This window comes from Emys orbicularis, chromosome 10 (assembly GCF_028017835.1).
Source record: "Emys orbicularis isolate rEmyOrb1 chromosome 10, rEmyOrb1.hap1, whole genome shotgun sequence".
NCBI classification, from domain to species: domain Eukaryota; kingdom Metazoa; phylum Chordata; order Testudines; family Emydidae; genus Emys; species Emys orbicularis.
The window spans coordinates 8,403,385-8,474,092 of NC_088692.1; the positions used below are offsets into that span (position 1 = coordinate 8,403,385).

Here is a 70,708-nt window from a genome sequence, read left to right on the forward strand (position 1 = left end):
CTGTTTAACAATGCAGAGTAATGCTGCACAGTGGTTTGGGAGAGGAAATGAAGAACAACACTTAATTTGATTTAAACTAAAAGGGAAATTCAGGGAGGCTAAATATAATTACTGGTGATGGAATTTGCCAAGATATGAAGGTTAACACCTCTGCATTTGCAAAAAGTCCCAGAGGCTCCTTAAGACCACAAATGGTCAAGACCTCACAGAATTTACTTTTAACTGGAAAAGCAGCACCTCCAGTAGCAGAATTACTGGTTCAATATTGACGCAGAGGGAAAAGTGCCACCTACTATGTCACCAGTACCACTTCCTGCAGTGGTACCTAAGAGGGTTTTTTCCACTCAAATGCTGATCAAGCCCAGTCCTGTTCAGATCTGGGATCACAGGAGAAGGTGGTGTGGCTGCCAGTCTAGAGTTCAGACTCTATTACTGATTCATAGACTCATATGTTTTAAAGCAGAAGGAATTATTATGATCAGCTAGTTGATCTCTTGCTTACACAGGCCAGAGAACTGCATCTAGTAGTTCATGTGTTAAGCCTGATGACTTGTAGTTGAACAAGAGCAGATATCTAGTCCTGATTTAAAGATTTTAAAGATGCAGAATCCACCATCTTCCTTGGGAAGTTGTTCCAAGGGTTAATCACCCTCACTATTAATAATATGTGTCTTATTCCCAATCTGAATATTTTTAGCTTCAGCTTCCAACCACTGGACCTTGTTTTGTCTTCTCTGCTAGATTAAAGAGCCCTCTAGTACCAGATATTGTCTCCCCCTGTAGGTACTTGTAGACCACCATCAAATCGCCTTTTAACCTTCTTTTTGATAAGCTGAATAGATCCAGCTCCTTAAATGTCTCACTATACATCAAATTTTCCAGTCCTTTCAACATGCTTGTCGTTGCACTCTGAACCATCTCCCATTTTTCAAAACCCTTTTACAAGTGTGGACACCAGAACTGGACATAGTATTTCAGTGATGATCTCACTAATGCCAAATACAGAGGTCATATCACCTCCCTACTCCTATTCAGAGTGCCCCTGTTTATACGTCCAAAGATCGCGTGAGCCCTTTTGGCCACAACATCATGTTGAGAACTCAGAAATTCGGTAACAGAGGGCTTTTCAATCTAGCAGACAAAAGTGTAACAAGATATAATGGCTGGAAGTTGAAGCTGGATAAATTCAGACTAGAAATAAGGTGCAATTTTTTAACAGTGAGAGTAATTCATCACTGGAACAATTTACCAAGGGCAGTGATGCATTCTCCATCACTGGAAATTTTAAAATCAAGATTGGATGTTTTCCTAAAAAATACGCTTTAGTTCAAACAGAAATTCAGGAAAAACCCGTGACTTGTGTTACACAGGCAGGCAGACTAGATGTTTTCAATGGTTCCCCCATCTTTATAATCTATTCATCTACGTTCAGATGGTTTCCAGCCTGCCTCCTTTTCCAGAGTCACTATTTTCCAGGATGCAAACCCCCATCCCGTAACTATGACCACGATTCTTTGTTCCAACAGTTAGGCCCCTGAATTTAGCTGTATTAAAACTGTACCATTATGAGCTGGGTGTAGGGTGACCACCCATGCCAAATTGGGCAGGACAGTCCCCAAATGCGGAGTTCAAGTCCCAGTCCTGGGCTGAATGACTCTGGGACAGCATTTGTCCTGAATTCCCTGCAGCACTCCTCTGCATCTGCCTGAGGCTCAGGGGTGGAGCCAGCGTCTTCCTGCTGGTGGTGGTGGTGGTGGGGGGCTGAGGTGTGCCTTAGCCCCCCTCACCATGAGGCCCCACCCGCTGCTTCTCCTCTCCCCTGAGGCCCCACCCCCTGGCCAGGCCAGAACCAGAGCGGGGCAGTCGTAACAGCTGCCCTGTATGGTGCGTCTCGGGGGGCAGGCACACAGCCCTAGGGCTGCTCTTGGGCATCCCGGCCCCCTGTCCAGGGCAGGTGGAGGGTCTGAGGCTCCCCACAGTGGCCCGAGCTCCCTGGGTGGCTCTTACCATGGCCTGGCTATGGCTTCTGGCCTGGGTAGGGAGTGGGACCTTGAAGGGAAGAAGAGGAGCAGGGTGTGGGGCCTCAGGGGGAAGAGGAGGAGCAGGAGGCGGGGTCATGGAGGGGGTGTCCCTCCATGTGTCCCTCTTTTGCCTTTTGAAAAGGTGGTCACACTAGCTGGTGAAACCTCGTTATGGGTTCCTCACTGAGACTGACTGAGAAGCTTGAATACACGCTTCTGTTAACATAATTGTAAGGACAAGCCCCATCTAGGATCAAGGGAATACGTGACCACACCCAGGAATGTTCGTTGAGTATTGTTTTGTGTACAGCTCTGTGTGTGTGAAGGTGGAACACAGTGGACCAGAAAGCAACACAGCCAGCCAGAAGGAGCAGCTGAAAATGCAGTGTCTCACCCTGAAAGAAACCTGGGGGGAGGTGGGGTGGGGTGGTGGAGGTTTCTGGCTCAGGGTGCAGGCTGAAAAGAGTTTTCTTGCTGTTGTGAGCAAAAGAATCTGTTTTCTGCTATTTGCTTCCTTGTGTGTACATTCATTGTCAATGAACAAAACTGCATCAAAGAAATACCTGACTACCACAATTTCTGCTCCCAACTGGAACATCCCCAGGGGCCCAAACTAGCCACTGAGGCCAAAAAGGGACCACAGCATAAAAAGTAACTGATTTAATTTCAGACAGCAAATTACACTCCTACCTACTTTAGGCCAGCCCTGTGCTCCACTGGACTTACTTAGCTATTGTGAAAACCATAGTGCATCCTGGGGTGTCAGAGCAGAGTGAGGGGACAGGGCATCAGGACGGGGTTGGCCCTAAAAACCAAACAGTCTATTTTAGAATGTCAGCTGACAACGGTAAGCTCATTGTAAATGTAAAGTGCTTGGTAAATTGTTCCAATGGTTAATTACCCTCACTGTTAAAAAATGGTGCCTTATTTCTAGTCTGAACTTGGCTACCTTCAATTTCCAGCCATTAGATCCCCTATAAGTGCTAAGCATTATGATGCTGATTATTAATGTGTTGAATACCCTTCTCATAGGCCTGGCTATTGAGGACATTCAGCACTGTATGGCTGCCAATTCCAATTCGGATGCAGAAGTCTCCTCTGAACATAAGGTTTAGTGAAGCCATTGTGACACCCTAGATCTCTCTTCCCATTGGCTTTCCCTTGGTAGAGATGCACTCAGCAGGACTGTCCCCTCCCACCCTGTGTGCATTCTTCACAGAGACCGGGACAATAAAAGAATTTGTGGAATGAAGGTGGGTGGAGAATATAAAATCCTTATGTGGGTGATCTGTCTGTGCGTGTGTTACTCAGGCAGTTTACTCAGCTTGTCCTTTAAGGCAGAGTTTCCTAGCCTATGTTGCCATTAAAGTATGTGGAGGGATTAAAAATTTTATTAAGATCATGTTAAAAAAAAATAGTTAACAGAGTTTGAGCATAGAAGTTTCTGGTTATCAGGGAATAACATACAGATTATCGAGGGTGCAAAGTCTGGGTTAAGGTCAGGTGGCATGAGGAATACATAATCTGCAATATCCCCGATTGGGGTAAAAGGTTGATGGGTCAAAGTACAGACATTGAGGTATGAGGGTATGAAGTTCATAGAGTGGTTGTGTTCCAGTGTGGAGTATAATGAGTGGATATGATGATGAGGATGGACTGACCCTCATTTGGTGAGATTTAATGTTTAGGGAGTTTATGGTTCTAGTTCATATGATCCAACGGAGAATATGATCCACAGTTGATTAAAGCTCAGGGCAGAGGAGAAGGTTGGTTGGCTGGTTGGCTAAATCACTAACTTTTCTCCACTGGATTTCTAATGAATTTGAGTCCTCTGTGGGTCACATTAAAAAATGTGCTTGGTGGCTGAAGCCTACAGATCCATTTTCAAAAGTGGCCACTAATCATGAGTACTTCCATTCTTGGGTGCCCTAACTGAGGTACTTGGGGGCTGATTGCCAGAACTGCTGTGCATCCGAAACTCCCACCCTCTTGATTTGGAGCTATGGGTACTTAGCAGCTCTGAAAAGCAGACATGAGATGCCTTAAGTCGGGCTCCTTAAACATGAACGTTTTGACCTTAGCACTTGCTTGATGTTTGTCCATAACACAAAACCCACCACACAGGGCTGAGCCAGGGAGCAAAGCACGGGAGAGATGGGAAAGGAGAGGCACTCATTTAATGCTGCAGACCAGGACAGAGGTAGGAAACAGCAGCATGCCAGAGGGTGATGGGAAAGCAGAGGAGCTCCTGAGGGCTTGTGTGAGCCCAGGACAATGGCAGGGATGATGAGGAAGCAAGAAGGAGCACTGGGAAGTGTCTGTTTTCCCTTGGAAGAAATGCTGGCACTCAGCTCCCTGTTGGAGCAGAGCTGCTGCAAGCCCTCCCTCACTATGGTCGATAAACTCTGGCTATTAAAATGCAAAGCCAACATTTGTGCTAAAGAAACCTGGAAGGGCCAGCTGTAAGCGAGGTTCTCCAGAGTGTCATTAGTTTCTGGCCTCTCTGCTGATGCCCACAACGGGGCCAACTGATGCAGTGATTTTTACCAGGTAGACACTTATCTACTGGCAACTGGCCAGAGGCCACCAGTCTGTTATCAGACAGCGACAATGCTTGGTTACTCCTATGCTGGATTTGAACCAGTGACCTAGAGGTGGGAGACTTAGTATTTCATTATCAATCTCTGAGCCATTCAGAGACCCTTAAGATATGTCATTTAGCATGGGCTTCCTGTCAAATCAGATCCATTTCTTGGCCTAACAACTGTGATCACCTTAATATTCCTCCCACTAGGTGGCACAATCAGCACAACTGAAATGTCAGTATTCCCAAAACAAGTCTTACAAACAGCCTTCCAATCAATTCGATTCTGCGGAGGTCCTAGGGGCAAACCAGGGGGCTCTTCCTGGTACCTGGGGTGACAGTGTGGTGAGGCAGAGGATGGGGAGTTATGGATGACCTGCTTCTCCTCTCAATGTGCATACCTTAAAACAGGGATGGGCAAACTTTTTGGCCCAAGGGCCACATCGGGGTTCCAAAACTGTATGGAAGGCTGGGTAGGGAAGGCTGTGCCTCCCCAAACAGCCTAGCCCCCACCCTCTATCCGCCCCTCCCACTTCCCGCCCCCTGACTGCCCCCCTCAGAACCCCCGACCCATCCAATCCCCCCTGCTCCTTGTCCCCTGACTGCCCCCTCCTGGGACCCCTGCCCCAACCGCCCCCCTGGGACCCCATCCCCTATCCAAACCTCCCTGCTCCCTGTCCTCTGACTGCCCCAACCCCTATCCACACCCCTGCCCCCTGACAGGCCCCCCGGGACTCCCACGCTGATCCAACTGCCCCCTGCTCCCTGTCCCCTGACTGCCCCCCGGGACCCCCTGCCCCTTATCCAACCCCCCCGCTCCTCACCACCTTATTATGCCGCTCAGAGCACCAGGGCTGGCAGCCGCGCCACCCGGCTGTAGCCAGCCACACCGCTGCACAGTCTAGAGCACCGGGGCAGGCTGGCGGTTCTCGCAGCCACGCTGCCCGGTAGGAGCTTGCAGCCCCGCCGCCCAGAGCACTGGCGGCACAGTGAGCTGAGGCTGTGGGGGAAGGGAGCTAGCCTCCCCAGCCAGGAGCTTAAGGACCAGGCAGGTCCGTCCCGCAGGCTGGATGTGGTCCACGGGCCGCAGTTTGCCCACCTCTGCCTTAAAAGCATGGAGCGTAAACACGACCTAGCTATGTATGGGGGACGATCATTGAATCCATACATGATGCCAGAATCTTGAGAAGGAGACAGTAGGAGCAGGATGAGAGAAGGCAGCAGTGTGTGGAGGGACTACGAACCATTAGGGAATTGCAGGCTCTGGAGAAGGGTGGCAGAGTCAGATACAAGAGGAAGGAGAGGCACATGGTATCCTAGAGACTCTTTCAGGCTGGGGAAAGGAAGGAGATGGTGGGATTGACGGGGGAGGGAAGGCAGCAGCATAAGGAGTGATGGAGGGGCTTTAAAGCAGAGAGGGAGGCTGTGGGATTGGGATTCATCAGGGAGAGAAAGCAGCAACGGGAGTGAGAAAATACCAGACTTCCTGTGGCTGGTAACTTGTCTTCTTCCAGCAACAGTCCTTGAGGTAAAAGTATCGGCCTGAAAGCCTAAACTGGCATCTGCCCTGAAATCTGGTGTCCTGCATATTTCAGAGGCGGTTTGTGGCGTGTCACTGTGTTGTGATGATTTGTGGTGTAGCAATGACAGTTCCATGGAATTTGATGACATCTCACTGCCACGTGATTCAGCTTGATGCAACGGAGCAACATTTGGAAAGCAATACGATGACACTCTGATGACGAAACATAGGGATGCTTTGTTGCAATGTGATGTTTTGCTGCACGGTGTCTGCGTTTTCACAAGATTCAGCCACGTTTTGCCTCATCGCGGCTACGTTTTGATGCTTGGTGGCAGCGTTTTGCCAAGATTTCGCTGCGTTTGGGACGTGATGTGCCCAGCACTTTTTGGACCTGGTGCAGTCACATTTTGCTGCAACATGGCACCGTTTGTAATAATCGGACAGGCCGGCGATGTTTTGACTTGTCCTTGGCCACATTTTTAATGGAACGTGGCCACTCTTGCCACGGGGCGGCTATGGTTTAATGTGACGCGGCCACGTTTTGTGGCCATCGCTGATTTCGCCCCAGTGGACCAGCCTCCCTAAGGGGAACGAGTGACTATCCTGGGTCAGGAAGTGGGTCATTGTCCGGGGGGAAGGGTGGAATTTCCCCCTCTCCCCCAAATCTCAGCATCTGGGCTGGAGGTCAGCGCCTTGTGGGGCAGGAGGGCGTGGCTACTATGGTATGGCCACGCCCCTTCCTCCGAGGACCCAATGGCGATAGAGTTCCGGCTGTGGGGGCGTGGCTGGCTGCGCTCGGCCCAGCTGCGCGGCTCGCCAGCCCGGGACTCAGTATCTCGCCTTACACCAGCCGGGCTCGTGCTGCCTGGGGACATGCTCCGATCCCGCGCAGCGCCCCCGGCCTCCGCCAGCGCCTAGCTCCGCTCAGCCCAGCGACCGGCCCGCGCCGCCGCCCCAGCCCCGAGACCAGCCATGTCCCTCCCCAGAGGTAGGAAAGATCGGGGGGTTCACCCCAGCTGCAGCCTCTTCGCTGGGCTACGGGCTGGGGGGGGGGTCTCCCGTGGGTCCCCCCTCCGGGCAACGGGGTCCCCCCCGCGCTGTGCTCCGCTTCTGGGCTACGGAGTGGGGGGTCCCCTCAATGCGCTCCCCGGGGAGTGGCCCCGCCGCGCTGCGGGTGCCTCCTCCAAGTTACGGGGTCCCTTTGCTCTCCATGCGGCGTGCTCCCCCTTCGGGTTAAGGGCTGGGGGTCCCCCCAGTGCGCCTGGAGGTGCCCCTGCCGTGCGGGGTTACAGGCTGGGGGTCCTCCTTGCTGGTTCTATACCTCTAGCCAACATCCCGAGCTGGGTATATTCTGTCTCTCTCCCACTGCCCCATCTGCATCCATTGCAGAGTTGCCCTGCCAGCATGCTCTCTGGTTCTCCTCCTCGGTTACAGGGTGCGCCTGGTTCGCCTAAAATCTTCTGCCCACCTCCTCATTCTTCTCCCCTGTAACTACCTAGAGTTTAGATTGACTCTGCTCCCGAGCTCCTTGACTGACTACAATTCTCCAGCCAGTGGGGCAGATTTTGGTGTGTGCTCTGTCAGCACGGTGGCTGGCCAGGCAACCACTTGCACCTGGTGGCAGGTGCATGTTTTGAGTTTTCACGTCACTTGTTATTTTCCCCTCCCATCCTCCAGTATAGCTGGGGAAGAGTATCTGCTACCTACAGGTGGAATGCTGCTGCAGGAGACCCTCTATACAGGGCTGAGATTGGCTGAGACTGGGAAGGGGCAGCCTGTCTGTTGCTGGGTATGTGGAGGATGGCATTAACACAACAGGAGCAGCCATGAATCAAAGAAAGAGGGTGGGTGTGACAGTGCTGGTTCATGGACAAGGGGACTGAGCAGCTTGACAGATCAGATTTGCATGTGTCTTGATACTGCTAATCTGATTTACAGGAACCTACCGTAATAAGAGACCTTTAATGCAAGGTGGATTCACAGTAGTGTTGGTGTTATTTGCTCATGGATGGGGATGCCACTTGGGGAAACATTTGTGGTATTAACAACCAGAGTTGTAGCCTGGTCACAGTGAGTGAAATCTCTGCAATTCCAGTTCTTCTTCTTCAACGCTTAGCCAGTCGGCCGTAGCGATCGTTCGCCATTTGGTCCGTTCCTGCGCAACTGCAAAGGCTTGACGGCCTGAGAGTCCAAACTCTATGAACCCATGTAATTCCAGTTGGATCAGACTAAATGTTTCCCCACTACTATTCCAACTTGGACGCTGTTTGAAAGCCAGGGGTCTGGAAGTGGTGGTTGGAGAAGGAGCTATGGCATTACTGAAGCTCTCGGTTTCAAAAGTGTTGAATATGGTGTCAGAGCATTCAGATGGAGGGCTTTGCATTGGTCTCTTTCTGGGTGTAGCGAGAGAGACAAAAAACCTTTATAAGCATATTCCTCAGTCCTGACTCAAGCATTGAAATATGGACTGTATATTACTTGAGTAGAGTTACATAAGCTGGGAAGATACCTGACTGTTGCCTAATCTTTCATGTGTAAATTACCTGTTATCTGCATACTTGCTCTACAGCCAGAAATTAATAGGTAGCAATAGTTGTCTCTTTTACTTTACCTCAGTTATGTAGAATAGAATCTTCTCTTGTATTCAAGTTGTTTGTAAAGAGCCTAGCAGGATTTTGGTTCTATATAAACAAATATGAAAGAGTGGTTCCCTGTTCCAAGGAATTTACAATCTAAGGCCTTGATCTTGCTGTGACGTACATAGATGCTTAACTTGAAGCAGGTGAGTAGTTCCATAGTAGTCAGTGGGACTATGTGCACACACACACAAGTGTTTGCAGGATTGTGGCCTAAGATGTTAGAAAGCTGCATATGATTAAAGTTGCTCATAGAGAGAAATACGCTGATTACAAGCCTCAGTGCTTTGGTTTTACTGCACTACGTTACTACTTTGGCTCAATTACTGCAGTAAGTTTGTGGCTGAATAAACAGACGAGTGATTTCCATAGGTGGATCAATGGGGCAGTGTACTGTGTCTGTCCTTTGTTGAGGTGTTGCGTTTGTTACAGTCTAAAACTGAGCAAGACTGACTGGCTTTCATTGGAAACGTTAGACTAAAATACAGTAACTAAACCTACTGGTTAAACAGTCAGTCTGCTCAGCTGAATAAATATCTACTAGAGACAGTATGAGAAATAAAACTAATATTTTGTTGTTTTTAAGTGCACGCTGGTATGTCAAAAGTTAAGGTTTGTATTGCAGTGCACACACACCAGTTGTTATCACTCTCTTTCATTCTGATGTCAGTTTGTAGCCAAGCTGGGTCAGCATTTTCATATGCAATCTGAGTAATGACCTGCGTCATTGTCATGATGCAAAATCATTATTTTTGTGTATTTTGTACTTTTTAGAAAAATAAAACGGGGAGTCAGGCCAGTTTACCGTTCAATCCCAAAGATTTAGTTGCAAATTCTGAAGGAAATGTCCACTCGGAGAACAGCATAGGCAAAAGTGCAATAAAATTGTGTTTCTTGGGACTTCATGACTGCATTACTTAAATAGAGCTATGGGAAAGATCAGGGGTTGGCAACGTTTGGCACGCGGCTCGCCAGGGTAAGCACCCTGGCGGGCCGGGCCAGTTTATTTACCTGCTGACGCGGCAGGTTCGGCCGATCGCGGCCCCCACTGGCCGCGGTTCGCCGTCCCGGGCCAATGGGGGCGGTGGGAAGCGGCGCGGGCGAGCGATGTGCTGGCCGTGGCTTCTCGCCGCCCCCATTGGCCCGGGACGGCGAACCGCGGCCAGTGGGGGCCGCGATCGGCCGAACCTGCCGCGTCAGCAGGTAAATAAACTGGCCCGGCCCGCCAGGGTGCTTACCCTGGCGAGCCGCGTGCCAAACGTTGCCGACCCCTGGGAAAGATGATAGCAACTGTTTTTTTTTTTTTTTTTTTTTTTTTTTTTTTTAAGAAAATCACTGTTGCAGCTTAGTAAACTTTGCAGTATCCTGTGAATGTAAATTTCTGTGAATGAGAATGGTGCAGGTACAGAGCAGTAGCCTGTGATGTAACTTCAGTAGTGTGAGATAAAATTCCTGTGTATTTCCTTTACATGCAACATCTGTCCCTCTAGTGCTCCTGGCTTTTGAGCAGAGCTGTGTTTGATCTTTCGCTGTATCTGACATTGATTCTGAGTTATGACACAGCCTGACTTGACGAATGCATGTCTGTCAGGCCTTGCCAGATTTTCCCATGTGTCCTTGTTATGTGCAGCTAACAAACGTGAGCATGTGTCATGGACATTATTATTTGTATAGGTCCAGTGGTATGCCTTGTGCCTTACCAATGAGTAAGAAGACAAGCTCTCTGCCCTGAGGTACTTACAATCCTAAACTAGGCAGCTGACATAATAAGAAATTACATTGGGGTGGGTTGAGGAGGAAAGGAAAGGGGGGAGGTGGAGGTGGAGAGGAAAAATTATTCCTGATAATTCTGATGAAAAGGGTAAGAGGGGGCAGATCACTCCAGATCTGTGATTAGTGATGGCCAGCAGGATGAAGGCAGGAAAGGAATGCATGAGATTTTAATTACTGCTTCTCGTTTGTCACTGGAATAAACTGGATTTAGATTTTGGGGGACTTTTCTTGTCCCAGGATGATGCACAGGAAACTTGAAATCAGGGCTCATGTGAGTGGATGAACAACACGTAAATATGACTTTGTTTGAAATGATTGTGTCTGAAACAGGGGGAATGTGAACTTGAGTTTCCTGTTTGCTGTGTAACTGTGGTATGAATCAGCAGCGATATAATGGTTCTGAATGGAGCTGCTGACTCATAGGCAAGGGAACATATGCTAGAACTAGCTTCCTGGATGGAAGGAGGTCAGCTATGCTGCTTAAAGAGGCAATAGTGAGTTGGCCTGATGGAAAGGAGAGGTGAGCCTCTCTCTTTCCTTAGCAGCTTTTCTGTCTGACGATGGTGCTGAGAGTCTGTGCTCTGCTGAGGAGCTGGATGAGACTAGGGCATGAGCCCAATACAGGAGAAGGATTTGCAAGGAATCATGCACTTATTTGCAAGGTTCTTTGCCTGTAGGCAGATAGTGAGTGCAGGGAATATGCTTCCTTCAGAACATGCCCATACTTAGAATCATAGAATATCAGGGTTGGAAGGGACCTCAGGAGGTCATCTAGTCCAACCCCCTGCTCAAAGCAGGACCAATCCCCAACTAAATCATCCCAGCCAGGGCTTTGTCAAGCCGGGCCTTAAAAACCTCCAAGGAAGGAGATTCCACCACCTCCCTAGGTAACACATTCCAGTGCTTCACCACCCTCCTAGTGAAATAGTGTTTCCTAATATCCAACCTAGACCTCCCCCACTGCAACTTGAGACCATTGCTCCTTGTTCTGGGGGAAGCGGGTATTTTAAAATTATCTGCATTTCAAAGCTGCTGGCTGTACGGATTGACCTTTCTAGTCTTTTGAGAGGAGCTAGTGCCTGCCTGAAATACAATTGCTGCTAATGTCCTTCTGGGTGCCCTTCTGCGTCATCTAACACATGCATGACCTGTTGCTTTCTAGTATGTATAGTTAAATTTTTGAGTCCATTCAAGTATACTGATTACCTGGTTCTCATATTGGCCTGAGATTGACAGCTCCATCTCTGTCCATATCATTTACCACCCTTTGTCTGACCTGAGCATTTTCCTTGTCTGCTTCCTTTGTCTCCTCTTATGCTGCGATCTATGTTCGGATCAGCTGCCCAGTTAATTGACCAAGCAACTGCTTCCTCTGGAAACCTCTACTCCTGGGGTTCTCAAACTTCATTGTACGGTGACCCCCTTCTGACAACAAAAATTACTACATGGCCCCAGGAGGGGGAATCAAAGCCTGAGCCCCGCTGCCCCGGATGGGGGGGGGCAGGCCCTCGGGCTTCAGCATCGGCCCTGGGCGATGGGGATCAGGCTTCAGCTTTGGCCCTGGGCCCCAGCAAGTTTTTAAGACTACCCTTGCGACCCCCATTAAAACAGGGTCGCGACCCACAGTTTGAGAACCACTGCTCTACTCCCATCCCATGGGAGCTACCGTGACTGCACACAACCATTCTGTTCTCCTCTGACTTGCTTTGTACCTTTGAAACATAAGCCCTTCAGGACAGGAATTTATTGGTGGGTGAGCACTGCTCGCCTGTTGTTTGCTCTGCAAGAAAGGCTTAGTTTGATTAGACTGCACAGGCTGCCTTTCATTGACCATCACGGCATTAGATCACTGTGGCCGTCCTATTGGGTAGGTTGAATTTCCAGCGTTCGCTTCTGTTTGGGGAAACTCGTTGCGTGGAGTCTGGCAGAGTCAGCTTCCTCTTATCTATTGCTTCCGTTTCTTGGTCTTAATCTGATCAGGATATGAAACAGGGACCGTTTCTCTGTAACTCTCAAATGGAATAGCTACAAATATCCCATTGCAGCTTTCAAAATTAGTCTGTCATTTCTGTTTACTCATAGCATTGTCTTCGACGTTTGCAGTTTCTTTAGATGCTGTGTAACTTCGAACTGTTGCATGTAACACTTGTGAATGGAATGATGATGGGTGGGAGGCTCTGTCTGTCCAGCATAAACACCTTGCATGGACTATATATAAAGTGTAACTATGCCTTCAGCTTTGCAATTGTGTATAATTCACCCTTCCATAGATTTAAGTGGGATGCTGTCACAGATAAGAGGCTCAGAATGTGGCTTGCTTTTTACTGTGCTTTGTTTTTGAAGTCCATGCTGTTCTTTGTTCTGAAAAACAGATGCTTTAATTAAAAGAATTAAGGGGGCATTTGGGTTCTAAAACGGGGGGTGGGAGGGGGAGGCAGGTGGAGAGGGATGCAAAAAAGGTGTTTTTATGTGTCCTGAGAAACAAAGGTCCTGGTAGCTTTCCCCCAATAAGGTAGGTAGAAAGTTACAGCATTGAAATGAGGAGAAATGCAACTAGGACATCTGGAAGAGAATCCGTATGAGAACTGCGCTTGGGGGAGTTTCTGTAGCACCAGTAACAAGGTAGCAAAAGCACATTCTTCTCTTGTGGTCTGAGATTCTCCTCTGAGACAGGAAGGAATGAGTGACTGAGAAATGTCAGGTGTCATGCATGAGAGCCTCTGCTTTTCAAACCCATCTGCTTTTACTTCCCTTTTCATGCACACTTACGTGAACTGCTGGATCTGTCTTTCCTGGAGCAATGGCCCTCTGTGTGGATTGCGGTTATTGTGGCTGCAAAATTAGATTTTAAAAGAGAGGGTTAATAAAAAAAAAAAAGTGTGTCAAATTTTTCTTTGCAGTGGGGCATGAATTGAAACTAGACTTTTATTAAAGGGCAGCTGCATTTCAGGAGATACAGAAAAATCATCTGTGAATGAACTGCTGCTTTCCTGGCAATATGCTCTGCTCAGGTGTGGGTAAATAAATAGTGTGAATTAGCATTGACTAGTCCAGCCTGCGTTTTTAGGCACTGCACCCTTTGGGTGGATTATTCACTGTCTTCCATGTGGAATGCAGCTTGGTTAAATGGTTATGCAATTCAGTGGACTTAGATTCCTGAGCTGTCATGTGCAGTCCATACTGTTCCTACAGTTATTGCACCTGATAACACCCAGTTGCGTTAAAATAAAGGTCAGGCAAAAAATAAGACATTCATATTGGAGTCTCGGTCCAGGGTTTGCAGTGGGTCGCCTTGTATATAGTGAATGCTTTAGTATGGAGGCACAACGGGGAATTTTAGTTCTGAACCTGCAAAAAGCAGGAGCATTCCCAATTTTCAGTGTGATTGTATTTTAATGTAGTATATATGTTATTCATTTAACAATTATAAGGCATAGAGAAGCTCTCTTGGCACTCCTCCTGATGAAACTCTGTTGCACTGTGTCTATTGCCATTTCACAGACAGGAAGAACTCCTTTGGAGCCAGTAAAATATTTTGCTTAGACATCCCTGTATTTCTAATCACGTGTTGATGTTCTGTTTTGCTGGCTGGATTCTGCTTAATATTCATAAGGGCCAAATGTAGCCCGGGATTTTGACTGTGATACAGGTGAAGGTAAGAAGACTGTCTTAAGCATCTGTTTGGATCTGAATCCTTCCAGTGCCTTTAGACCTTGTTTAGGGCATGAACAGGGCTGTGCTGTCCCTGTCCATCATGCTGTTTACTGGAATGGCTGCCTTGTGTCTCTAGAGTGGAACCTTTTTTTTTTAAGGAGGCCAGGTTGTTGGCCTGTCATTCAACCCCACTCTGGAGGACCAGTGGCCTGCTTTTTGTCTGGCTTGGGTGGTCCTTCCAGGAGTTAAAAGCTCCTGCCAGCAGAACTCTGAGTGATTGGAATGCACGAGCCTTCCAATTGCATCAAGGTGCCATCCCCGGGGAAGGAATCTGTTATGCTGACCATTAGATACTCCTATTCTCTTCCCACCATGTCAGGTCAGAAAACAGCTCCCCTTCCTCCCCATCACAGTCTTCCTTTGCATCTGGAGCATGCTAGACATGAAGGCCTGGTCTTCAATGCTAAAAAGGTATTTTTTACCTCAGGGTAACTAACGTGCATGAGCAAAGACAGGAAAGACCAGGCATGTTACCTTTTTCCTCAAGGTAAACTCACCCAGGTCAACCCCAGGCAGGGGAATAGTGCTGACCTTGTACTGTGTCTTCACTGTGGTTTTTTACCTCAGGATAGCACCCATGGTAAAAACCGCAGCAGTGAAGACGAGCCCTAAAACAGTGCAGTCATACTACATGTCAAAACACAACCCTTTGAAACCCTTGAGAAAGGCAAACATGCAGTACAGTCTCGCTGCTTTGCATGTGGCTGCCTTCATAATGCTTTTTAAATGAGAAATATGAAAACATTTTTGATTCATAGGTTTTAAGGCACAAGCTCACCTGGTCTCCCCTCCTGCATTGCCCAGGCTGGCATTCCTGCATCAAGCCCAGTGGCTTGTGGTTGAACTAGGGCATATCACATAGAAAGACACCTGATCTTGATTTTAAAGATTCCAGGTAATAATAGCTAGGTCTGTTATATAGCACTTCATCAGTCGGTCTCAATACTTATCCTTACAACACCGCATGAGGTATGGAAGTGCTATTTTCCCTATTTTTACAGGTGGGAAACTGAGGCTAAGTGGCTTGCCCAAGGTCACACAGGAAGTCTGTGGCGGGGCAGAGAATTGAACCTGGGTCTCCCATGTCCTAGGTTAGTGACCTAACCACTGGACCCTCCTACCTGTCTAATAGAATTCAGTGATGGAGTTTAGACTGTTTTTTGAAATTATCTTAATCCAAAACATTCCTTCCACCTCCAAAATTAAACACTGCAGACTCAAGGAGTTGTCTGATTTGTGCTGTCTCTACTCTGGGGTATGGCAGCAGCAGACATGGGGAGAAAATGACACCGTTTTTCCCGCTCTCCCTCCCACCCCCTGATGGGATGGCGTCATGGCTCCACCTACCAGGAAACAAGGAGAAGAAACTCTGTCGATGATGTACAGCATAAAGATGATTGCCCAGCTGGTGCCTGCTCTGTAGAAACTTCCAGAGTGAAACAAGACGATGTGGGGTGCATAAAATAACTAAATTAGTTAGACGCACTATAACCTCCCTCCTTCCCTCCAAGGGTTCATGTACACTAGGCCTTTGAGTGCCTTGATAACACCTTTTGTAGAGGTTAGTGTGTAGACGCTCCCCAAATATTTGTTCCGGGCCACATATCTTAAAGCTTTAACAAGTTTGCCAGTTAACTGGATGTATTTTACAATCATGTTCACTCCAGATTTAAAAAAGTCTAGTGTAGACCAACGGAAGGCAGAATGGGGAGGAAACAAAACTTACCACAAAGTTACCTCACCCCCCCAAAAAATTCTAATGCTGGAAAGGAGTAAACCTCCACAGTGCACAATACAAGTAATTTCCCAGAAGAGGTGGCTAACCATAGGCTGTGGTTTGGCACCAGTGTCTGCCAGAACTGAGTCCAGCTGCTGGTGCCAAGTTCCAGGAGTGTGATGTCACAGTTGTATGTTTCCAGCAATGCCATGGCTCTCTTTGCCCAAGGAGCTACTAGGAGTAGAGAGAGGTTAAGGCAACTGGTGATGCATGTCCTTTTTGTATACAAGGCTAATGTACTCTTGTTCGTCACGTTGACTTTGAGGTTTTTGGCACCTTCCAGGGATATAAAAACAGTAACGCAACTTTTGATTTTTCAGCAGCTCTTTTTGGTACCAGCAGATCATGAGGATGAATATCTGATCGGGGTGGGGGGACAGGTTGATATTGAGTCCAGGACACTAGATTTGGGTAAAGCATCAGGTAAAAGCTACTGCTCCTTTATTTTTGGGGGAGGTGGACACTGCGTGAGTGGCATGCAGGTGAAGGGCTCTTAAGACTGGGAATTGAGCTACAAATATTGTATTTCCCCATTGGGATCCAACATAGCATCGTGGTATCTTAGTCTTGGGGTAGAGGAGTGAATTTGTAAGAGATTTTGCCTATAGTTTCCTTTCCATGGGCGCTAAGATGTGAGTGGATAAAATGCTCTGTGTGATTATACTGAGCCCTGGTCTACACTCTGTGTTCATACTGATTGGAACATATTTTGGGTAGGAGGTGATCTTTTTTTTAATAGTGATAAAGCTAAGGCAGTTCAATCCCCTAGTGTGGGCATAGCTATCCCAAGGGAAAGGTGCTTGTAGTCCAGTCAATTTATGAATAAGCTATGCCAGTATAAGCACTTATTTACTGGTATAACTGCAATCCCCACTCATTGATTGTACTGCTTTAACTAGCTCTACTTCTGCACCAAAAAACGTGTGTAGACCAGCCCAGAGTAGCACATCTGGGGGCTCTTCTGGTCCAGTTGGAAGTCTCTGAAGTTTATTATAAAGGTGGTCAGGGCCTTGTGTGATTAGTAAATATAATGCAGAATGGCAATTCAAAGTACGAACCGAAGGCTGGGGAGGTGATGTTATAAGGGGGAAATGTTCTGCTGCAAGAGCTGGCAGGTGGTCGTAATACGTTTGACAAACCATAAATGTGCTGGGTCAGGTAATTGCATGAGTCAGCCGTGGGGTTGTCTGGGAAATATCTGCGGGTCTGGACTAGCTGGCCCGATAAATATCCCTTCATGATGCATGTGTATAAACACAGTCTTCCTACGGACTTAATGGGGATGGCTGAAAAAGCAGTTTTCCTGCATGGGTCAAGAAAATGCATTTCGGCAGATTCTGCAACAGGTGCAACTGCCTGTCAGGGATGCGCTCTGGGCTCCCTTGCTGTGTCTGCTGATCGTAATTGTTCAAGAACAGAACACCCGTATGTCCCCTACGCAGGCATTCGGCTATCTGCATACCTCAGTGCAGTCAAGTAGGTATCTGCTCTTACCATCCACATCTTTCCATGCAGGGTTTCTCTGCGATCTTAAAGCTAGTGTGATTCTTCTGTCATTGAAGAGGAACTCTTCCATTTGGTTAAGTGGCTCCTTTGTCTTTTGGAGCTAGGTCTCTTCCCTGCAGCCATAGTGGTTGTCCGATCTTGCGAGCGGAGCAGGCTTAGACTCGGGCAGTACTCGGATGGGAGACCTGCGGGGATCCAAGCAGGAGATGGTGTTGATCAAGGGCATTTCTTCTGAGCCGTTACGATACCACTGCCCTAGCATCCTGTGCTTCTGCAGGGAGCTGTGATGAAAGGCAACGAAAGTGTTTCTTACTACTTACTACTAAAGATGACGTGACTCTTTCCGCAAGAGACCAATATGCTAACCCCGCAGTCTGTTGAAAAAGCACAGTCTGGCTAATTAAATTCCCCCTCCAGGCTGTGGTGGCGGTCAGCTCCTGTCCTGTAGTGCTGCTGCGAATTGCATTGCAGCAGTGGGTGAAGTGGTCATTATAAAATCCCTTGTCTACCTAGTGCTCAACTAATATTTGAAACCCTTTGAGATCCTTTGTAAGGTGTCCTAGAAATGCATAGCTGTGAGTGCTGCCTCAGAGGGCACAAATACAGCCATTTGACTGCATCCAGAAAATCATTTCCAGTAGCAAAAGTTGCATCTTAATGACACTGTTTTTTAACATGTCCAAGTGTATTGGCTGGCATACTAGGTCTCCCTGGCCTTGCTAGAAGTAAAGTTGGCCCACCATTTCTCCCCAGCATTGCCTGTTTAAATCAGACCCTGTCAGCAGGCTGTCCTTCCTGCACTTCCTGTTGACTCCCTTCCCTATTGGTTGACAAGCTCAGTGTTCACAGAAACCAAATAAAGCAACACTATAAAAGAGGATGCAAGCTGCGGGGATGAGTTGTGTGTGTGGGTGGCGGTGCTGTGAATGGGATCCGTGCAGGCCTGACTGTAACAGCCTCTGCTGGAGTTTAGCTTTATCTCTCTGGCAGTGTTTGGATTTCTTAAAGCTTGGGGCCATGCTGCTATTCTGGTTAATGACTTCTCCCTGTGTTTTAATTACTTATGTTTTAATTACTCGAGTATACTGTGCTCTATTAAGGGAGATTACCGGTCTCTGGCCTGCACGTTCCCTTCATTAACTCTTTATTACCTTTTCTCACTGCTTGATGGTCTCCAGCATTATTGAGGTGTAGAATGCCACAGCCGGCTTTGAGCAAGTTTGCCGCTTACCTCTCAACATGCTGCGTGGTGGAGAGGGGCAACTTTAGATCTGAGAGAACTGGAACTGCCAAGTCAATGCCTAGGGTGTTCCTCTGAGGGCCAGGCATAGCACTGGTCTCTTTGCCCTCATGTTGCAGTAAAATCAGGCCCTTTCCCAATTGGTGCTTCTATCACATACTTAGGGCCCTACCAAATTCACGGCCATGAAAAATGCATCACGGAAGGTGAAATCTGGTCTTTTGTATGCTTTTACCCAGTCCTATACAAATTTCAGAGGGGAGACCAGCATTTCTGAAATTGGAGGTCCTAACCCAAAAGGGGGCTGCAGGGGGGGGGTCACAAGGTTATTTTAGGGGGGTTACGGTATTGCCACCCTTACTTCTGTGCTGCATTCAGAGCTGGGTGGCTGTTAGCCAGGCACCCAGACCTGAAGGCAGCGCCCCGCCAGCAGCAGCGTAGAAGTAAGGGTGGCAATACCATCCTGTGACGTTGTGCAGTCTATATGGTTTTATAAAAACTTGATAATAAGTCAATATAATGTAACTGGGATAGTTTTAGAGAAAATACGGTAATAAGTGAATGTAACGTAACTGGGATATGCTTCATACAAAAGGTCTCTTGTAAGGTATCATTACAAAGCTTATAATCTACTGAGTATGATCATCTGATTTGTATAAATGTACCACTCTTGTATCTAAAACTAGAAATATAAAATGTAACTCTGAGGGCCTATTGTAATTATGTAAAGTGTGGGCCATTAAGGATGGTTTGGAATCTTGATGACTCCCATTGTCTGCAGATGGCTGTTTACCTGTGAGTCTCCCTGTATATGTGTGTGCTGGCAAGTGAGTAATGAAGTCTTGCAGTGACATGTGATCATGTCACCTGAACTGGAATCCATCTTTAACCTGGTGCTTTTCCAGTGAGGGGGGGTGGAAACCCAGAGGGACAAAGGGTTCCCGCCTTATGCAAAAGATATATAAAGGGGTGGAACAGAAGAGAGAGGGGGAGAAGCCATCATGAAGAATCCCCTAGCTATCACCTGAGCTGGAACAAGAGCTGTACCAGGGGAAAGAATTGTGCCCAGGCCTGGAAGGTGTCCAGTCTGAGAAAAAGCTTACTGAAGCATCTCTGAGGGTGAGATTATCTGTATTCAGTTTGATTAGGCATAGATTTGCGCATTTTATTTTATTTTGCTTGTGACTTACTTTGTTCTGTCTGTTACTACTTTGAACCACTTAAATCCTACTGTCTGTATTTAATAAAATCACTTTTTATTTAGTAATTTACTCAGAGTATGTATTAATACCTGGGGGAGCAAACAACTGTGCATATCTCTCTATCAGTGTGCCACCCTTACTTCTGTGCTGCATTCAGAGCTGGGTGGCTGTTAGCCAGGCACCCAGACCTGAAGGCAGCGCCCCGCCAGCAGCAGCGTAGAAGTAAGGGTGGCAATACCATCCCATGCCACCTTTATTACTGTGCTGCTGCCTTCAGAGCTGGGCGGCCGGAGAGCAGTGGCTCCTGACTGAGGGCCCAGTTCTGCAGGCAGCAGTGCAGAAGTAAGGGTGCAATACCATCCCACGCCATCCTTACTTCTGCGCTGCTGCTGGCGGTGGCTCTGCCTTCAGATCTGGGCTCCCGGCCAGCAGCTGCCGCTTTCCAGCTGCCCAGCTCTGAAGGCAGCGCTGCTGCCGGTAGCAGCACAGAAGTAAGGGCAGCAGTACCACAACCCCCCTTACAATAACCTTGTGACCGCCCCGAACTCTTTTGGGTCAGGACCCCTACAATCACAGCACCATGAAATTTCAGATTTAAATCATGACATTTACAATTTTAAAAATCCTCTGACCGTGAATTTGGTAGGGCCCTACACATACTAAATAGATCTCAGCCACTGCCTTCTGTGAGCATCTGAAGTCTTGGGTCAGTAGTTGTAAACGTGGGCAGATGATTTGAGAATAAAGATGTTATGGCAGAAGGTATCTTAATACAAGTACAGTAGAACCGCAGTGTTACGAACACCAGAATTACAAACTGACCAGTCAACCACACACCTCATTTGGAACGAGAAGTACACAATCAGGCAGCAGCAGAGACCAAAAAAAAGGCAAATCCAGTGCAGTACTGTTAAATGTAAACTACTAAAAAATAAAGGAAAAGCAGCATTCTTCTTCTGCATAGTAAAGTTTCAAAGTTGTATTGAATCAATGTTCAGTTGTAAACTTTTGCGAGAACAACCATAACATTTTGTTCAGAGTTAGGAACAATCTCCATTCCCGAGGGGTTCGTAACTGAGGTTCTACTGTAGGAGAAAGTTGTAAGTGAATTTTGTATGAATCCAAACTTTATTGGCCTCAACACATTCCTCATTTAGACACCCACCACATTCCTTCTCACACTGGTTGTCCTACTGCAACCAGGCAGTTGTCATGTGCATCTGACTCCGTTTTTGTATATGGAGCCCAAGTCGCCAGGAAAGTTTGCACTTGAGTTTTGGCTTCACAAGGAGTTTCTTGTGCAGTAATTGTGGGTTTTCCCACTTGGGATTTTACATGTGGCTTCCCCTCAGTGAGCTCTGCCTGTAGCAATTGCATGGAAGAAAGCCAACATGTTTTTCCCTTTTAATCTTTAAAACTTTGACTTCTGTACATTCCATTCTTTACTCCACTTTCACATTCCTCCCTGCAGAATGCCCCCCCCCCCACCCCCCTGGCACTGCTAATTCTGGGCTTCCTTCATACGGGAGGCTTTTTTTTTTTTTTTTTTTTTTTTTTTCTCTTCAATAAAGAATGCCTCATGTAGGGACTGCCTAGGGCTTCCCAGTGGTTGTAGGCTGCAGCCGAGAAAGCTGTGTTGACTCACAGCCTGCTAGACCTTGACCCAGGATATGAGCTGACATGTTGGGACTAGTCTGTCTGCCTGGCAAAAGCTATTTCCACAGAGCAGAGTGATAGCTGTTTAGATGGGATTTTACACAAAAACACCTGCAAAGCTTATAGCTTATTTTCACTTCAATTTTTGGGAAACTCTCTTTGCAATTAAAATACATTGATTTGAGAGACGGAAGCGATAGGTGCAGAAAATCATGACACTGACCCAGTGAATTGCGTTGCTGTCTGTCCTCTTCCCCTATTTAGGATAACCTAGCGTGACCTGGCTCTGCAGCGCAGGCTGTGATGTTGGCATTTGGAAATGTGCTGTTTGAGGTCTGAAGTATCTTTTCACTGACATGCACTTAGACCCTGATTCACCAAGGAATTGAAGCATGTGTCCACCTTCAAGCACGTGAGCAGCGCCATTGACTTTGATGAGACTACTGCTGTCCTTAAAGTCAAGCCCGTGTCTAAGTACCTTGCTGAATTGAGGACTTGTTCTCTTAATTCTTGTTGCCGCGTTGCTGGTGGGGTACATGGGCCAAGCTGATCACCTACCTCTTTCGTTATGACCTGGTAGCATTACTTGTCAGTGGTTAGGATTAATGCCCGTAACCTGGCAGTTGTTGAATGCAGAGCTTTGCATGTGAGAATCGAGATGCCGATATCCTAAGGTGAAGGTCAGTGGCTGCTTATGGAGACCTGGACCAAAATAATCTGTTGTTGTTTTTTTTTCCCTGCACCCCCACTATCTCCTCAATGATATGGGAATCCTCCAAACTCCGACTGCACCCAGCCAACAGGGGGTAGAGAAATCCTTCTTGAAAGGTTTGTGGGGAACTTGGAGGCTAAGCAGGAATTAAAACTAACTCTTTTTTTTTCTCCATTATGCATAGAGCCAAATAGAGCTTAGTGTACAAGACTTGACAGAGCCTATTAAAGTATCTGTGTGTAAAAGCTAATTGGAATATAGCGGGGACAGGAAATTTAGTCACGGTTGGTTTGATATGGGAATGGAGGAAGTCCAGTGTCTAAGCTAGAACTACTAGTCTAAATGAGGAGGGAGTTATACAAGATATTGTCCGTTATAAATTAAAGAGAAATGTAATGCTGCATTGGTCTGTCATCTTCAGTGGACTGTCAGTTTAGCATCCCAGTTTGAATTCTTTTACTCTATAAAATCTATAATCAAAGCCTCCCACTGGATTGAAATGATGATGCAGCCAGGTGCAAATGAATATAGTTTCTCCTCTGAAGATGTACTTAACTTGGGGTTATGTCCAAATAAAAGTAGCAGCGATTCGTTTGGTAGATCGTCACTGGAAGCCGGAAAAAATCTCTGTACCACTGTTAACTAAAAGACTTTCACTTGTGGTGAGCTCTGTCCGGCTTGTGTTTCTTCTCAGCTTCTCCTGGTTGGAGAAGGTTGCCTTAGTGAGAACAGAATCAGACAACTGATCGTACAAGTGGCACCTCCTTGAAGCTTTGGAGTTTCATGCACAAATATACTTGTTGCTTCTGACAAGCTTTCTTTTACTGCAGGACCCATATGCCTGTGAGAGTGAGCTGGACTCAGGGATCCCAAGGGGCGTTTGCAAAGCCAGCAGTTAGATAAACAAACCAAGACGTGTAAACTGTGTGTTTGAGCTGGAGTGCTGAGAAGCGATAACCACAGAGCCCAGTGACGCCACAGTTATGACCCCAGAGGGGGAAACTTCCCTCTAAATGCTCCACGCAGCTGCCTGCCTTATTCTTAGACTGGAAATTGCTTTTTCTGAAGAAGGGCCTGACTGTGGTCTCTGGGCCAGACAGAACACCTGTGTTTGTTTTCACGATGCCTCTGACCTGCGTTCAGGGAACACAGCTGCAGATGGGAAAAGTTTGCTTATTTTTCACCCAGCTCCATTTGCTACAGCAGGTGTCCAGTCAGCTTTAAACTTGCAGCAAAGATGAAAATCCCTCTCTGGAAGGATTCAAGATCTAAATGAGCTGCTGGCTTTTCGGACTCTCCATGGCAAGCACCTCTGTGCTTATGTACCTTTCTGGTCTTGGAGCGAGGTGCGAGGCAGGGAGAGAGAGGATGCACAGAACTTGCTTTTCTCTTAGTCTCGCTTGCCTTCGCTTAACAATTAAGATGCATTTGGGCTGGGATTGCTTTCCAGATCTTTGTCTTGTGGCTGCATGCCAGCCCCCTTTCTGCCTCCCTCCCCCCAAGTGTGCGCACGGTCCCAAGTCTCATAATTCTGAGAATCTTTTACTCTTTAGGGTTAGCTGTTCGGTGCAAGTGTGCAGACTAGAGGTTGCATGAGGATAATGAGTCTTACCAGCTGGGGCTCTGTATTGCCTGACTAGACCTTGCACTACGGAGCTGAGGGGTTGGGTTCTGGAGTCAGCCGCTTCAGCAAGGGGGCACGCTTACCCATGGATGGGTCTGCATCGGAAGATGCTTAACTAGGTCTATGTGCAAGCTTCAAGCAGGGGGACTGTGCCCAGCTGGATGGGGAGCCGTATGAATAGGAGAGGTAGGCAGGTGGTTTAGTGCTGTGTGCCGCTGTAGAGCGGTCACCGACGTCCGCTTGAGTCTGAGTCAGAGCACTTCTGTTTGTGGGAGGAAGAGTAGCTAACGCTGCTGCTCTGAGCAGGCTCTTTGGGAAAGGGTTCTCCTGCGAGTGCCTTCCTCTCAAGGACAGAGAACTAACTTGAAAATCCGGCCACGGAAAAAGGGCGTTGATGGAAGGAGTCATCGAAAGAGCTGAGGATGCGGATGTGCGTGGCTGTCCTGTGTGCTGCGGGGCAGGTCGCGCCGCGAGCTGTGCTTGGCCCTCTGCCTTGAGCCATGGTGCACCCGAGACATTATCTGGTCATCTTATTGAGTGTTCATATGAGCCGTTGTTGCACATTCTTAGCACATATATAGCAATGTTGCATATTTAAGGCATTGTACAAACACCAGCTAGTGGTTCCTCATTTCACCTCCTCCTAGAGGGGTGATCCGTCTTCATTATAAATGGGAAGCTTCCTCACAGCTCTGGAGGTCTGATCCTAGTGGTATGATCACAGCCATGTGTAGGCCGTAGCCCTGCAGCTGCAGAACCAGCCCTGTGCTTGAGAATCTCATCTTGCATTTAAAAAACAAACAAAACCGCAACCTCTTTTCCCCAGCGCTTGTGGTTGTGCAGGTAACCTGAACACTGTGAGACTGTAACCAGTGCAGTGGTGTCTACCTGGAAGTGAGATGGACCAAACCAGTAGCTCAGACAGGTGTTATCTGCTCCATGAATCTTGATGGGGGGATTAACTCTGAGACCTGAAGCGGGCAATTTAAATGTCAATATTGTGAACTACTTTGCTGCTGGTCACATTCAGCGGGAGCAGCAGCTAATGTGCTTCTCCCACAAATCCGGTGCTGCTTCCAGGTCCCCAAAGCTCCAGCTGCATCTGCCGAAGTCCCCAGGTTTCCCCTGACTTCCAGCCCCAGCGTTGCAGTCAGGCATCGTCAGTACAGTGATCTGTTGTATTGAAAACCGGCAATGTGGGCACGGCATAGCATTGATTTTAATATCCAAATAACTAACCCAGAGGTGACTGTATTTTCATATCAGATTCATTTGAAAGCCTGCATATAAATAGAGCTGCTGCAGAACTTCTAGTCCGCCACACCAGCGTGCAGACGAATCCATGGGCCTTGCGGTGGGAGTGAGGTGCAGGTGCAGCTTGCCAGAGCACGAGACTTCGACTGTGACACATGGATTGTTGGATGTCCTTTGCATGGGGCACACTCAGACCCTAGGGGGCATCAGTGTTGCATATGTACAGAGGAAACTGTCTTACAGTCTGTGCGCAAAGTGCATATTACTGTAGACTGGTAGAAGCCCAGCACAGTACAGCATCTTGTAACACTGGGGATTGTCTGTTGCTGGGAATAGACTGTTCTCTCTGATTATTTGGCTGTAGGGAGGCACAGATATGTCTGCTAAGAGGAATGTTCCTGCATCAAGCTATAACACTGCATTTTTATTGTAGGATAGAGAAACGTTAAGAGGTTCTATTAAAACCACACCCCTTTCCATAACTAGAGCAAGTTTGGGGGGCTGGATTATGGTTCTTTCTATGAAACCTTTCTGTGCAGTTATGAGTTCTTGAATGCAGCCAACTCAGTGTAGATATAGACATAGAAGCTGAATTTTCTGCTATGCAGTCTCTAAGGCTAGGTCTACACTACCCGCCTGAATCGGCGGGTAGAAATCGACCTCTCGGGGATCGATTTATCGCGTCCCAACGGGACGCGACAATCGATCCCCGAATCGACGGTCTTACTCCACCAGCGAAGGTGGGAGTAAGCGCCGTCGACAGGAAGCCGCAGAGGTCGATTTTGCCACCGTCCCTACAGCGGGGTAAGTCGGCTGCGATACGTCGAATTCAGCTACGCTATTCGCGTAGCTGAATTTGCGTATCTTAAATCGACCCCCCCCCCGTAGTGAAGACGTAGCCTAAGTGACCATGAAATTTCCCAAGTGGAACTTTCATAGTATTTTAATTGCAAGGTCTGTTTCCCCTCAAGAGTTTAAGGAGTCTGTATGGTGTTGGTTTCTTCTCTTGCTCAACTCCGCTTGGCTGTTTAACCCTTCCCCCGCCCCTGGCCTCCTATATAATCAGTTCCTACTTCTATTGTGATAGCACCTAGCAGCTCCAGTCTTAGACTCCACTGTGCTAGCCCCTGGAGACACACAGAACAAAAACAGTGTCCCTGTCAGTTTAGTCTAAAAATTCCTGTGTTTGGAGATGGAACTGGATGAAATTTTTGGTCAAAAAATGCAGATTTGGGTCGACCAAAACATTTCATGAATCTCTGTCAAATTTGCCAAATTATTTCACTTGAAAACGGGACATTTTGACATAGTTTTGACATTTCTGAAACAAAGCTTTTTACTTTTTAAAATAAAACAATTAATATTCCAAACAAAAAGTTGTTTAAAATAATAATAATAAAAAAAGACAAAACAGTCCCCTCCCCCCCCATTAGTTGGGGGGAGGGAAAATGTTTTGGGTTGAAATAAATGTTTAGTTCAACTCCAAGCTAATTATTTTTAACTTTTTGCTTAGTGAACTGAAATATTGGTTATTTGCACAGCTCCTGTTGGCAGATCTGTGTAGCATTGCCTTATGTTTCTTATTTTAAGGGACTCTTAATCCTTTTCCCTCCCAAACATTTAAGAGGTAGGAAAGGGACCGTTCTTACCCTGCTAAAGTTGTTGGTGTTAAGGGGCCAGCTATTACTAGTCTTTCTGATTTCTTTCAAAAGCCCCTGCATCTTCCATGCATTTCTTTAGTTATCCTTGATTAGGTATTAACCCTGACTCAGTATTTCCAAAAGCATATTTGTTTGCAACCGTTTAGAGGGGAAGGGTGGTGGAACAGGCCTTTGTTGGGAGGGCTCTGTTTTAGATCACTGCTGTGTTTAGGGTGTGCTCTTCCACTTACTGAGGATTGCCGATGTACAGGAGATAGCATGGACTCTGAAAGCTGAGAAGACTGCAGTGTTGCCTACTGGTTAGAGCAGATTGAGTCAGGACCCCTGCTTTGTATTCCCAGCTCTGCCATGGACTCAGTTGGGCAAGTCCTTTTAACCCACCCGTGCCACAGTTTACCCATCTGAGAAATGGCGAATAACTTACCCACTACATGGGGATGTCGTGTGGCTAAATTAATGTTAGTAAAACACTTACAATGCCTTTTGTTCAAGGGTCTAACTGCCCAGTACTAAATGTTGGATGATGCATGTCAAGTTACTTTGCATCCTTTGTGGCGCAGGAGTCTGCGGAGCATTCAAACCTTTGGACTGGGAGTTTGTGTCAATAATATCAGTCTCACTAACTTAAACATTGACTGAGACTTCTCAAGTTCCTCACATCCACTAAGGTTGACATTTTCACAGCTTCGGGAATGAGACACGAGAAGGTAGATTTGGAGTTTGTTCATTGTCTCATAACACAAAAACAAGGGGACATTCAATGAAATTGAAAGTGTTAAATTCAAAACTGATGAAAGGAAATGCTTTTTCACACCAAGTGTAAATAGACGGTGGAACTCCTTGCCACAGGAAGTTGTTGAGGCCAAGAATTTAATAAGATTAAAAGATGAATGGGATGTTTATATATGGATAACAAGAACATCCAGAGTTATAATAGTTATTGCTAAAAAATGGAGAAGGTATACTAAACCCCATGCTTCAGGGGCTTACGTTAATCTCCATGTTAAAGATCAGGATGAGACCAAGTATGAGTGGCAGATTATAAGAACATAAGAACGGTCGTACCGGGTCAGACCAAAGGTCCATCTAGCCCAGTATCCTGTCTACCGACAGTGGCCAATGCCAGGTGCCCCAGAGGGAGTGGATCTAAGAGGCAATGATCAAGTGATCTCTCTCCTGCCATCCATCTCCATCCTCTGACAAACAGAGGCTAGGGACACCATTCCTTACCCATCCTGGCTAATAGCCATTAATGGACTTAACCACCATGAATTTATCCAGTTCTCTTTTAAACGCTGTTATAGTCCTAGCCGTCACAACCTCCTCAGGTAAGGAGTTCCACAAGTTGACTGTGCGCTGCGTGAAGAAGAACTTCCTTGTATTTGTTTTAAACCTGCTGCCTATTAATTTCATTTGGTGACCCCTAGTTTTGTATTATGGGAATAAGTAAATAACTTTTCCTTATCCACTTTCTCCACATCACTCATGATTTTATATACCTCTATCATATCCCCCCTTAGTCTCCTCTTTTCCAAGCTGAAGAGTCCTAGCCTCTTTAATCTCTCCTCATATGGGACCTGTTCCAAACCCCTAATCATTTTAGTTGCCCTTTTCTGAACCTTTTCTACTGCCAGTATATCTTTTTTGAGATGAGGAGACCACATCTGTACACAGTATTCAAGATGTGTGCGTACCATCGATTTATATAAGGGCAATAATATATTCTCAGTCTCATTCTCTGTCCCCTTTTTAATGATTCCTAACATCCTGTTTGCTTTTTTTGACCGCCTCTGCACACTGCGTGGACATCTTCAGAGAACTATCCACGATGACGCCAAGATTTTTTTCCTGACTTGTTGTAGCTAAATTAGCCCCCATCATATTGTATGTATAGTTGGGGTTATTTTTTCCAATGTGCATTACTTTACATTTATTCACATTAAATTTCATTTGCCATTTTGTTGCCCAATCACTTAGTTTTATGAGATCTTTTTGAAGTTCGTCACAGTCTGCTTTGGTCTTAACTATCTTGAGCAGTTTAGTATCATATTATCCCACATCTTCCTCTTGAATCATCCAGTGCTGAATGATGTCAAAGATGAGACTGGATTAGATGGATCTCTGGTCTCATCCTGTTTGGCAGTTCCTGTTTTAAGAAACTTTGAAAATCTCAGCCGAATCTATAACCTGGGGGTGTAAATCCCCCCCCCTGCCAAGAAACATCCTCGACTGTCCTTCTGGGCCGTGTTATTAACACTACTTAAAATTAGAGCAGCCTTGTTAAGTATGTACAGTTATCTCCATCTCTGACCTTTCTTCCTTCCAGTGCACATGGTCCAGCCTGGCCTACACAATGAGCGAATATTTCATGAGTGAATCAGGCACGTGTTTTTATTATTAGTTTAAGGTAAAGAAGGAACTTGATGCAATATCTTTCCCGGGGTGACTCGTGATGGAAACAAATAAAAGCATGTGCCTATTAAAGCTTGAAGCTGAAGCGTAAGTACAAAGCTGGCTTTGGTTGGCCTGATTTGAGGGATGGGAGAGGATAAACATGCTTTGGCCCCTATTTTTTTACCTACACTTGTGCAAAAATATTGAGATTTCCCCTGCAGCCTCCAACTCTTTATTTACAAGTACAGTCCATACAGTGATTTTTATTTCTGAGATGCCACCACGGCTGTCATCCTGGAATGGCTGTCAGCCTGGTATTGTAATGGAACAATGTTTGCACTATTTGTTGTGGTAATAGTTGTCAGAAGCACAGCAAGTGGATGTCACCTGCTCTATAAATAAATACAAGCATCTTTCTTCTCCTTGCACTCAGTGCACAGACACCCGGACCATAAGCAATGGTCTTGATGTTTGCTTTCTACTGCATGACTTGGTGCGCCTTCAGTTTATTCACTTTAAACAAGCCCTTTGTTTTTCCCCCCACCGCAGAGTTATTGTCATGGCAGTCAGTTGCAGTTCTTCCCTACAGCAGCTAGCACTTGCCTGCTCCAAGGAGCTTCTGTTGTATTGCTGACACAGGTTGCAATGTGGGCCGGACTGCAAGCTGTTATGCAAAGCTCCGATAGGTGAGGTGAATCACTAGGAGGGCAAGGCATTTTCCATGAACAGAAATGTCATAGTTGCACAACGGTGTGTATGTTAAAACACACAACCCTGCATGCTACATTTTTGGTTTAAAAACAAAACCCCAAAAAGTTTGATGCATTGTCCGGTTCTATTGCAGTAAGTCTTTAATTCAGTGAAGCCCCTTTAAGAAGACAGAAGTGGAGACATAAGCAAACACGCAGCTTTATGTTTATAAACTTTGTCCTTGTCTTGCATTTTCTTTCTTTCTTTTGATTAGGTCTCACTGTTTGCATCTTGCTTTATTGAGAGTGCAAGCTCACTGGGCCAGGGACCAGGCCTCCTTTCAAGTGAAGCACACACCCTTTCAGTAATGGGCCGTGCTGTGTGGTTTCGGAGCTCTGCAGTTTTGTGAAAAGCAGGATAGAATTCTAATCCTCTTTTTTCGCGTTGTGTCCCCTGGTTGTGCGCGGTGACATAAAAAACTAACAGGGAGACCTGGTATTAGCCTGTCTGCACAGCTGTCATGTTTAACTGTTTCATTATTGCCTTTGATCTAAAATTGTCTACATTTGGTTGGAAGGGGTGTGTCTGTAAAAGCTGCCTTTTTAAAATCCAGCTTGGGTTTAACCACCCACTTTGTCCAGAAATGTGTCCTGATGGGATGCATTTTAAAAACCCTGTACTTCAATGGCCTCCATCATTGGCCCCGGTCCAGTTTCCTGTTTGACGTCATGTGCTCTTTCACGGCTGCCGCTTTTACAACTGTTGAGCTTTCAAAAGTGTAATCTGAGCTGAAGCTGGCCAACTTCAGCAGCTGCCTGTGAAGGAACCCTGCACTCTGCCATCTCTCTCCTTCCCTCTTCCCTCCAGCACAGGAACCTTAGAATGATTTAATTGCTTCTCGTTTGCGCGCGGGGCGTGGAGGGGAGAAACGAGAGATCATCGGAAAGGGCTGTGGAGTACTTTGGACCATGCACGCTTTTTTAAAATAAGCGGTGCTGTTTGCAGCAAGCTCTGCGCGCTGGATCCTGCAGACATCGCCCCCTTCTTCACCCCCCACAACGCCCACCCAGCCGCTTCAAGGCGGGCCGTTTCTGTTCTTCATTTCTGGGAAACCATGGACAAGAAACAAGGTATATGTTGCAATTTCCAAAACACGTGGCGGGAAGATCTGAAGAGCGGTTCAGATGGTAAAAGGGGCTGTGGCACTTTGTTCATTCGGTGCGGTTTTGCTTTGTAACCTTGCTCGGAGGGGGTCTGTATTTGCGGCCAGTTAGCTATTTTTAAAGCTACTGGAAACTGGCAGGCGTTGGGTTGAAATGCCAGCTGTAGGTGTACAGGCCGGCATGAGTATGGAAAAATCTGCAGGGTTTGCAGCTAAGCTGGTCTTTTTTTTTTTTTTTTTTTTTTTAAGCGTTTGCCACACACAACAGGCTGTTTGTTTGTTTTTGCACCAAAGTCCCGTTGCACTAGAATTGAGTGCCCCACAGGGAACCAGCTGCAGTTCAGAGCTGTGATTCAGCAGAGGTTAACAGGTGACTTTTTTTTTTTTTTTTTTGTTCGTCTGCAGGCAGCTCTGACTAGAAGGGGCTTTTTATGAACTGCTTTTTCCCTCCTCCTGGTTCACTTGTTGCGCTTTGTTTTCAACTTCTGCAAAAATTCTACTGACGGCTTCTCCTAAAAAGTGCCCAGTGGGGTGACTGACTGCGCTTAGCATTCCCTCCCCTCCCCCCCACTGCTTTGATTGCTCTTTCCAGGCTGCAGAGTGGTGCAAATATTGCCATGGCGCTCTGCTGGGAGCCAGCTCCCCTCTTTGCTTCAGCTGGCTGTGCCTTTAGCAAAGGAGATTGACACCTGATCTGTTATCTTGCCCTTAAAGCTGACTATTATCTGACTAAAAAGCAACAGAGGGTCCTGTGGCACCTTTAAGACTAACAGAAGTATTGGGAGCATAAGCTTTCGTGGGTAAGAACCTCACTTCTTCAGATGCAAGAAGAAGTGAGGTTCTTACCCACGAAAGCTTATGTGGGTGACTTGCATCTGAAGAAGTGAGGTTCTTACCCACGAAAGCTTATGCTCCCAATACTTCTGTTAGTCTTAAAGGTGCCACCGGACCCTCTGTTGCTTTTTACAGATTCAGACTAACACGGCTACCCCTCTGATATTATCTGACTGTTCTTCTGTGGCTGGGGTACGAAACACTGGGTATCCCATCTAGCCGCCTCCTTCATTTGCGTTTCTTCATCCCCAAATCCGTGATCGGATTGTCCTGTCCAAGGGTGAACAGAACTTGTTGGATACAAAATCAAACCCTCTAGAGAGGTGTTGCTAACTTCCTTTCCCCCCCACCCTCAAGCCAACAGTCTTGTTCTCGTCCCAGTTCCCTCTGTATGGTAGATTCTATAGCGCTGCTGTCTTTGCTCTGCACTGTGCCTTTCCTGGGGCTGGCACATGGGAGTAGAGATAGGCCATGAGGCAGCAGAGGTTGCATTTCAAAGGTCAGCTCAGTCAAATAGCTTTATTTACAGTTCTTAAGATTTGTCCTTCTAGTTTCCACCCACGTCAGCCAGTAGGGAGAGGTACCACACACACACATACACAGAGGTGGAATTAAACAGCTCCAGGAAATGCAATTGGCTGTTTTTAACTTTATCAAGGTTGTGGCATGAGAAATTCAGTCGGTGGCTTTCTCTTGAGAGGGAAATAGTTCCTCTCTCAGCATAAAGGATGCAGAGATGTGCCTGTGGTGGCATGCTGGGGACTGGAACCCTGCCTACGCAAGGAATGCCTGCCAACTTTTCCCCTACACTGGTGCAACCAATGGTGGCTCCACTCAGCAGTGTTCGAGGACACGGTAGTCAGTGTGCCCATTCCTTGTCTGCACTGACAATTTCCTCTGTTGGTAGCACCACATTAGGAGAGCTGCACCAGTGCAGAGAATACCTTACTATCGTTCCCAGTGTAAATGTACCCTAAGGCAGCTGAGTGCTTGCTGTTGGACTGGGAATGGGTGACATGGGATGGATCACTTGATGATTATCTGTTCTGTTCATTCCCTCTGGGACACCTGGCATTGGCCACTGTCGGAATACAGGATACTGGGCTAGCTGGACCTTTGTTGTGACCCAGTATGGCCGCTCTCATGTTCTCATGGACATGTGTTGTTTCTGTGGCTCTGAGGAGTTGACTGAGTTAGATGAAGTATCAGAGGGGTAGCCGTGTTAGTCTGGATCTATAAAAAGCGACAAAGAGTCCTGTGGCACCTTATAGACTAACAGACGTATTGGAGCATAAGCTTTTGTGGGTGAATACCCACTTCATCAGGTATTCACCCACGAAAGCTTATGCTCCAATACGTCTGTTAGTCTATAAGGTGCCACAGGACTCTTTGTCGCTTTTTGAGTTAGATGAGGCTCACAAGCCTTTTGAGCTCTGCATCCCTGAAATCATGTCATTCCGATTACCATCTCTTTGCCTCATTTGAATTCTGACATGATCCTTGCAGCATACGTGCCTGATCCTTGGCTGGCGTAAATCGATGGAGCTATGCTGAAGACTGTGGGGCTACCCGGGTTTACACCAGCTGAGGATCTGCCCCCCATATTTCTTAAGCTTCTCGTGCTAGAGGTCAATGTACTGGGGAGCTGGGATGAGTCCAGGGTTCACAGGCAGCAGGAAGCATTTGTTTCTCTCTCTAGCGGAAACCTTGTTGGAATTCAAGTGTGTGGGAGAGATGGTAATCAAGATGACATGTGGTTAAGAGCTCCTATGTAGCCACTTGCTGGGGCTGGAAATGGGTACTTTACCAGGAGCTGGTCAGGATGGAAGGTCTTGAGTTGCAGGATTTTGTAATTCTCATCCCACTCTCTTTAAAAAGTCCTCTTTCCCCCACCGCTTCCTTTGCTCTGAAATGGGGTGTCTGTCTGCTTGTCAGGAGGCAATCACAGTGCACCTCCCTACCTACCAGGAGCAGTGCCTGGCACTGACCTAGTCAATTCTTGTGCTTATGAAGAATGACACAGCTCTGCTGTGGCAAGTACCCCTGGGGTCACTAGAGCCTGCTTTAGTGGTAGTTGGTCTCCGCTTGGAGCTGTGCTGGCTGCTCTTGGCGCAGTGTTGGGCTTATTAAGTATGCGTGTGCCTCTGGAGCAAGAGACTGCTGCCAGAGTACAGAGAACCCTTTAGAGGATTACTGTTTTCCTCTTCCTGGGGAGAGCCCTAATGATCAAGCTAGAATGCAGAGATCAGCTGCAGGTCACCGGCTCCCACGCGAGCGGTGTGTGCGTTGTAGCAGCTGCACACGTGGTCCTCAATGTGACTGTAGGTGAGCGCCGAGGGTACTTTGGATCGATGTTAAAGGCACTGCCAGAGCAAGGGAGTTGGGTGCGGAGCCTGATAGTTTCTCCTCCGTGCCTTGGTTTAGTCATGGTTTATAGATCTGAGTCAGGAAGTGTCTTCAGGGTGTGCCTAGATGAGGGGGCGAGTCACACCGTTGTAGGGATATTGTGCTGCAGCAGCTACCTTAGTAGCTTACTGGAGTAGGTCACTCCTGTGCATGCCTCCTTTGACACTGAGGTAGCGCAGCTATTCTGCTGGGCTGCACCAGATAGCTACGTTTGGGGGAAGGGGCGGGGGCATGTGTAAAAGAAACAACAAAGCCCCCATGTTCACCAGCAGAGACAGGTCCTGTGCTTGTCTTCTAGAAGAGTGAGGGGCAAGGATGCTTCCATTTGGGGTTTTCACCAGGAGCTCTGAAACCATTCCTGAGAGCTGCCTTTTCAGTCTATACCCCCCCCCCCCCGCCATGGACCATATAGCGGGGTGCATCAGTCTTCAGTGTGTGTTGGCCTTGCAAAACCACGGTGCTGTAATCTCTGCTTTACAGATGGGAAACTGAGGCACAGAGGATATGTCTGCACTGCAATTACACACCCGCACTGGCCCGTGCCAGCTGACTCTGGCTCATGGAGCTGTTTAATTGAAGAATAGAGATTCTGGCTCGGGCTGCAGCCTGAGCTCTGGGACCCTCCCACCTCGCAGAGTCCTAGAGCCCGGGCTCCAGCCTTGGCCCGAATCTCTACTTGGCAATTAAATAACCCCTTAGCCTGAGCCTCTTAGCCCAAGTCGGCTGGCACGGGCCAGCTGCGGGTGTCTGTCTGCCATGTAGACGTACCCAGGGAGACTAAGTGTCTTACCTAAGGTCACATGGGAAGGCTGTGGCAGAGCAGGGTATCAGTCTCAGGTCTGAGTCACAGGCTAACGCCCTAAGCTCTGCACCATCCTCCCTCTCTGCCATTGCAAGGGGACTGTTCTCTGCGGACATGCAATCTATTAAGTAACATAGTGCAGAGATGTTTGACTTGGCCCCAGCTACCTCTGGACTGACCCTTATGTTCAGGGCCAAGATGGGAGTCTACAGCGAGTCAGAACGGTACCTGGAGCCTGCCTAGGCACCGGCTGAATGCGTCACTTATCACGGTGCTGCAAGCCTCAATGAAGCCTGTAGCATAGAAGTGGCATTGTATATGCTGCTGGTAGTTACTATGGTAACTTCAGAGCAATAGTGGGTAAATGGGCAGCAGAAGGATTAAGCAAAATAGCTTCCTTTAAACCAGATCCAGCTCATTTCAGTTTCCAGCAGAGACAGAGGCTTTTTAACAGCCACCTTCAGCTCTGGCTCCCAACGGAGGCCTTAAACCAGCCTCCCTTTCTGTGCCCACAAACGAGTACAGATGCAGTTTTATGGGCATAATGATTTGCAGGTGCACACACAGGCATGTGGGCATCTCATTGGGAGGGGCATGCAGGCAGATGTTGACTCGTTCTCATTTGCAGGCACAAAAAAAGGGAAGCTGGTGTTTTATAAAGCCACGGGACTCATGCTGGATACAAATGCACCAGGACCCTCTTAGAATGACACGTCCTCCACCCACAGAACCGCTTCTCTGAGTGGGTAGCTGGAGCTGGACCGTGTACACTGCATGGCCGGGTGGCAATTTGAGACCTGGAGTCTCACTCCATCTGAATTCGCCCTAAGAGGCTTGCACGGCCTTTATCAGTGCACCGGACTGGGTGAATGCACACAGCAGGAAGTGCGGGAGCAAAGGGCTCTACTTTTGGACAAGGTTACATTCTGTTGTTGGGGCTGGGGGGTTGGGCAGGAGGCAGAGTTCTCTTAAAAGGCCCTGACTGAGCAAAGCACTGAAATCCCTTCGTTTTGATGGAACTTAAGTATGTGCTTATGGGTGGGATTTTCCAGACTTGTTGACTTTGGGCCCATTGAAAGGGAATTCGCCCCTGCAAGTGAATGGGACGTGTGCTCCCAAGTCACTTAAGCCCATTTGGAAAAATTCCACCCTAAGTGCTAAGTAGGGGTGGAGTCAAGCATGTGCTTAAAGTTAAGCACGTGCTAAAGAGTTTTGCTGATTCAGGGCCAAAATCAAGTTCAGGAGAAGCCAGTGAGTCTTGGTGCATGCTCTGTGCTGCTGCTGCAGGCGAATTGGGCAGAGCAGAGAGGTGATCTGAGCTGGCGTCAGTGGGCTCTAATTTGTGGCTCTGAGGTGAGCTCTCGGCACCTGGAAACGCCTGGCTTCTGGGGGTGGGGGATTTCAGAGCTGGTGAATGGATTTGTGCTTTGTTTCGTGTTTGCTCCTATGGTACTTAAGCACGTATTCAGAGAAGTATCATCGGAGTGTAAATCTCCCAGGGTTATTTATAGCTTCCCTCACCCAGCTGGGCTCGGTGAGGAAAAACTGCAGCAGTCAGTTTCAGGTTTGCTAGCATGCAGCGTTGACAGCTCGTTAAACAGAAGGCAGGCTCTCCAGCAGAGCTGGCCACTTGCTATTGAGGCTAGTCAGAGAGCTTGCACCTCTGCCCCCCCAAGAGTGTAGGACTGTTGTTGGCTAAGGTGGCGGGGATTTCATTGTGACACAAGTTCCGATCCTTTTCCTTATCTCAAGTGTTGCAACTGCACAGTGGGAATAAATATGGGAGCTGCCAGGCTGGTTTTGTTGGTGCATGATGGGGAAGGCGAGGCTAATAAGAAGGGGCTACTGATGGAGCCCACCTCCCTCAATGGGATAGGACGGGAGTGCTGCTGGTGCAGTGTGCTTTGGTACTGGGCCTGGGGAGAGGGAAGGGGGTTGCCTTGCTCAGCAGCGTCCCAGTTGGTCTAGGAGCAGAACTGACAGGCTCCAAGGAGGGTCTCCACCAGGTCTCTTCAGGGCTTGGACAGGGGTAGAGAACACCCCAGAGGGATTAACCTTTCCATTGCACGGGGTGGTACCAATGGTCATTAACCGAGCATGCCCTATGGGGCAACTCATGGTGTAGCTGCTGCCAGCGAATCTTCCTGGGGTGAACCTTGGCAGCCAGAGGCCAGGGCGCGGTCGGCCGTTGGGTGACCAGAGATGGATGGCTTGCCCAGTGCTCTAGCTCAGTGCTGTTGTGTACGTTCGCCAGATCGCAGGGATTGCCTGCGACATAAGGAGGCTGCTGCTCCATTGAACTCTGGAGCGGAGGAGATGAAAGGCAGTGGGTGGTGGAGGAAGGGCCTCTGATATCCAGTGGCTGCTCTGATCTGGTGGTCTGCATAACGTTTCCCTCCTGGCATTTGTTCTGAGCCATCCTACAGCGTGGTATGAAAGCAGGTGGCATTATTAAGCTCTTTGACTGGGGTGCCAGGGGCTGGAATCCACACGGCCTCCTAGCAGAAACCTTCAGCTCTGCGTTTTCCACCCTGCCCCCCTTCCATGTCCTGAGCCATTAGCAAGGCTGCAGTTTGCGGGAGGAGGGGAAGATGAGAACTGTATTTCAGGAGCTCTTATTGTCAGGGGCATCTGGTGACATGCACAGCAACAGTTTGTGTTGGGAACATTATGTACGGCTCGTCTGTCTGATCAGGACACAGAGGGCCGTGGCAATTGCTGCCTCTCTGGGTAGGTTGATGCTACTGCAGGAATCCTTCTCTCCTGTACGCACAGCCGCCTTGCTGCCGTTCAGCACTGATGTCCTGCTGTCTCCACTCTGAGATCTCTGCTCCCCCTCGGTTGTGTTCAGAGACTTGGACACACTTTGACTATGCCCCCGTGAGGCAGGTGGGTAGGTACCATTCCCACTTCGCAGGGAGGTTGTAACTTGCTTACGGGCATTTAGCTGCTAGTAGAACCGGGGAGTTCCTGCGATCAGGTCACTAGAACACTCCTCTCTTCAGGTGTCTTCTAGGTCAATGCGCTAAAAGAGCTGCAATCTTTCTTTTGGTACTTTCACAAGGCTCAGGTAGGTTAGTGTCTGTAAAACCGGGTTTAAAACCTCTTAACAGCTGCCTACTAGCTCCTCCCGGATGAAATCAACGATACTCTTGTGCTGAGTGAAGCTTGTGGGATCTGGTGGCTTGGGCTTCTGTCATGTAACATTAATGGTGCGGCGACCTCATGTGGCCAAAAGATCTCCTATCAACCCAGCACAGTTAACGCATAAAATAAGAGGGGAGCTCGGCTTATTGAAGGTGCTCTTTTTGCAGAGTCTCCGCTGTAGGCTGCAGCTTCCATGCCTAATGAATTCTGCCGAATTTGGCAGAACACCTTAATTGCAGGATATCATCTCCAATTCTGCTGCAGCTCCATTTTGTGAGCTTCTTCTACCTTTGCGGAAAATACAAACAGGGCCTCTTTCCTTTTCAGATGTGTTGAGTGCTGGAGTGAATTTTGTGTTACCCAGTAGCATGGAGGCTTGATTTGTACCAAGCCTGGTCTTACTCCATTAAAACTGATCTAATCTTTCTCTTTTTTTTTTTTTTTAGATCCCAGAGGATCTTTAGAGCCACCCAAGCCAGGTAGGTGCCCAGCAAAATGATTTATTTAAGCTGATCTGCGTAATTAAAAGTGCATCAGAGATCGTAAGAGCGATGTGATCGCACACAGCTTGGCCAAGGTGCTTTGCCAGGCCCCTTTTTGTCCTGCTATCCTTGGACAATGGTGTTCTAGCGTGGGCTTCTGTGATGTGGACAAATGTCCGTTAGTGGCTGTGACGAGACCCACAGCCTGTTTTCACTTGTGACTGACACAAAATGTAAAGCCAATGGCTTGATCCTCCCCTGCCCTGTTCTCACCTACAGCTGGTAGCACTACACCTACTTCCTACAGGTGTTGATGACAAGGTGCAAGGCAGAGGAGAATCAGGCCTCTGGTCTCCCCAGAAACGAAAGGCTGGTGCATCTGGTTCCTTGCACCACTTGTCTGTTTTTAAAGCCCTTCGAAGCCCAGTTGTGCTGGAGTTGCCCTGTTCCTTAATGGGACAGTCATGAAGAGAGCATTCCCCGCCAACTTGCTCTTCAGTGTCTCTTGCTGGCTACGTTCTGTTGTGACATAGACTGTTCTCGAGAGGTAGGAGGAGGAAACCACCAAAGCAGTTGGAGAGAGGAGGAACAAAAGACTAGACTAAGGAGAAGCCCAAGGTAGATCGGTTTCCCTTACGGGCCGAACGATCTGGCACAGGGAGGTTAAGACTGGGCTGTGATATCTGGCTTCGAACCATTTCTGAACCCCCGAGTTACTTCCTGTTCTGCTTGGATCCAGCTATAATGGAAAGCAGCCAGCCATCCCCGGGGTTCAAGTGGCTGTAACTTTGCTGTAGCCAGTCTATACGTGCAGGGTAGGAAGATGCTTTGGGGAGGGGGGAATTAGCAAACGTGTCTGTAGCTGTCAGGTGTCTCTTCTCTCTTTCAGTGAAAGGCAAGAAAAAACGGGATCTGAAAATAACATGTCCCCCCATCAAGCAACCTGTCGTGAACCCAACGTAAGTCGCTGCCGCTGAGTGCTGACTTTCCATGCTCCTGCAAGTCTGAAATCTCAAGGCAGGCTAAAGATTTAAAGATTTGCCAACGCAAGAGGAATATTCCATTTCAATTTTAGAAATCCAGCTTTCTTTTAGTTCTATTTTTTTGGTGTACATTTAATTTTTAAACCTTTTTTCTCGGTATTGTGGTAGCGCCTAGATGCCCAGCTCGCAGTGGCATTGACCAATCCACGCAGCAAGCCATTGATCTCTCTGACGTGCTGCAGTGTTGTGTGTGTTAGGATTAGAAGCGCCATGTGACCTGTGAGCCGGCTGCGGGCGTCAGAGCTGGGAAATGTTATTTAACGGGCCGCTGGAATCTTGCTGCATCGGTGTTAATTTCAATCATTAACTCACTAATGCCTTGGTACAAGGAGGGCCCAGAATATCTTGTTTGTTTTTGTTGCTGCAATCCGGTGCCTGTGTTTGGTGCCCACTTGTATCTCAGCTCACTGGAATGTGTCTCTCTCCTGTTTACTGTGGAAGTCATTCCTTGTTGCACATGGGATGGAGAACCATTCGTAGCAGTGATCAGAGTTTGGCAGCATGCAGACAGGTACAAGGCCCTGCAGCACCACACCAGGTTTATTCCTAAACTGCTCCTAGCAGAGGCCACCAGTTGGCGAACCATCAGGCTCCTTCAGTTAATCTCCTCTCAACATTTGAATGCAAGTCTCCAAAGGGGAAAGCCTAATGTGTGAACGCACTGTTATCTACCTGTCCTTGTCCTCACTCCCAGAGGGCTCCTCGTAAAAGGGATGCTATACAATAGCTTAGGCCCCAAACCTAGGTTTTTTTGAGCTTTACAAAGTGTAACAGAAATATTTCCGTGACCTTGGAGAGCAGTGCAGAGCTTTTGCTTTGGAATGAAACCATTCCTTGAAGGCAGACATTGCAATGTTGTGCTAGCACACGAGAATCCGGAGGCTAAACTTAACTGGCTGTTCTTATTCTCCAAGCTAAGGAGGAGTGGCAGCGAGGGGGGAAGTAATCATGCTTGAGCGATGGAAAATAAACCTAGATTTTAAAATATATTTTAACAATAATTGAAGGTGGTAGATAGTTGCAGCACAGTGCCACTAAAATGTTAGGTCTACTTGTGACAGGTTTCAGAGGGGTAGCTGTGTTAGTCTGTATCAGCAAAAACAATGAGGAGTCCTTGTGGCACCTTAGAGACTAACACATTTATTTGGGCATAAGCTGTCGTGGGCTAGAGCCCACTTCATCGGATGCACGAAGTGTCAGAGGTGAGTGAAACAGGCCCTTAAGTAAACAAAATGCCTCATCTAGGAAATAGCTTCTGTCTTCTATAGCTGGGTTTTTCATGCTACTTGGCAGTCATGTTGTGTTGACGGTGGATGTCATGATGTGACTGGCTGGGCTAGTCCACCATGAAATCACTTAATGTCATAAATCAGTATCTCTGGCTGATCTCCTGATGTGAGAGAATCTCCACTGGCCCATTGGTTGGATGTATTTGACTCCTTCGGGTTGACTATGGCCCGGACTCAACAAACAGTGGAGCACGTGCATCGCTTGAATTGTGCGAGTAGGCAGCGGAGGCTCCGTGCGTGAGGAAGGCTACATATGTACTCTAGTGCTGGCAGGATAGAGGCCTGTATTTGTAAATGGGACCCTAAGGACGGAGATGTGGGCAATGCAAGCGCTTCATGGGTTTGAGACCTGCAGTCACTGATCTTCTTGCTAACTTCTCTTTTTTCCGTGCAGGCCCCCGAGGAACTTGGACTCCAGAACCTTCATTACGATTGGAGATAAAGTATGTTTCAATGGTTTTTCCTTCTTCTGGTCCTTGCTCGTACTTCGCCACCCCCATATTTAAACACGTGTGTCAGATCCGTCTGTCTGTCCCATCTCACCAATTGTCAAACCTCTACGAAAGCAGTCTTACATTTCAAAGAGCGTTGAGCTCAACCTGGTGGCAACGTGCACTCCTGCTGCCTCCCTTGGGGTTTCTACAATGGGTTGATATTTCAGTCTGCAAAACCTTCCCCACATTCAGTGATGAGTTTCTGCATCAGGGTCTAAAAGGTGAATGGCCAAATGGTAGAGCTGATGGAGGTGGGGTGGGGAATTGGGATTAGCAGTTAATGGATTAAGGCCAGAAGGGACCATTCCGATCCTCCAGCCTGACCCCCTGCATGGCACAGGCCAGAGAACTCCACCCAAGTCATGGTAGGTGCCGGAGAGAGTGAGTAATAGGATGATGCAGCTCAGAGGCCTGCTGGAGTGGAGTCCTTGGCTCCCTGAGCGGGCCCTGCAGTACAGAAAGGAACAAGACCAGCAGTGATTCTAGCAGGAGGTGGTTAAGGGATCTGTGCACCAGGAGTGTAAAACCTGTGCTCTTCAGACACGTTGGTTGGAATCCAGACCGAGCTGACAAAACCCATTGTTCTTCAGAGGCAGATAGCATGCTGCATTCCTTGTGGGGCTCGTCAAGGCGGCACCTTTAAGAAGAGAGGCTCTCTTCTTCTGTGCATGGACATGAGGGGATCCCCTGGCCTCTTACTGTAAGAGACGGAGGCTTGCCCAAAATACCTCCCCCCATCTCACGGTTGTGTGCATCCACTGTCCGCCTAGTGACACCCTCTGCCTCAGAGGTGGGGGCCGTCACCAGGGCTGTGTAGCGAATAGGTCTCTGGCACCTTTTACGTCAGGGTCTCAAAATGCACCCTGTGCTGTAGGGCAGCATTGTCTCTGTTCTCTACATGGAGAAGCTGAGGGACAGAGAAGACGAGACTTGTTCAAGGTCACACGGAAAATCTGTGGCAGAACTGGGTCTTCTGAGCCCCAGTCTGTCTCCTTTAGGCCACCGGCCCAGCAACGCTCATGAGAATAGAACAGAGCTCTGTGGGTTTCCTGCTTCTGTCCCAGAGGGCGGACAGCGAAATGAGCCACGCGGGGGGACTTAATTTTCATGTCTTTTTTTTTTTTTTTTTAAATGGGCTATGGATAGCATTATGGGCTGGAGAAAGTTGCATGCTGGGAACTTGACCCTTAGCTTCCAGAGATCCCTGGGCGAGTCATGTCTATCACACAACACGTTGCAAAAATTTCCCAGAAAACATTGCGCTTTGTATTGATGCAAGCGGTGTACCAGCTGGGGTGGCTGAATGCCGACGTCACTTGCGTCGCCCAAAGTTTGTCGTGTAGGTCTGGCCTTCCTTGGTTAGATCACTTTGGGATCCTGCAGGATAGAGAGTCTTGTGGTGGGTGTGCAAAGCTATTGTGCTTCTGGAACAAATCCACGCGCTGCAGAGAACAGGCACAATCCCCCACGTGCAGGGCTGGGATTACAACCCTGATCTCTTGGCCCCCACACCAGGCATGGGCTGCTGCTTGAGCAAGCAGAAATCTCCCTCCTTTGGCAGTAGTAGCAGGGCCCTTATCCTCTCTGTGGCTACAGGGCAACGTGGCATGTCATGTGGCTTGCTTCAATGCCTGCCTTATCACGGGGCCAATGGACTGCACTGAAGCCATGTGGGAGGGAATGAGCTTACCCAGCTGTGTGAAGCACTGTGCAGCTGAAGGGCAGGTGACCTCGCCCAGAGGTGAAGGACCCATCCTCCAGTGTGCAGAGCTGCAGTCAGTCAGAGTGAGCTCCATGCACGCTCACTAACGAAGCCCCGCTTGTGTTGCTAATTCCCAGGGCTGTTCATTGCAGGCCTCTAAAGAGAAGCCATGCCTGGGTCTTGGACGGTGCCATAACCCTTCCGTGACTCCACACCTTTCCTCCCCTGTCTCCCTTGGATTTACCCTGCGATGCCTAGTGAGCTAATGAAAAACACCAGCTGGAAATAGCTGTTGCCTCTGCTCGTTCGGTCTCTTGTTACGGGCCCTCCTGGGGCCGTGTCAGGCTGTTGGCAGTGGGGCTAAAAATAGTGCCTTAGAGGAGAGCTATAACTAGCTGCTTACCGTCCATCCTGGGCAGGTGGCAAGTCAGATAAGATCTGGATCTCCAGCCCTCTGTGCAGGGGGAAGGGGAAGCCTGCGCTCATTCCTGCAAAATGGCCCAATTGCCTTTGTTTGAGTGGCCATTGGGTAATGTGCATATTAATAGTTTGGGGGGGAGAAAGATGCTTTGTAGCAGCCTGGCAGTGCGGTGCTCTACGGGGGCTGGAGCTCAGGGAAAGGACTCTGCCTGCTGGTCCGTTTCCTTGCCCTGTGGCTCTCCAAGCAGTCCCAGTGTGGAGCTGCACGCTGCCTCCCTACCTTGAGGGATACTAGATGCCGCTGAGCGTGCAGCGTACGTGCCGCTTGTTTTAATTAAACAAGTGACAGAACTGGCTGGCCAGAAACGTCCCCTCCCTCTCCGGCAGGTGCATGCGGCCTCTTTCCCCTCAGGCTGCTGTGCTGTGGTATGAGCGTCTCTACAGGCCCTTGACTTCCCCTTTGTGTGCCGGGGTCTTGCTTTGGCTCCCTGTGACTCGGGGACTTTTGTGCTGCCTGCACATCAGAGTGGAGCAGCATGGGGCAGGGAGACGGCCTGGGCAGAGAGGGAGCATTGAGGCACGTGCGATTGTGCCTTGAAACCCAGCCATAGTCCACTGTATCTTTGCAACCCATAAAAATGTGCATTGTGGCCCCTGTGCTAACCCTAAACAAGCCCTGTCGGGCATTGGCACAGCAGCGTAGAGGGGATTGGCACCCTGACGGGTGGGAACTCAGACCATGGCAAGCAGCGGGGAGGATGATCCTGGCAACTCCATCGGCCCTTCATGGGGAAGGAGCCGCTGGCTTTTGGAAGTGGTTCTTGCAAATGCCCGAATAAAAGAATAAACTGGAGTGCTCGCTGAATGTCTGCTCCGGAGGCAGCGCAGATGCCCTCTTGGGAGCTGGGAGCCTGCTGCTGCACGCTTCGTCCGCTGGCATCGACGGGAGGCAGCCCCTTTGGGTAGTGATTTGCACGGGGTCTCCCGGTCAGCCTAACTCTGCTTGCTGACCTGCCCTCTGCCCTAGCCAGCTCCTTCCAGGATGTGCTGTATTGCAGGGGAAGTGGCTGGCGTCTTCCTGTGCTGGGCAGTGCATGCCTGACGGCTGAGCTCAGGCGTGGAACTCCCCTGCTTCCTGGACCATACGGGGGCCAGAGACATCTGGCGTTAGTGGACGGTGTTGAGAGTTAAAAGGCCACGTGTGGCAGAGTTCTCCCCTGACCATTACACGGTCCGGTGGCTAATACAGAGAGGGATCTTTAGGGCACACAGCACTGTTCCCCCTCCACTCTGGGTGTAACCTGCAGGCGTTGTTTCTGGAGCAGTGTCCTCTCTTGTGCAACAAATGTCTTACCTTACCCGCCCTTCCTCACAGCTTAGCTTTGACTCTTGTGTAAATAGTTGATTTCCTGAAGACCAAAGCAAAACCAGGGGCCATTCCAATCTTGCCTTGCAAAGGGAGGGCTGCAGCTGGCTGGGCGGAGTGCTCGCAGCTTCCTCGCACAATTCTCGGGGCGAGGAACGGATTGGTCTTTGTTGCGCTGAATGGGTGTGCGAATAAATCTTGGAGTAGCCCATGATTACGTAGGGGAGGAAGGATAATCTAGCGGATGGAGCTGTGGGTTGGGCTCAAGAGATGGGATCAGCATGGGCACGTCACTTAATCTACCCTGGGTCTCTCCGTTCCCTGTCTGTTTAATGGGGCTTGCACATCCCTACCTCACAGAGGTGTCGCAAGGATAAAATCCATTCACGGTTGTCAGGTGCACAGATACCAGGGGACGATGGCCATATAATATCTAGATGGAAAGTAGGGAGAGCCCTGGAGTGGGTGAAGACGGTACTCTGCCGTCGCCCGCATCCATGCAAGTGTCCTACTTCACCATCTGTGTTCCCCTGTTTAAATTCTGCTTTGCCTTGTAGCAAGACCTGTAATGTAACAAACTTGATGATGCAAAGAGCAGAAGGGGGCGTCAGCCCTTTCTGCTCCTCACTATGTATAAAGATGGCTGGAAAGGGGTGTGTTAAAAAATCTCAACCCTTAGAAATATCAGGAACGTCAATTCTAGTCTTCATCTCTTCGAAGGAAGCACTGTTGAGTGACTCTCAGATGTGCAGGAAGCTATCCCAGCCCAGGATAGAAAGGATGAGTGGAGTTGACTCTAACTTTGTTGCATTTAACACCTAAAAGAAAAACAGTCTCAATTAAAATCCCTTCCTTGATTAACCAGCTTTCACTTCATTGGTATGAGGGACATTACAGGAATTGCTAGACTGGATCAGACCATCTGGTCCAGGAACTTGGATCCAACAATAGCTAGTAGCCGTAGTTTCAGAGGAAGGTACAGGAGGCAGTGGTGGGATAACCTGCCCCCAGGGAAGTCTGTCCCTAACCCCAATTAGTTAGAGATTGGTTTATGCCCTGAAATCTTTTTTGGATCCTTCTAAACCTCATAGGGTTTTTTAATCCGTATTGTTATATCTGTGTACTCTTGTTATCCATCTCCAATCTTCTTTTGATTCCTGACAATCTTGCTAGTTCTCCAGCTGTCCAGTCTCTCCTAGGGTAGACAAGATTGCAGTTTCCAAGGTATCAACAAGATGACTATTAATGTTTTTTTGGGGAGGTGAGGGAAGATTCACCTTTCAGGCCGTCCTTCCTATGAAGTGTAAATAAGGCAGAAGTCTCTTTTCCCCAGTTCCAGTTGCCTTGAATATATGGGGTTATACACAGATAACAATGCATTGTTCCTTTAAAACAAGGGACTTCTGTATGTCTTAGGGCTGGAGAGTCAACATTTTCTCTCTCCCATCGGTTCACCCAACTAGAAAAGCTTGGGTCCATGATCAGCACTGAATGACATTCCTTCCATGTCCCTAGGTACATGTCAGTTTAAAGCGGCAGAAAGTGGAAGATCTCTTGGATAGCTGCGATGCGCATGCCCATTGATAAGGTTCCCTAAAGGTCTATTGATTGAGCTTCTGTAGCAGCACATTTGCTGCCTGGCTGGAGTCTGAAAAGTTTGCGAAGCAGAATGGAGCAGGGGATGGACAGGCTTAGAGAGTTCCATAGTTCCCAGGATTGCTGGAGGTCACACTTGGGTCACAGCTGCACCCGAGGTTGACATATGGCTTCCCCGTATTTCGTGTGGAATGCAAGATGGTACAGGGTAGAGCGGGCCCAGCATTCAGCTCAGGTTTGCTGCTTGTTTGCTGCTTATTCAGCCACTATAGAAATATCCTTGCACCAGTAATTCTGATACTGAGGTGTGTGTGTGTGTAATGGCAGTTTGCTGTGGGTTAAGGGATACAATACTGGGCTCTGACTGCCAAGTGTTTGTGGAGCATTGGGCTTCATACAGGTCCTGGGGAGGAAGGCAGCAAGGAATCTGCTTTCCCATCTTAGCAGTTATCTCAGACATGGGGCTGGGAAAATATACAGTACCCAGGCTTCTGTAACAGCCAGCATATGACTTTGTTAGTCAGACACAGTATGTGTCTCCCTGCATCAGGGCGGCTGCAGAGTTCATCTGAGGTGGCTTAGTGGCGCCATGTGTGTTTAATTGATTTCACATGCTTGAGCAAAGCCACTTAGTGAGACCATGGTGTGGAAGCACTTGGTGGAGGTGCTCAGGCAGGGAAGGGGACGGTTCGCTGAGCCCGGCTCGCTGTCCTGTTTAAATCACTTCACAAAGGCAGTAACCTAGCAGCGTGCGGTGCAGTTGCAGTCTTTAGAGCATATTGCGTAGCAAGTTATGTGCCGCTCTCCCAGACACGTCTGCTTGGGATGGCAGCTGAGTCTCTCATGTTAATATTGTAACATTGCAGACACTGGTCCCTGTCTAGCGTGGAGTGCTGGCCCAGTTTATGCTGTTAGGAAATGCTTTAGGTGAAGTGTGTCCCAGCCAGTGCAGGCAGAAGCCCAGCCTAGGCCACCACTTCGTTGATTGCAGCTAGCACCTAGTGTGACTATGGATTCATGCTGGGAGATTGTCAAATGTGGATACATTTCAATAACTTTGGACGGAGCCAACTTCACAGGGGTCTGGTGGGAGGAGGCACTCTGATGGCCTGAATTCAGACTTGAGTTCAGCCCACTGGATGCTGTTAGCCCTAAGCAGGTCTTCTCTTTGCATGATAGCATCTCCTGTGCAGTGGGAACAGGTCTAAACAGGATGGTGCTGGGTTTCCAGCATGGTTGAGTATGTCCAATGGACACTCCACAGTGTTTCTCCTCTTATTCGCTAGTCAAGTTGTGGTGGGACAAATGAAAAGTGGGCTAATTAACCTCCCTTGCCCTTGCGATGTGAAGTTGTTCGTCTGACCTGCTTACAGACACAGCGGTCAGTGGGGACGAAACCTGGGACCAAAATTTTAGGTCTATCACTTGAGCCAAAGAAGTAACTTCGCTAGCTGTGCGTATTCAGCAGGCTGCCATAGTCCTGTGGGCCACCTCTAGCAGGAGTCATGACTGAACTACACCAGTGTGTTACGGTCTCATCAAAGTGAATGTCTGGGGTGGACGCTTCAGGTCAAGGCGTGGTTCTGTGGTTGGTGTCCATTTTCGGGTGTGGCAGTCGGGGGAGGGATTGTAGCTCCTCCACTCTTAGTCATGTTTCGTCCGTCTCCTGTCGGTGCTGTTGTAGGCTGTAAGGTGTCCTCTCTCCTACAGAACTTTGAAGTGGAGGCCGATGATTTGGTGACCATTTCGGAGCTGGGCCGTGGGGCCTATGGAGTGGTGGAGAAAGTACGGCATGCACAGAGTGGCACCATCATGGCTGTCAAGGTGAGAACAGCACACTGGGGTCTCCTGCAGCGGAGCGTGAGGATCTAGAGAGCAGGGAGCAGCTCCTCTAGAAACCCAGTCTAGCTCCCGTTGGAGCCGATGGAGAGAACCCGAGTGACTCCACTGGCTGTTGGATTGAGCCCCCATCTCCTTGGGTACCTGGATGTGAAGGAGACCCTGCCTAGCTCCGTGTGTGACTCCAGCATTCCATTGGTGGGGCTGGATTTGGGGAGGCACTTACTAGGCGAGTGGGAAAGCATGAGCAGAACCCACCTTCCTGCAGGGAATGGAGCGCTACTCCTGCAGGGCATGAAGCTCCGAAGCATTTCAAAGCTCAGTGCATGACATCCCAGCCACTTGGTTCGTGCCCTCGGTCACTTGGACCTGCTGTGTAGGCCACTTGGATGTCTAAGTGCCCGTTCAGGGGCTGGCATGCTTCAGTGCCTGCCACGGAGTCAACCAATGGTAGTGGAGACTCCTATCCCTCAGTGGTACCCACGTACACCACCTGGAAATCTGGGACCTACGCATCTAAATGACGTAAGGTGTGGGTGCAGTTCTGTGCATCGTCAGCACTGCAGATGCAAGATGAGAGGCCTAGTGAAGGTTAGGTTAACAATGGGGCTCTTAGACCCCCCCATTAAGTACTTAGAGCTTTAAGGTGTCACGTGTGGGCCCAAGAGTGTAACCGTTGGCTAATGACTTTTTTTTTTCTTTCTCAGAGAATCCGAGCGACCGTGAACACTCAGGAGCAGAAGAGGTTACTGATGGACTTGGACATCTCCATGAGGACAGTAGACTGCTTCTATACAGTCACCTTCTATGGAGCCCTCTTCCGAGAGGTAACAGGGCAGTATTAGGTCTGGCGCACCCTGGCAGCTCAGGTCTTAACCTGCTTATGGTATGGGGTGAAATGGTTTCTTGAAGAACCCCATATCCAGCCTCCCCTTGCCATTCTGCATGGGCTGTTTCCGTGGATGGTTGGACTCCAGCATGGCACAGATCCGTCAATTCTCCAGAAGGAGTAGATCCTAGGCCACCATATTACATCCACAAAGTGCCAAGGAGACTGGGTGGAGGGGTAGTCTCTCTCTCCTCCACTGTCCCACCTCCATACTAAGGCTCTGATTCAAAGCCCATTGCATCCATGGGGATCTTTCCATCAACGTCGCTGTACTTTGGACCAGGCCCTAAAACAGTACTTGCAACGGTATCTAAGTGCAGCTTTGGCCCATGTGTCTTCATCCCGCCCACGCCCCAGGCAGACATGATGCTCTGATACAGAAGGAGCTGCTGCGGGCAAACCTGTAAGCTGTTGTTGTAAGCATCAAAAGGGCAGGGACTGGCACCTTCATTTGATCTCAGGATGATTCTGTGCAAGGAAATTCCTCCTCCTCTTCCTCATGAACTGCTTCTCTCCTCATTAGGGCGATGTGTGGATCTGCATGGAGCTGATGGACACGTCTCTGGATAAATTCTACAAGAAGGTGCTGGAGAAGAAGAAGACAATCCCTGAGGATATCCTCGGGAAGATCGCTGTGTCTGTGAGTGGCTGACTTTCTATCGGCGAATGCCGTGTGGTGTCCTTCAGTACATCCCCTGGCCGACCCCACCTTTGACTCTGGAAGCTTGCACTGCCCCAGGGCTTGGCGCTGATGCATGCTGCACAGGTCCTAAGCATTGTGACGTTCATATGTACGCATGGAGACCACGCGTTGCCGGCGCTGTTGCCCTGAAGCTAATGGCACAAGCCACCTGTTCGAAGACGTTTAGAAGCGGTTTTGCTGGGAAAGGCTGACGCTGTGAGGTTCAGTGTGTCTAACGAGCTCTTTCTCTTCTGCTCTCTAGATTGTGCGAGCACTGGAGCATTTGCACAGTAAACTGTCAGTGATTCACAGAGGTAAGTGCTGGGTGACTAGAATGACATGCCGGCACGATTCTCTCGCCTTAGAATCCATCTTCAAAGGGCACAAATCCTGTAGGATGCTGGGTGTGTCTGGCTCCTGGATTCATTTGGCAGAATCTTGAGACAAGCTTCAAACCTAAGGGCCTGACCCTGAGGGATGTTTGGCACCCATGACTCATTGAAGTTGTTCCTTATAACTAAGGCTGCATGTCTGTCACGGATTCCGTGACCTCTGTGACTTCTGCAACGGCTGGTGCTGTCTCAGGGGCTGTTTGAGCCCCCAGCACCAGCAGGGGTCCTGGGCCGCGTGCCCCACCCCCACCCCCCCAGCACCAGCAGGGGTCCTGGGCTGTGTGCTGCCGCACCCCCCTCCAGCACCAGCAGGGGTCCCAGGCCACTCCCCTCCCCCCCCAGCATCCGTGGCGCCCCCAGACCACCCCCCGGTCCACATTTTCATTAGGGGTATATAATAAAAGTCATGGACAGGTCACGGGCTGTGAATTTTTGTTTACTGTCCATGACTTTTACTCAAAATACCCATGACTAAAACGTAGCCTTACTTCTAACCCACCACATGATTCTGGGCCTTTTCTCCTTTCCAGCTGGAATGTGGAACAATTTCATTTCCACATACTTCCCACTCTCATAACCTCAGCTCCTGAAGAATGAGCATAAATTGCAGACTGTTAGAAAAATCCCCTCAAATTCCTTGCAGCTGGCCGGGGGCTGAAGGATGAACTCATGGCTAAAACTCGGGGACTGGAAGTCAGGAGACTTAGGTCCTCTTCCTTGCTCTGCTATAGCAGAGGCATAACCTTGGGCAAGTCACTTAATCCGTCTGTGCTTCAGGTTCTGCATCAGAGGAGATCTGTCTGCTGCCTAAGGAGGTAGAGGCTTAGCTCATTGTCCTGGGATATAAGGTGCCGTAGAAGTGCAAAGCATACTAAAAATAAGAGCGTATAATATTAAAATCCAGGATCAGTGGGGCTTTTGACTTCTGGTCTTGTTTCCTTTGGCTTATCCTCTCTCCCTTGAGTCAGCCAGGATTCCCTGCAAAGTCTCTACCAGATAGGAACATTGACTTCCTGGTTTTAAGCCTCCTTAACTCTGTAGCCCACTTCTTTTGTGCTTTCTGAATTGAAGGTGTAATCCGCTCCCTCTCTGTAATCCTGTTAGATGTGAAACCTTCCAACGTTCTCATTAACAAGGAGGGGCATGTGAAAATGTGCGACTTTGGAATCAGTGGCTACTTGGTGGACTCCGTTGCTAAGACCATGGACGCTGGCTGTAAACCCTACATGGCTGTAAGTGTGTGTGGATGCGTAATCTGGTCTGTCATTTTGAGCCTGCATTCTGCCTTGGATCAGCTGGGGGTGGGTCTGTCCCCTCCCGAGCTCCTAATTTTAAATCGGAACAGAATGGGGTAGTTTGAAAACAAACCCCTGCCCACTCCCCTTGACCTGCCCTGAAATCGAACTGCTCACAGAATGTTCTCTGGGGGCACCGATTCAGCAAAGCACTTGGTTTAACTTGAAGCATGTAATTGGCCCCGCTCAAGTCACTGCACATCTGTATAACTGAGTCAGCCGGGTTCCTCGCGTAGTTAAGCCTGGGCTTTGTTGGATTGGGCACCAAGCGTTGTCACTGTAACCCAGGCTGCTCCCCTGCCATCTTCTGTCCTCAGAATAGCACAGGGAATCGTCTTACCAGCCTGGCTGTTGGCAGAAGATGCCTGTTGGTTGGCTGGCTGCCTCCTCATTGGCTAGACACTTCGTGTGCTGACATTTCTACTTACTGAACTAATCAGGATTGTTTCACTGCTTGCCTTGTCCTCCCAGCGCCCCGCCCAGTGTTATCCACCTGTTGCTGTCTTGTTATCTGTGCAGACTGCACATTCCTTGGGGCAGGAACTGCCCTTTTCTCAGATGGTTGCACAGTGTCTGGCACCAGGAGGGCCACCATAACTGATAATAGTGGCAATTGCAGTAGAAGCCATTTCTGGGAGTTGGAATGTGGGGAAAGAAGAACAGAATTAATGTGGGTAAGGCTGATCAAGACATTGCTTTGATCAGTCACGTTTAGAGGTAACCTTTTCTCGGGGGAGCCTATACGCTAACATCAGCCCATGGGGAGCCCACCCAGGCTGGGTTTCATAGTCCAGGATATACGCTGGCAGGTGTCTGTCCATCTGTCTTCTACGTTGGGCAAATGAGATTGAGTTGAATGCATCTTCCATCTTGTCGTTACAGCCCGAGAGAATAAACCCGGAACTGAACCAGAAGGGCTACAACGTGAAGTCCGACGTGTGGAGTCTTGGAATCACAATGGTAATGGTGCTCGCGCTCTGTGGTCTGTGTGACCACGCTGGGGAGGGCCAGGTGGGCCTAACTCCGGCGTCTAGCCTGGTCGTGCTTAAAGCGGTTTGGAAACTGCCACCCCAGGAGGATACATTCCAGTAGAGGCCAAATCCTAAGGCCAGTTCCTGTTCACGTCTATGGGAGCACGACTGGATGAAGACACAGTAAGGGCCTCTGGGTTTGGCTCTCAACAGACTGCCGTTCTCCTTGTGTTCCCCAGTACAGCTGTTTTGCTGCCTCGGGCTGTGGTTTTCACAAGTATATTGTGCAGTATCAGGTTAGCTCTGAGCCACTCCCCGCTCCAGAGGGGCTTAAATCCCTTGGCAGGCAAATGAAAATGTCAGTCTGGGCTGTGGGCTCCCAGGGGTGTTGGGTCCAGACTGATGAAGAGGGTGCTGGTGCTACTTGTGGGAAGCCAGGAGTCCAGGCTTTTAACACCGCATCTACGGCCCTGCCAACCCTCCAGCTTCCCTCTTGTGCCAGTCGGGGGCATGGTCTCCATAGCTGGTTACAAGGAACGTGGTTCAATCTGTACCTAAGCAGCAACCTTTCTGCCAGCGCAGCTGGTTGTACCATGTGCCTGACCTGTGTAGCAGTGCATTCTGGGAATATCTGGGCAAGTCATGCCATAGTGCCCGGAGAACATGCACCCAGAGCAGCAGGTGGGTCAATGCGATGTGGGATATTCCACTGCACAGAGAGCTGGGAGGGAAGGAGGGCCAGCCAAACCAGTTACAGAAAGCACAGCTTTTGGGGTCTGGGTGTTGCCAGAAGTGAGTTGCACCAGTCTCAAGACCTCTAGCTGGGGAGGGTGGGGAAGACACAGCTCTCGTGATGCGTGGACACAAGGAATGTTTCAAGCCAGCCATGCCGCTAACTGGTTATAAATCTGATTCATAGTAGTGGTGGCTTAGGGTAGCTTATCTACCAAGTGTAAGAAACTGCTGTTTCAGTGAGCATCTAAAGCCTTCTGGCACCAATGGACGAAGGAAATCCCGGTTCTTGGCTCAAAGAAGTTAAAGCCTGGGAAATGTTTTCGCCCCTTCCAAGAGATAGAGAGGCTGAGTGGGTAGAATTTTTTTTTTAGGATTTCCCCTAAGCTTTTAACCGTGACATTCATGAAGTTGGCTTGTGCATGCTGCAAAGAACTGCCTTCGCAAATGTTCTCTCCCCCAGCTGCGCCCCCCCCCCCCCCCGCAAAAGCAACCTCCAACACTTGTGCGTTTTTTCTGTTTGAATTTGCTTCCAGTCTGGAGCTGAGCTGATTGGACACCCGCGCAGCAGCCTGGAAATGTGATCATGCTTCAGTTTTCCTCCCCAAATGCAGGAAGCCGTGCGATGAGCGATTGTGTGAATGAGGAAATCTATCAGCTTATTTAAAAGCCAGAGGGAGGGCTCCACTGAAATGCTGCCAGCAGGCAGCTGATTTTCGCCCCAACCTGTGTGACTCTTACTAATGTCTTCCTCTGGGGTGGCTTCCTGTTTTTGTAACCTAATGGGGCTTGATGACTTCAGACCAGCATGTTTTCAGGACTGTTGGCTAGTACCAAATAGGGTCTTTTCGTGGGCGGGTTGCACACAGTTTTCCGGCAGCTAGAATCCAAATCCAGGCTGGTCACCAAACATGAGATCAAAGCCTCCTGGGGCTGCTGCATTGTGGGCCCAGTGTCCCTGCGGGGTGTCAGAGAGCTCATTGAGGGCTTCTGCCTGCCCTCCCATCCTGGCATGTGCCAGGCAGGCAGTGACTCTTCCAGCAGGTAACAGTGCCTGTCTGAGGGCAGGCATGAATCCTCTGTAACGCGGTGCCATACCCCGCTGCCCCTCGTAGCACTACATAGAATTTTTACAGGGCAACTCTCATTGTAGTAGTTAAGGGCATAAACGGCAGAGGCTAAACTTAGCTAAACTTGCATTGGGCCACGAAGCTGGCTAGACTCTGGCTTCTACGCGTTCCAAACCCTTCCAGAGCTTGCTGGGCCACTGGCCCGCAGCGTTCTCCTTTAGGAGCCAACCGCACGAGCCGCCTACCCGATCTTCGCTACCGAGACAGGGTGTGTGGCGATGTACCTTAAAGATACAGCTGCGGCCGTGGCCCCGGAGAAGGGGCAGCGAAGCTGTCTAGAGATGTGGGAGAACGTGCAGTCGAGGGGAGAGGAGGAAGGCTGAGTGTTTTAGCTCTGAAAAAAGAGCTGGAGGGCAGTAAGCAAGTATGTGGGGAGTACTCGGAGCTGATCAATCCCTTCTGTTCCTATTGTCCCTCCTTTGCGCGAGCTCCAAGTTACCATCAGACTTAAAAGAAAAGAAGCCTCTGGAATGTGCTCCCGCAGAAGGCTGGAGATTTTTGTTGGATTTGACGAGGCAGCCTGGCTTTGACCAAGAACGTTTGGAAATTATGCAGGCCAGGGTAGAGGTGGTTGAATCTCCTGATTCTGGGCATAAGCCGATCACCAAATAAACATCCTTTCTCTACGTGGCCAGCATGACATGATGCCTCTGGGTGCCTGGTAGGATTTTGCATGCCTCTGAAACATGCAGCAAAGGCTGCTGATAGAGTAAAGATAGCAGGTTTGGTGGATTCATGGTCCAAGCTGGCATAGCCAATTCCCTGCTAACTAATTCCCTTCCATTGGCTTTCCTATTCCATGGGCGTGTCTTTTTGTGTAGTAATATTCCCTGTAGGGGTTAGTGTTAACTCAGGAGGGTGTTAGGAATCTTAAAAGATGCCCAGATGCCACGTGATGGACATGTTGAAAACGGGCAGAGTAATACTGAAGGGACACCTGCAAAGCATCTCAGAAATGCCTCTTCTTTTTTCATGGAGAACATTTAAAAAAAAATAAAATAAAAAAAATCCTGTTTTTCAAAATTTCCTAGGAGAATATATAATACACTTCTACTCCAATAGAACGCTGTCAGGAGCCAAAAAATCTTACCACGTTATAGGTGAAACTGCGTTCTATCGAACTTGCTTTGATCTGCCGGAGTGCGCAGCCCCGCCCCCCCCCGGAGCACTGCTTTACCGCGTTATATCCGAATTCGTGTTATATCGGGCCGTGTTATATCAGGGTAAAAGTGTATATGGGTGAGAAGCCAAAAACTAGGGGGGAGGGGGGAATTGGAGTTGTGGAAAAGCATTTTAGCTTCTGGTTTCATTTTTTTTTTTAAATGAAAAACTGGAACGTTTTGGCAGGAAACTTTCACTTTGGTCAGAAAGTTCATTTAAAAGCGTCACCGTTTTTTCACTGAAACAGTATTACCTACTAGTGCCCAGTTGGGGGCTATCGGAATAAAGCTGGTATTGCTGTTGTGTCTAGGAACCTGAGTCATGGCCCAGGACCCTTTGTGTTAGGTGCTGTACAAACACAAAGACAGTCCCTACCCCAGAAAACTATCTAAGTACTATGATGCTGCAGAGCAGTCTGAGGACAGACATGCAGTATAGCCAATTCCTCATGGCTGCCTTTTTTCTCCCTTCCCCCCCCTAGATCGAGATGGCCATTCTCCGCTTCCCCTACGAGTCCTGGGGTACCCCCTTCCAGCAACTCAAGCAAGTAGTAGAGGAGCCTTCGCCCCAGCTCCCTGCGGATCGCTTCTCAAAGGAGTTTGTGGACTTCACAGCACAGTGGTGAGTGTCTGAATTGAACCCCATCAGTCTCCTGTCTGAGCCTATGGAGGCTTCCCGATGCCGAGTGCTGGTCTCCTGTATCAAAGCACAAAACTTACCTTTATTCTGCCTCGGGACCCCCCCTAAGTCTTCCCTGTCCCCTCGTCCCGAATCACCACTCTCCTGCAATCTGTGCCACAAACGCCCCACAGATGGGTTTGGTTTCCTGCCCTGAATCAGCTGGGTCGGCTGAAAAGAAACAGATTGCTCCGCCGCTTTGTACGGTTCACCCTGTTGGAATTTCAGTGATGACTTGTTCAGCTGCAGAAACTCAACCCAGAGCATCCTGGTGCATCTGCTGCCTTTGGCTGCCACTTAAAATTGGGTGAAGGTTGATTGGGATTTTCAGAGGATAAAGCACATCTCAGCTGGGCTGCGCTTCGCGCACCATTTGAAGCGCAACTAGGATCTGCACCGTAGTAGCCTTCGGCTCTTAGCTGGGCTGTAGCTGGGCCTATGATTCTGGACTAGGTATTGGCATGTGGTATCTGTCCTGTTGGGTCCTCTCATCTTGGGCATAGCTTGCATGTGCTCTGGCTGTACAAGGCGAAGGGTGAGGTTTTCATGTGACTGATTACCAGGCCAGGAATAAGAACAAGGAGTACTTGTGGCACCTTAGAGACTAACAAATTTGTGTTTGCTTTCTGACAGTGCTTTCCTATTTGCCTGCCTAATTGATTTGCTAGGCTCTTTGGTTCAAAGCCAATGCTTGTGTAACCAATGGGAGTTAAGAACTGGTAGTTGCCTAATAGAAAGAAGGGGATGCTGGCTAGTGGTCTCCCACTCCTGGGATGAAGTCACTGTATCATGGACATTTTTTTTGTTTGTTTTCTGTTCCAGCTTAAGGAAGAACCCTGCAGAACGAATGAACTATTTAGAACTTATGGTGAGCGTGGATTTTTATTCTTTGATCTCACAAAATCTTGGCCTGTAACTAAAGCTAAATGAATAGGGGCTGTAAGAACCCAGATAATCTGCTGACCGGCACAGAGGAGGAGCTGTAACACACACCCATCAGCTGGTTACACTGGCTTCTGCTACCTGTGGCGCAGTGGGGTTGACTCCTCCCCGGTGTCGGACTTTTGTCTTTGAATCTTGCATATACTTTGAAAGCAGAGGTCACAAAGTGTGAAATGAATCTGTTCAGCTCAGTGTCCTACTGAGATTCAGCCCAGGGCCTCAAACGTGCTGTCTAAAAGGATCAATGTACCAGCCTTAGGCATTCTTGTTGTATTTGCCTAGGGGTATGGTTGTGAGGGAAGAGAGCCACCACAATGTATTGCTGACTTTGTGACTCCTGCCACAATTGTGTTCAGTGTTGTCCTTCCTCATGCCCAAGCTGACCCCATCCTGGTTCTCGTTGGCAGGAACATCCTTTCTTTACCTTGCACAACACCAAAGAGACTGACATGGTCTCCTTCGTGACAGAGATCCTCGGGGAAGACTCCTAACTCACCAGCTCGCTGCCACGTACAGTCACTTCAAACCAACGTCCTGGCTTCCCTGCACAAGAGAGAATGAGGACTCATGTTCACGGTGGTTTGCACAAATTGCATCTCCCCTGCCTGTGTTCATCTCCAAGCCAGCCGAGCGTGGGGGCACTCTGGTTTTTATCACCTGTACGCTGAAAGTGACACAGGAAGGACCTTGGAAATTGACACACGTAGTGGTCACTGCCGTTACTGACTAACTCATGGGACCGAGTGGGCTCAGGAGATGACCTGCTGGGGCCAGACATTCCTCCTCCGTTGTGTCAGGGGAACCAGACTCCTGGTATCTGAGTTGAGGAATCTGCTATGCCCGAGGATGGGGCCGGGGGAGTATGAAAGTGCCCTTCCCTACTACCAGTCTGGTTTCGGCAGTGAAGGGTCCAGAGAATATTTGCACTTGCTCCCTCCATTGTGCAGCAGAGCCAAGAGATCCTTCTTGCACTCTCCAGTCTCCTGTCCCTGCCTCTCCGAGACCTGGAGAGGTGGGGAGGGGGGGGTCTCTTCCTGAGCCACTGGGGGCCAGAGGGTGCACGGGCTGCCTCCATCAGAGTTCAGTCTTGTTCCGCCCTCCCCGCCCAGTACCCTGGCTGCGGGGATCCCACAGGGCTCTATTCAGAAAGGGGTCTGTGGAAATCTGTGCACAGCTGCCGTTTGCTGCTGCTTGTGGAAGAGGTGGCGGGGGGTGTCACGGCTCCAGGATCAGAAGTGCGTGGCTCTCGAAGGCCGAGGTGCCCCTCCCTTCCCAGAGCCCTCTTGAGGCAAACCCACAAACAGGTCAGGTCTCCCTAGACTGTTACAGTGACCCTCCCCTCCCACCCCCCCCACTCAAAAGCCTGTTCAAACAGTCCCAGCTTGTTCTAAGCTCCTGCACCCACGCTCCCTGGGCGTCTGTGTTCCCGTCTCGGATCGGTGACCCGCTTCCCCACTCACACTGGCCAGTGCACCCCTGTCCAAACGGACACAGGCCCATGGTATTTGGGGAGAGGGTTCAACGGATACCCCTCCCCCAATAAACCGGGCTGGGATTGGCTAGGCAGTTAGGCGGCCAGCTCCCATTGGCAGTCAGTGAGTTAGGTGCCAAAATCCCACCCTCAGCGGGGTTTCAGATGTTCATAGAGGCTATGACTTGTCCCCCTTCCCCTCTGCCCCCTGGGGCTGGGCCCTCCCACCCGGAGCTCAAGAACTGACCCAGCACTGTGACTCTTGTTGGTTTCTGAGGTTGCTTTAATACCTACTCAGTCCTGTGTTAACCAAAAAAAAAAAAATCAATGTAAAGCCAATGATGTGTAGAGGTGGTGTCGGTAATTGTACATTTGATGTGTATATACAATGGACTCTGTAACTCATTTCCTAGTTTTAATCGAACTAGCTATAAATTAAACCCTTTCCTTGTGGGAGGAAGGGGGCTTCCCCTTCCTTAACAAATCCACTGTGAAAACCGGATGATGGGTCCCCCCTCCCGCAGCCATAGAAGCCTTTAAATGGGCCGGGGAACGGAGGAATGATCTGACTTCTGCTGTGTGTGATCACAGAATGCACATGCCATATGTGAATGACGTTTTTAAAATGAATGAGTTTTCTGATTTCCCCCCCCCTTTCCAATACATATTTGTGTGTGTGCGTGTATATATATGTATATTTTTAAATCACTGATGAACATACAAATGTATATGTGGCTAGTGGGTTGGTGAATGCTAGCAACTTTCTGGTTACATTTGGGGTGGCCGGGATGGGTCACAACAAGGCCTAAGAATTGTGGGGTTATTTGGGTTTTGTTGGTAAAAATGCATCTTTTTAACCGAACCTCTTTAAAGACCCCTCTTGGAACTTTGTACGTGGGAGATCTGGCTTTCAGGGTGCAGCTCCATTGACTTGTGCTCTGCCCCTTTATAAATCAGGTGCCCTGAGTTCATGGCTCTTGTAGTTTTTCTGCATAGTCAATCTAAGGGCTTCTCTACAAGGGGAAATTGATGGGAATAGCTCCCCTTGTGGAGACTACGCTGGAATGAGCTACTTTTATTTTATAATAATTAGTGCACTTCCAGAGCAGAGCAATTATTCCAGGGTAAGTTGACTGTACTGGAATAGTGTCCACAGCGGTCGTTTTATTGAAGAACAGCTTATTCTGCAATAGCTGTTCTGGTTAATGTCCCATTTTAGACCATCCCTTCCACAACCAGCGCCGTTTATGGACTGGAGATGGATAAGCCCTACTCCGTTCTGTGGTTCAAATAAGAAAGTGATTTAACGCTTTCAGCTGCTCCTTCCTCTCACCCACGCTGCAAACCACCTGGAACTCTCATGAGACTTGTTGTAGATGCAACTCTACAGGCTTGGGATGGCACCTTTTGCTGCTGAGCTGTACGATTGTATTTTTCCTTGTTGGTTAGTTGGGATTGTTTTATTTTGACTTTGAGCTCTTTTCCCTCCTTTATTTCCCCCCCGGGTGTTTTGGGGATTGGTTATCGTTTATTGTGTGGGTTTTGGATGCCTTTCACCTTGCCTGAAAGAGCCCTGGCTCTGGTTGGATTCCAACTCTCCTCCTGATGGCATGGGAAGGACTTTCCTTCTGCCTTTGTATGGGGGAATCCCATCGGGGGAGCAAATCTCGCACCCTGTGACTGACATAATGCCTAGGTATTGTTCTGACTGCCTGCACCGGGAGTAAATCTCGCTCTGGGTTATTTCAGCTTTACCGTTCCGTTTTCTTCCGCTCCAAGGCCTTTATTCTTCTGGCTCTGTTGCTTTCCCTCGGAGGATTGGTGGAAGAACTCCAAGTAACTGCTTGGAACCCAGCTGAGCTTGGAGAGAGAGAGAGAGAATTGTTGCCTTGGGAGAAGGCCCTCTCACCTTGTGCTTACGAGAATGGTCTGTAACCATTAACTTTGGTCATTGTTTTCAATAAAATAAGCCCCCAAACCGACTTCTCAAGAGCTTTTCTTGGAACATCAACACTTGCTCATTCCAGCTGCCCCTAACAGTTGTCCATTTTCAGTGTTGGAATTGGTATTGAAACAAATGAAGTGTATTACAGTAATGTCCCCTCCTGTTGGAGCCGAGCCCCGTGGTGCTAGGCGCTGTACAGACATATGCCAAAAGACAGCTCCTGCCCCAGAAATTGCAGTCTTAGTTTAACACATGACAACATAGCCAGGGAACAAATGGGGAAGGTCAGGGCAACAGCAGTGTACACAGTGTGTAGAGATACTGGTATAAGCAGTGTTGCCTAGTGGATAGAACACTAAAGTGGGATTCAGGAGACCTCTGTTCTGTTCCTGGCCTGCTATGGGACTATGGGCAAATCACTTTGCCGTTCCATGCCTCAGTTTCCCCACCTGTGCAGTGGGGATAGTGACACTGACCTGCAGAAAGCGCTCTGAGAACTATGGCTAACAAGCACTATATAAGAGCTAGCTGCTATTGTTAGTCTTGCTCAGTAACCAGAGTCCCAACCCCGCCCCGGCCTGGCAGAATGGAATTTTAAGCCACTTGGAGTAGGACCGAGGTTAACTCGGAAGACTGGCTAGAGCGATTGTTTTGAGCAGAGTGTGGCCCTACACCAGCTAACAGGGAGTCTCATGGCTTTTGATTGGTATTGTGGTCGTGCCTGGGGCCCTGCTGTACCAACATTGTGCAGTCTAAATTCTGTCCTCCATCGCCGAGGGTGTCTGTGTGTTTCAGTTCTGTAGCTATCCCAACACCTGTTCATTTCTGCACAGAAGAGCAGGGAGGTAGAATGATGGGGCTTTAATACTTCCACTGGCCCAGGGTCATTGCATCCCCCAAGCGCTCGGTCTCAGACACCTTCCGCCGACACCCGTCCATGCGCTTAGTCGCTCTGATCCGAAATTGGGATCGGCTTGAGGCTGGTGTAGTATCCCATCAGCTGTCAAGCAGGCGTCATTCCATTCCCTAGCACTGCAGACGCTGTGTGGAAACCGCGCTGGAGCGTGTTTCTTTTTAACCCAGTGAGCCAGCATCGCTATGAATAAAAAAAAAAAAATCAGTAGTGGATGGAGCCTAATCCGCCGAATCTTCTGAAAAGTACCCTTGGGGTGAGGTCAAGTTAACAAAGAAGATGGACAAAGTAGGCTTTGGAGGAAGCTAGGAGCAAACGCTGTCCTTAACTTTTGTCATTTAACTCTTAAGCAGTGGTGGAGGATTCACCCCCTTCCAACCCCTGAGCTGTTCCAAGGCATGGATTGTTCGTTAGAACACAGATCTAAGAGGCTAGGTTTTTTTTAATAGGCTGAGAATAGGACGCCTGCCTGATCCCCTTGCTGCCCTTGAATAACTGTATAGCAACTCTGGGACTAATCACTCACTTTCTAACTTGCCCTTCTCTAGTGGGAATATTGCTGGAGTTTCCTGGTGCCTTGCGGGATGAGTGTTCAGCTGATGTTGACTTAAATTTGGGGTATTGTTTCATGGGTGGAAGGTGCACCCCCTGTTTGAGGAGGCTAGTCCCCTGCCCGAGGCCCTGCCCCCCCGGCCCACTGGAGCCAGAATAGCCCCAAGCCCTCCATTGTGGCACAAGCTGCTCCTGGGCGCTGCCAGCCCAAGCCAAGCCCCTGGTGGCTTTGGGGGAGAGGTGGAGCGAGGGTGGGGCCTCGCGGCAGAGCCACGGCCTGGGTTTGGGGAGGCTTAGCCTCCCCTGGCCTATTATACTTTCCACCCATGGTTTGTTTTTGTGGCTTCTCACATGTGAAGTGTGTAGACAGGGCCTCCCTCCCATCCCCAGCCAATCTCCTTCCCTGGCCCTGTAGCGCTGATCTCCTGCTTTCATCAAACCTTCCCTCGCCCGTGGGGAAGGATGGGCTTCAGTTTAAAGCTGGCTGAAGGAAGGAGGACAGGGTTCTCCTCCTAGCTCTGGGAGCCCTTTGTGCCTGTTTACCCATCTGTGAAATAGGGCCAGTTTATGGAACGGATCCCTGACCTGACGACGTCTCATAAGATGTGGGGTGCGCTGGAGGTTATTAAAAGGAGCAGCCACACGGCTTAGTTCACTCTAGCACTAAGAGCTCTAGCAAGATGTCCTGTTGGAACATTCACTGCTGTGCAGCGTTTTTTTTTTTTTTTTTTTTAAATCTAAGGCAGCTGGTTCCTTATTTGTATGACAATAGCATGGATAGGGCCTAGACAAGACCAGGACATTATTGTGCTAGGCACAGATGCCTACTAACAGCTTGCAAGCTCTTTAGAGCAGGGGCTAACTGGTCAGGACAGGGAGGTGAAGCGACTTGCCAAAGGTGACACAGCCCAACAGTGGCAGAGTGGGGCATAGACTCCTCCCCCCGGTCTCTTGACTCCCACTCCACTGCCCTGTCTGCTACCCGACTCTGCCTTTCATGCCCCACAAAACCAAGTTATGATTTTTGTTGCAAAATCCCCAGAGATTCCTCATCCCATCCCATGCTACCCTCATTTCACAGGGAGATGTGGCAGCCCAGGCAAGCATCACTGAAATTCTAATGTAAGGGGTGAGAGGCACAGTCTATAAACGGTTGGGGAAACCTTAACCTGATCTTTTTGGGAAGATCTGGGGTGTGGGAGGAGCTCACAGCTGACCCTTGCCTACATGCTGGGCTCCTAGCAATGGTTTTGGATCTGACCCTGCCCAGCTCCTGAGGGATGAGACTGTCCTCTCAAACAGCCACTAGATGGAGGTAGTGGCTAGTGTTTGCTGGGCTGGCTCTCAATAGTCCTGTGCGTTTCCATTGCTTTCCCCTGCAGCAATGCCTCCTTCATCTCCTGTGGGGCACGGCTTTGTGCTATTACAAGGCAGGGGGCTTGGGCCCCAATATTCTGCCTGGAGCAAGAACTCAGCGAGCTGCCCCTTGCGGCAGCACTGAATCCACGTCCAGCCGTTTGAAATCTCCATCAGGTGTGATCTTTACCAGGGACGGGGCAGGGACCTGCACCGTGCCCGGTACGGCCTGGTCCTCCTGCTCTTTTGGTGGGAAGAGACTCTGGCTTCCTGCGTTTAATGAGCACACCTAGGGCAGCAGAGGGAAGAACCGACGGCAAGGCGGCCCCATCGCAGGGCAGAATCGGTCACTCCTTTGCCACCTGCTGCCTGTATTTGGATCTGATCCCCACACACCCTTCTTGGCCGTTGGTCCTGCAGGACAGTCAGTCTGGGTAGGGCTCCCCCATACTGCCTTGCTGTTGTGCCCCTAAGGGGGGAGAAGTGCAGAGGCGATCCTTGGGGCTCTGCTCAGGGTTAGCCCCAGGAAACGGGTGACTGACGTACCCACAGAAACTGGGTCAGAGGGGGCCAAGACAATGCAAGGAGCCCTCCCGTCCCAAGCAGCAGCCCATATAGCGAGTGTTACTGCCAGCAGAGAGGGAAAGGAGGCAAGGTGGGTAAATCCGCTGACTCAGCGTGAAGGTGCAGGCCAGCCTTCAGCGGCAGCATCCCTCTCTTCCCCGAGCAATGGGCCACCTGGCAGGAGCTGCTGATCGGGGACTGGGCTGACTTCTCGTGGCCCCCAAAGGAGCTGGCAAGAGCCGTGATCAGGCTATTTTGCAGCCCCGCTCCTGTCTGTCTTCCTAACCAGGAGCTCGCTGTATTTTACAAACATGCGCAGCCTCCCGCCCTGGGACGCCAGTGGTCCTGGCCCCACAAGGCCAATGGCACAAAAGGCCCAAAGCTGCTGCTCAGTTTGAGGGCCCCAGTCAAGAGATGCTGAGCAGCCTTGGGACCTGTGCAGGATCAGGCCCGTTGTGTCTCCAGCTGGGTACCCACGGCAGTGGCTGCTTTTGAGAAGTTGGCAGAGATCTTGCAGGGGGTCAGCAGAGCAGAGCCAACAACAGAACCCAGCAGTCCTGACTCCCAGGGCCGGGGTTAGCTGCTTTACCACTCCCTCTCCTTTAAAATCAGGCATCTGTCTGAAACATACCAGCCCTCCTACGTTCTCATGCCCTGGAGCACCCAGTACCCCCAGCCTGTCCCTCCCCACCTGGCTCTGGGCCCAGCACCTCTGGCAGCAGCAGGAAAGGCCTGGTCCATCTCTCGGGGATGGAGCAGAAGAGCAGCACGGGGCAATGTCAAAGGAGCGGCCCCAGCTGCGCTTTGGGCATAGGGGAGTTTGCTTTCATTCAAGTCATTTCATGTCAGTGTCAGGGCCGTGGGTGTGTTGGGGGGGGGTCCAGTCCGCCATTGTGTTTCCTAGCCAGAAGGATTGTCATTCGCAGATCTAGGAGAAGGGCTGCCGTGCAGCCACCAGACCGTGTAATTAGAGCGAGACTTTCTCATTGTCTAGGTGATGGAAGTTGCCATGAGAGGAGGGCGAATAACCCCCAGGGGACAGCCAGCTGGGAGCAGGGGCTGGGGTCAGCTCTGCCTGCCCTGCTCCCTTTATCTGAGATTAAAGGCGAAGGAGCTTTGGGGTTAGGGCAAAGGCTGAGTTTGGGGGAGACAATTTCCCCTGTCCAGTCTCCTGCCTGCATTTTTGGGGGGGAGGGGAGAAGAGTGTCTCCCCCACTATCTGGTTCACTTCCTGCCTCCACCCCCTGCAGAACACCTGAAGTTCTGCTGCCTTCAGCCCTCCCATCCCCTAATCTGCTTGCTCAGGGACAGGTGGGCCTCACACGTGAGGCCTTATCTGCTTCCCATCAGTGAATGGCCGGTGCTACCCGATCACCCCTCTTACAAGGGTGGGGGTGACTGAGCACCAGCTTGGACTGGCAAGGCAGATGCTCATACATCTGCACGGGAAGTCTAGCATCGGGAGGTGGGAGCTCTGCTAAACTCCAGCAGGAACGGCCCAGGTCATAGAGGTGTGGATAGCTCAGCCCCCCCTAGCCCCGCCTGCTAGCTCAGCCCTAGAATTTTTTCAGTGGGAAGTCAAGCTGGAAAGGACCTCATGGCTCTTGGATCCCATCTAGGATTGGTGCCTACAAGGGGCTTCCTAACAGCCTGCAGCTGTGCCACTGTGTTAGGGAGCTAGTTTGCTCTAAAACTAAGCCACAGTGGGCCTGGTCAGTGCTTGGATGGGAGGTAGAGGGCAGTGGAAACAAAATCAAGTCCTGCAGGAAGGAGTATTGGGGAGTCAGGTGGTGCAGCTCATCTCCCTGTGCCAGTATAGAACTGGGGTTAGGGGAAGCTGTGCTGCTGGAGGAACAGGTCCTGACCGCAGGTGGGCATTGAAAGGTCCCATTGTAGAATAGCATCTAGCTCCTTCTCAGCAGTAGATCACAAGACACTTCACACAGGAGGTCACTATCATTCCCCCCATTTTACAGATGGGAAAACTGAGGGGCAGTGACTCACCCAAGGTCACTCAGCAGGCCACTAGCAGAGGCAGGAATAGAACCCAGTTCTAGTGCAGTGCCCTGTCCAGTAGGCCATGCACCCAAGAGAAGGGTGCTACCCCCAGCATCCTGACCAAAATACACTCTGCCTAGTACCTTAGGACCTTCCCCCACAGCATCATCTGGACACAGCATTCTTCACTTCCTGCCCTCAACTGCTGTGTCGCATGGCTGTGTGCTGTGAGAGAGCTGCAGGGCTGCACCCCAGAGATTTCAACTGTAGAATTGATTCCTGTTTCACCAGCAGAATCCTAAATTGTAGCGGTAGAGAAAGGTCAAGTATTATCAGCACTTTGCCCAGATGAGTTTTAATGTTGCTAGCCACAGGGCTGTCTCCCATGTCCCTGAACCAGCCTCCACTATCCCCTTAGCTGGAAGCACTCAACTTCAATGAGCTTTTGCCAGGCTCTAATTACTAGAGGTGGGGCACCAGGGGACTCCTCCGATAAGCAAAGCAGGCAGGACGGTGCATGCTTTGCTGGAGGCAGGGCCACCCGGGGGGGCAAGTGGGGCAATTTGCCCCAGGCCCTGGGCCCCGCAGGGGCCCCCACGAGAATATAGTATTTGATAGTATTGCAACTTCTTTTTATGTAAGGGGCCCCCAAAATTTCTTTGCCCCAGACCCCCTGAGTCCTCTGGGCAGCCCTGGCTGGAGGGGATCATTAGGCTGCTTAGTAATCAGAATGACCAGGCAGAAAAAGGCTGGTGTCCATCCAGCTGTCTCACCTTCCTCCCTCTGCTGCTCTCTGCCTTTGTGGGGTCAGGGGAAGGCAGGAGAAGTGGGAGCCCCCGAAAACATGCAGCCAGCTCACCTCTAGATAGGGAGTCTCACCCAGGGGTTTGCTTCTGGGGATGGATGTTTTGCTTTCGAGTCAGCCCCAAGCACGGTCAAAGGAGGGAGAAGCACTGTCAGGTCAATGGATAAAGAACATGCAGCTGGCTTACTAGCCTTCCCTCTGCACCATGCATGGGTATGGCAAACGGCCCCAGGCCCATGGCAAGGAGGGCACGCAGCAGGCTGGACCTATGCATTTAAATTTGCCTCCAGGTTGGCCAGGGATCAGGGAAACCCCCAGAGAGACTGTCCATCTCCAGCACCCCATTACACTGAGCAGGCTTTGGGCGTGCTTGGGTGAGATCAATGCTGCCCTCTACTGGCTGGCTCCTAGACAGCCTACAGAACCTACTCCTAGCTGGCGATGTGTAGTTTGCAGAAAGGAAGGAGCAGGGTTCTAATCCTGGCTCCCCGCGTCTGTGTGCACCATTTAGCAGGGGATGGTCATCTTTGGGCGGCATTCTCACTACCGGTGGTCAGAGTGAAGGGAGAGATGACAACACAAGCCTCGTGGGAAGAAAAATGCTTTCCAGACAGGGGTTGAACCAATGTTAGCAACAAATACCAAGTGGACAGGGCCTGCAGCATCGTCCAAGGGCGAACTCAGGGAGAAAGGGTTACACTGGGCCAAAGGGAGAATCATAAATCTTCTGGGATGGCTCAGGGCAGGGTCCCAGACAAAGCCAGGGAGGACTTTCTGTTTCAATTACACCCTTAATAGCTACATCAAGGAGCATTAAAAATGTATTAGTGCCTCTAAGGAAAAGGCTTTCAGCCAAAGTCAAAATTTATCACTTAAAGTTACCTTATTAGGACAAAGTTTTCTGGCTTTCCTTAGCAAAAGCAGGCTATTTCCTTCCACCCCTCTACCATTTGTTGCTTCCCTACTTGCTGTATTATCCCAGGCCTGCTGAGCCAGCCAAGACAGCCATATTGTTAGGACCTTTTTGATAGCCATGGACATTAATGGGCAGCATTCCCTCAAACCAACCCCTTCTAGAAGGATGGGAGAACGTGCCCTTCCTTCAAAAATAGGAACGACAAAGCCTAGCAGAAGAGAAGAACATCGCCCAACCCACAGGAAAGGAGAATGGTACCATTAAGGCTGCAGCTGGCTGACTGTATTAGATTTAAAGGGCCAGCCCCGCCCCACCAGAAAGGCATGCTGGGAACAAAAGTTTCTATAAGGAGGCAGCGCTGCACTAATAGGGACTAAGCTATCAGCAAGGAAGGGGCTGCTTCTGTATTGACCATACTCACTGCATTACAAAGGGGTCTCACTTTACTGTAGCTGGTATTAGCATCAGTCTGATACAAATACTACAAAGGGGGCCTGTTTTCTGTCTCTTGCATCCGGCTCTTCCGGTTTATTGCTGTGGTAGCAGACCCCTAGAAGCCTCTGCTGAGATCAGAACCCTATTGATGAGGTGCTGTACAAATGCCCACACGGTGTAGCTCTTGACTAGCCTCTTGCTGAGGGATCTAGCTAACTAGTTGAGTTCACAAAGGGGGGGGGGGGGACATTCTGGTGTCCTGGTTTGTTTATAGGAAGGCTGCAGAGTCCAGTTTCAGGGTATTTTCACTCTACAGGGGCTTTAGGCAGCTTTTCAATAACTGCTCTGAATTAGAGCATTCATACAGGCCAGAGATTTATCCCATTTGTGCAATTATCATTCTACTCTCTAATCGCTAGCTAGCCTAGAGACGTCTAACACACCCCTCCATTGTAGCAGCTAGGTGCTAGTGAGCTGACCATGCTGAATAACAAGATTTCAGCCCCCATGGATTAGTCTCACAATTCCATAGCATGTTTGCACTAGGCCTTACGATAATTCACGATGGCCAGAACCCTCCACTACCCCAAAGCCTGTGAGATTTAAACCAATAATAGATGTGGTATTCTTATCATCTTTGAGCCTTTAGGGATCCTGTTTTCAAGCTTTTCTCTGCAGCCAGGAGGGCTAGAAACTACCCCCCCGCAAATGAAAGCTCAGCATCTGATGCAATCACATGATTCCAGAAGTTGGAGCTTTAAGAAACACACCAAAAAATAAAATGGTGAGAATTGGCCACACCAGCACTGTACAGTGAGTTTTAGTGGCCAGTTTCCTGGCTAAACTCTATTTTGCCCTACTTCTAAAAGCCCCTCTGACAAGCCTGGAAAGGAGCATTTTATCTTGCTACGTGTTACAAGCCCTGACTCTGGCCTCTCCCTGAGGAGGCAGGTTCTGTTGCCCCTAATCTACAGATGGGCAAATTGTGGTGCAGTTAACAATCCATGACTGCTTACTAGGCTAAGACTGAAGGTGTGTTGATGCTAGGCAGCACGGGCCGTGAGCCAGAGGGAACCACCAGGCCTAGGTGTGGCCAGCAGCTTCAATCAAGAGGCTTTTATAGTCCCCATGATGGGGATCTTTGTGTTTCTTCTCTGCCGTGAGCGACACTACATAGGTGAAGCAGAGACAGCAGCAAGCGCAGTAAATGAGAACAATGACAGGGGGCTTGACCAAGGTCACAGAAGCAGGGGAGTGTCAGAGATGGGATTAGACTTCTATGGCTCCTGCTTCCCCTTAGCCTTGCAGCTCTCCAGCTAAGCCACAGCCCTCACTTTCTCCCTCTTCCTTTGCTTGGGTTGAGCCCCGAGAGGGGTCATCGGGGGAGCTACTTTTAGGCGAGTCGCCTGAAATACCTGATGCTGAGGACTGTTGAGCTGGGACCCCTTTGCCTTGATTCTGGGTGGGCCGGAGCCATATAAGCAGCTGCTCCGGGCTAGGAGAGCTCATCCCCTAGGAAGGAGGATCGAATACTCCGGCACGCCTGCCTGGTGGCTTTCCAGCTCCATGAATAGCTGCACATGCTGTGTTAACCTTTCTTGAAATGCCACGGCCATTTCAAGCAGCGTTTGAACCAGCCGTTTATTTCCAGACCCCGGTAACTGCAATGGCCAGGCTGTCTGTGTGGGCCCCAGTCTGGCAACCCACTCCGGTTTGGGTTTGATTGATGGCTACAAACTGCTGAGAACTGTCAGTGAGGGGCAGACCCAAAGGATCCCGGCCTATGGAAACCCTGAGGTTGGTGCGGCTAGGGGCAAAAGGGGAGCGTCCCACCCACTCCCTCGCCGCCTCCGGTTATATCTGCTGGATAGTGTGACGAGGTCGGACATTTCCCTTTGGCACCCCTATAATCACTGAATGTGGCCGGTATTAACAGGCTGCCTGCAGGTAGCTCTGCTAGGGGAAGGAGTGTGACCTAATGGATGATGTTCTAGCCGGGGCCTCAGGACACCTGGGTTCTGTTCCTGGCTCTTCTACTGGCCTGCTGAGTAACATCAGACTAGTCACGTCGCTGCTCGGTGCCTCACTCTCCCCATCTGTAAAATGGGGATAATGCTACTGCCCCTCCTTGGTAAAGCACGTCGCGATCTACTGATGGCAAATGCTAGCTAAGAGCTAGGTGTTACCATTACCCCAGTGCTTGTTATGTCACAGCTGACGTGTTCCATTCTGTGCTGCCTCGGGAGGCTGTGGCAGGAGTTCAGTTGCTTTACAGGTGCCCTGGCGATGTCACAGGACTGCGCCCTTTGAGTGACTGCTCGGTGAGCGTGCCC

The 70,708-nt window shown here is 49.3% G+C and overlaps 1 protein-coding gene across 2 annotated transcripts; it reads left to right on the plus strand.

The window, feature by feature from the left end:
- The first annotated feature begins 7,064 nt into the window (after positions 1-7,064).
- MAP2K3 (mitogen-activated protein kinase kinase 3) lies at positions 7,065-57,911 on the plus strand. 2 transcript variants are annotated; one of them, XM_065412169.1, is made up of 13 exons: positions 7,065-7,115; positions 38,764-38,796; positions 39,689-39,758; positions 41,526-41,574; positions 48,420-48,533; positions 49,256-49,375; positions 49,961-50,077; positions 50,382-50,433; positions 51,616-51,743; positions 52,689-52,766; positions 56,282-56,421; positions 57,301-57,346; positions 57,828-57,911. In XM_065412169.1, the coding sequence occupies exons 1-13, from the start codon at positions 7,100-7,102 to the stop codon at positions 57,909-57,911; spliced, it is 1,047 nt and encodes a 348-aa protein (XP_065268241.1). In that variant the 5' UTR covers positions 7,065-7,099. The 2 variants fall into 2 exon arrangements, with proteins under 2 accessions (XP_065268241.1, XP_065268240.1); XM_065412168.1 differs by lacking the exon at positions 7,065-7,115 and adding an exon at positions 37,970-38,063.
- Positions 57,912-70,708: the final 12,797 nt, after the last annotated feature.

What these genes read in the sequence shown, in the direction of transcription:
- MAP2K3 (XM_065412168.1), top strand. Translation starts at nt 37,970, where the DNA reads ATGTCCTGCTGTCTCCACTCTGAGATCTCTGCTCCCCCTCGGTTGTGT. An exon ending in CAACCTGTCGTGAACCCAAC is followed by an intron (nt 39,759 to 41,525) that starts GTAAGTCGCTGC and finishes TTTTCCGTGCAG; the next exon opens with GCCCCCGAGGAACTTGGACT. An exon ending in ATGGAGCCCTCTTCCGAGAG is followed by an intron (nt 49,376 to 49,960) that starts GTAACAGGGCAG and finishes TCTCCTCATTAG; the next exon opens with GGCGATGTGTGGATCTGCAT.